The sequence below is a fragment of the Sus scrofa genome, chromosome 17, assembly GCF_054392235.1.
Source record: "Sus scrofa isolate SSC_HxYL_T2T_F1_AM1 chromosome 17, Sscrofa_HxYL_maternal_Yorkshire_Landrace_v2.0, whole genome shotgun sequence".
NCBI lineage: Eukaryota > Metazoa > Chordata > Mammalia > Artiodactyla > Suidae > Sus > Sus scrofa.
In genome coordinates, this window is record NC_139399.1 from 69,561,339 (window position 1) to 69,628,869 (window position 67,531).

The 67,531-nt window shown below is 63.8% G+C and overlaps 1 protein-coding gene and 1 long non-coding RNA gene across 11 annotated transcripts; both read right to left on the reverse strand.

Annotated features, from left to right (window-relative positions):
- Nucleotides 1-756: 756 nt before the first annotated feature.
- On the reverse strand, nt 757-10,482 carry GATA5 (GATA binding protein 5). 6 transcript variants are annotated; one of them, XM_085004259.1, is made up of 8 exons: nt 10,375-10,482; nt 10,204-10,252; nt 9,457-10,005; nt 8,234-8,523; nt 2,682-2,807; nt 2,193-2,280; nt 1,830-1,957; nt 757-1,480 (listed from the first exon to the last, which is right to left on the reverse strand). In XM_085004259.1, exons 3-8 carry the CDS (start codon nt 9,983-9,985, stop codon nt 1,307-1,309), a joined length of 1,335 nt encoding a protein of 444 aa, XP_084860385.1. In that variant the 5' UTR covers nt 9,986-10,005; nt 10,204-10,252; nt 10,375-10,482; the 3' UTR covers nt 757-1,306. The 6 variants fall into 6 exon arrangements, with proteins under 6 accessions (XP_084860385.1, XP_084860386.1, XP_084860384.1 ...); XM_085004260.1 differs by lacking the exon at nt 10,204-10,252 and having other exon boundaries at nt 757-1,565; nt 8,234-8,409; XM_085004258.1 differs by lacking the exon at nt 10,204-10,252.
- Nucleotides 10,483-61,456: 50,974 nt separating this feature from the next.
- Nucleotides 61,457-67,419, reverse strand: LOC110257484 (uncharacterized). 5 transcript variants are annotated; one of them, XR_002340120.2, is made up of 3 exons: nt 67,299-67,419; nt 64,593-64,648; nt 61,457-62,305 (listed from the first exon to the last, which is right to left on the reverse strand). It is a non-coding gene; the product is annotated as an uncharacterized LOC110257484 (long non-coding RNA). The 5 variants fall into 5 exon arrangements; XR_014832682.1 differs by having other exon boundaries at nt 61,457-62,674; XR_014832683.1 differs by lacking the exon at nt 67,299-67,419 and adding an exon at nt 66,409-66,592 and having other exon boundaries at nt 61,457-62,674.
- Nucleotides 67,420-67,531: the final 112 nt, after the last annotated feature.

Here is a 67,531-nt window from a genome sequence, read left to right on the forward strand (position 1 = left end):
CACACAGTGACGGCGGCCAGCTCACCATGCTGGAAAGGTTTTTGAATCCGTTTGGGAGTTGGGGGGAAACGCTTTCAAGCGGAAGACTTTACATTAAAAAAAAAAAAAAAAAAAAAAAAAATCCAGGCGTTCCCACTGTAGCTCAGCGGTAGCAAACCCAACGAGTATCCATGAAGCCGTGGGTTCGATCCCTGGCCTCGCTCAGTGGGTTAAGGATCTGGCATTGCTGTGAGCTTGGTGTAGGTCGCAGATGTGGGTCGGATCCTGCGTTGCTGTGGCTGTGGTGCAGGCCGGCAACTACAGCTCCAATTCGGTCCCTAGCCTGGGGGAGCTTCCATGTGCTGTGGATGCAGCCTAAAAAGGCCAAAAAAAAAAAAAGAGAGAGACTTCTGGCGTGTGTGGAAAGTTCAGAAAGTCTTATTGGTGGAGGGTGGCAGCAGGACAGAAGTGACGCTGTGGCCCTTCTGCAGGGCGTGCCCCACTCCTCCGTGCTCCCCAAGGCGGCTCTGCCCTCCGGCTCTTCGTAGCCATTTGTCGGCTCCCTGGGGCAGAGCTGCCTCCAGCCAGTGCGTTGGCTAATTCACGACCCAGCCCGGTGAGGGATCGGCTTTGTAAGCAGAGGGGTATTATTAAGATTCCACTGGGACAGTTCCAGACAGGCCAGGACATGTGGTCCCCCCCCGCCCCCCGGCCCCAAGAGCGTCTGTGTGGGTCAGAACGGGGCCCCGCCAGAAACGGTCACGGTACACAGCTTCGGTCAGGACAAGGCCCTTTACTGCCCCCCTGGGAAAACTGTCCGAATAAATACGAGTCCACGGTGACTACGCTGTGACAGCTTTCCCGCAGGGTGGCGGCCGGTACAGCGAGCGACCTGCACACCTGTTCCCGGCAGTCCTGTCTCTGTGCCGTGGCTCCAGCCGCCCAAGGCGGGAGGCGGACAGACCGGGGCCCGAGGGTCCCGCGCGTCTGGCTCTGCCCGCTCCCCCGCCGCCTGCCTGGCCTCAGGCATTTCACTTCTGATGCTGGATGTCGGTTTCAGCAGGATGTCGGTTTTTTCCCAGCTGCTGCGACCTGTAAACATGACGATGGCGAGTGCGGACAACAGAATTCAAGTGGGTGCTGGGTGCCCTGGGTCAGCTGCAGCTGGAGTGGCTGGTGCAGTTCAGAGCCTCGCACATTTGGGGGGTCCCTTGCTGTTTGGGGGTGGAGGGCTCGGCCATTCTCCCACCAGCCTTCCTCCTGTTTTGTGGCCCAACTGCCATCCGCACAGAAGGCCTCCAGCCGCTGTCGAGGACGCCCAGCGCCTTCAGGTCCGGCTGGCTCCAGCCTCTTCTGGGTGTGGGCCTGGCAGTTTTTCTGCTGTGCTGGAGTGAAGAGGCAGCGAGGTGGGTCCGGGGGTGTCCGGGGACCTAGGCCAAGGCCAGCGCACACCAGGCCTCCTGGCGCAGGGCCCCACCGAGGACAGCCTGGGGGCCCAGGGCTGCAGAAGGCAAGGCAAAGTCCTCAGGCTCGAATTTGAACTCCAAGTGGCTGGGGGCCAGGGGGTCGTCCACCTGCCCGGAGGCCTGCAGGGAGGACAGGGCGCTCATGAGAGTCGGAGCTGCCGACCTGCCCCACCCGAGGTCGGGAGCCCTAAGGGGCCCCCCCAGACCCTGGGGTGGGGTGGGGACCCCTCGTGAGGATCGTGGCAACAGGCTGGGCTCTCAGCCAGCGTCGGCCACGGGTCAGCTCTCGGTACCAGCGACCAGCCGTGTGCCCAGCCCTTGGCTTCTGGGAGGGGCTCTGACCTGGCTGGGGTGTCAGGGCTGCCCATCCCACATCCGCCTTACCTGGGGGGGGACGCGGGGTCCGCGGCATGAAGGGGATGCCAGGCTGGGCTCGGGTTTCAGAGTGGCCACTGAGATCTCCGGGTCAGGGACAGAGGCTGGCGGGGAGGTGGCAGTGTTTCCCGAGGACCCTGGGAGGGAAGGTGCAGCGTTTGCAGGAGCCGCCAGATCTGGCTACATTGGTCACGCAGAGAGGGAGGGGCTGGGGGGGTATCGTCTTTCAGGAGGACGATGTTGCACCAAAGATGTGAATCTCTAACGGTGGAACGTGTGACACAGGCAGTGATTCCCTAGGGAGAATGTGTGCCCCACAGGAGGGCCTGGGGGCCCGGGCCCCTTCCAGCCTCCCACGGCCCCACCCTGCACCTGAGGAGCCCTTGGTCTTGGCGACGCTCTTCGGCTTCCGTTTCCGAGTCTGGATGCTTTCTTTCTTCATCGCCAGGGGCCGCGGCACCTGGCAGGGCGGGCAGGGGCTGGGTGGCTGGTCCTCGTCCCTGCTCGCCCGTGGGGCCTCCTGCTGGGCCACCCGCCCTGATCTCAGCCCCGCAGAGCCATCAGTCCCGCAGCCCTGTTTGGGGAGCTGCTGCCCCAGGCCTGGCACTTCCTCCCAGGCCCATCCCAGCCTCCCCAGCTCCTGGCGTGACCAGCCCCTGCCCCAGGCTGAACGGCTGCGGGCGAGCCACGGCAGTGCTATGGCCTCCGTGAGCCCACCTGCGTGACAGGCCTCTCAGTGACACGTGGGCGTGATGCTGGCAGCGGAGCCACATGTGAACACGTGTGTACACACCCAGCCAGGCCAATGGGAGCGACGCCCTGCCTCATTCCCAGCCCCCGGCTCGGGTGGGCCCCGCTCACCCCGTGCAGCTTCATGTAGAGCCCGCAGGCGTTGCACACCGGCTCGCCGTCCGCGTTGCGCCGCCACAGCGTGGTGTTGGTGGTGCGGCAGTTGGTGCAGCAGAGGCCGGCCCGGCGGGACGAGGACTGTGGACCAGGGGCCTGGGTGAGCCGTGCTGGGCACGAGCACACACCTGCCGCTGGTTTTCTCTTGTGGCCTCTTTTTAGTGCCAACGCTGGGCCTAGCCCCGTGTTTCTGGGCAGCAACACCCCCACCCCACCCCAGGATGGACGCTCAGGGCGCCTGCTGGTCCCTCTGGGCACCTGCCCCCCCCAGAACCTGGGGCTGAGCATACACTCTGCACCAGACTCAGAGCTGAGGGTGCCCGTCCCCGACGCCCACACATGCCCCAGCTGCTACTGTGCCTTATGCGGAACCAAGATGGCCCATCTGGAAGCTTCCAGAGGCGTGCCTCCTCCCCAGCAGAGCTTACCCCAGTCCTGCAAATCTGGCCAGGGACCCCAAACCTCCCTGTATTTGGGGGCCTGGTGGCAGGAGTCTGGACCCAACAATCCTAGGGCCCCAGGGCCTTTGCTGAGCTGCCTGGCTGGATAGAAGCTGCTGGAGGACGACTCAGGCCTCCCTCCAGCTCGGGGTCCCCACAACCAGCCCCTCTCTCCCAGGCAAGGATTTGCCCCGCTCCCATTTCCGCAGTTTGTTTGTTTGTTTTGTTTTTGCTTTATAGGGCCACACCCGCAGCATGTGGAGTTTCCTGGGCTAGGGGTCTCAATTGGAGCTGCAGCTGCCGGCCTACACCACAGCCACAGCAACGCCAGACCCAAGCTGCGTCTGCAACCCACACCACAGCTCACGGCAATGTCGGATCCTTAACCCACTGAGCGAGGCCAGGGATCGAACCTGCCATCTCACAGTTCCTAGCTGGATTCATTTCTGCTGCACCACGATGGGAACTCCTACATTTCTGTGTTTGATGGGATCCTGTCACCTGCAGTCTGGGAGCTCCGGACGCTCTGTGCTGGGCCTTGGACCCAAAGCCTGCCCCTGCCTCCCCAAGCATGGCCAGCTGGTGGCACACCCCTCCCCAGTCCCTGCCCTCAGACTTGGTCCTTGGGGGTCAGCTCTCCCCTCCTCCCAGCCCCTGCCCTCAGAGGCCTTAACCTGTCTGACCCCCCCACCCCCCACCCCCACCGCTGCCCCATTTGCACACCCTGCCTGGTCTAGGGTCTCTTCCCCAACCTCCCCTCAGCCTCGGTCAGGCAAGTCCAGCCGGCTGCCGTGGTTCCGTGGCACCCTGGGGCACCAGGACGGAAGCCCTTGAGACCCCACACTCGAAGTCGCTGCAGGGACATGTGACCTCTCCCAGGTGCCCTCCAGCCAGGGCGGAGCCAGAGGGCGACCGAAAGCAAGATGGACAAACGGAGCCGCCAAGGGTTTGGTCTGGACGGGGGCTGAACGCCGGGGCTGCCTGGCGTCCCCGCTGGCGCCAGTTTCTAGGTCCTTCCTTCTGCACCAGCCGGGCATGCCAGCCTCGCCGACGGCCTCCTGCCCAGCCCCGTGCCCCCAGGCTGTGTCCAGGGCACAGGCTACCCCTGTGAAGGGCCGGGGAAGGAGAGTGGGGCCCGTCTGAAGCCCCCTGGACCAGCGTTCCCAAGAAAATGCAGACCTGGAAGTGTCTCTGGCCCTCCCCGCCCCCAGGCTGCTGGCGGCCAGAGGCCCCACAGAGTTCACCCTGTCTGATCCAAGGCCGGGTCTCCGGTCTCCAGGGAGCTCTGCCCCAGGATCCAGACAACAGGCCACAAGACGAGGCAGGGCTGAAGGGACGAGGCCTCTGAGGCTCCAGAGGAAACAGGGCAGGCGCTCCCGGCCTGGCTGGGGCCTGGCTGCTTGGGCCTAAGGAAGCCCCAGCCATTGCGGTTCATCAGGGGGTCTCCCTGGGCGCCTGGGGGTGGGGTGGGCCTTGCCCTCCGGCAGGCGTGGAGTGGGCTGACCTGACCCAGGTCCAGCAGAGGCAGAAGGGAAGTGGTGGCCGCAGCCCGGGGGCAGCCAGTGGGACACAGGCCGAGGCAGGACCACTGGCCCTGGAGGCGAGCAGAGCCCCAGCCAGGGAGCCTCCCAGGAGGCCTGGGGCCACAGCCTGGCCTTGTCCAGAGAGCAGCAGCTCCCACTGACACGACTGGAGCCCCCGCCCCCCCCGCCCCCCGCCATCTGCCCCTCCTTCCCTCCCCAGGGTCTGTGCCCAGGGAAGCCCCCGCCCCCTGCCGGGCCCTCAGGCCAGCGCGAGGCAGAGTCTCCTCAGCCTGGGGTCCCCGGAGCCCCTCCAACCCATTCACCGCCTCAGGTGGGAGGAGGCCCTGGGACACCCCCGCCCCCACCGGGGTCCCAGATTTAGCAAACACACAAACAGGATGCCCGGCTGGACGTGCATTCAGATGAGCAGTAAATACGCGGCATAAGTATGTCCCGTGTGATGTCTGGGACATACTTACACTAAAACGCGGGTCCTTGTGCACCTGGAATTGCATCTAACTGCATCCTTCACTTTATGTGGCGACCCCAACCCGCCCTCGTGGGCCAGCGTGGTCTCACCTGCTGTGCCTTCTGACCCGGGGGGACCATGGACTTGGGCGCTCCACGCCCCTCGCCCAGCTGGTACCTCAGGGAGTTTTACACCCTGCGCTTCCTCAAGGGCCCCCCTCCGCCCCGCGTTCCATGGGAAACGCGGGAGTCACCGCACAAGGACGCGTCTCCTCGTGGGCTGCTTCCTGCACCATCAGCCTGCCTGTGGACGCTCCCCCGCGAGGCACAGACTGACACGCCCCTGAGTGTCCCCCCGCCCCGTCACCCCAGCATCGCGGAAGCGGCAGAGGTCCGCGCACGGCCGCAGGTTGTGGGAGAAGCCACAGCGGGGGGAAGGGGCGGGGGACCTGTCACCTGGACACCGCGAGCCATGTGCGACCCTTTCTACAGCGAGCATGCACTAAAACCGAGATTAGACCCAAGAACGTGGGCAAAAAGAGTGACCCCGAACCCATTCTCCAAGGGCTCTGCTCACTCAGGCCTCCTCCTCCAGCCTCAGCAGCCTGCATTCACGGGGGAATGGCCCCGGAGGCCGAGGACCAGAGGCGCCGTGGTCTCGGGGGGACAGACCCTCCTCCCTCGGCCGAATGCACTTCGGGGACATGTCTGTTGGCACTTCGCGGCTGCCAGGGCTCCCTCTGTCCTTCCTCCCTGGAGGGTGGGACGAGCGGCCAGGCCTGGCCATGCTCAGCACCCCCGAGGCCGGGCCTCTCCGGGCTGCGTTTTGTTTTTCTTTCTTGTCTGTTCAAAAGAAGCTGAACTTCAAAGCCTGCAGCAGAGCCACTCTGAGCTCTGGCTCCCGCGGTATCAGCCTGGTGGGCAGCACGGAGCCCAGGGGGATGCTGGCAGAGAGGGAGGGGCCCGGGAGAGGGAGGCGCTGGGTGGTGGAGGGGCGGGCTCCACTCTGGGCTGCAGGAGCAGGCACCCAGGGGTCCGTGCAGCCACCGCCACCATCCCCTGCAGTCTACACGGACGGAAGCCTCGGTCCGAGGTGCAACCTCCCGGCCTGTGACTGAGGACGCACATGGGAGGCAAAGGGTTAAAAAGACGCAGGTTCCTGCCGGGAAGGGACACACAGAGGTTACTGTCACATCCCCGTGTTCTTGGTGACAAACTCTTAGGATGTCTATAATTACTTAAAAGAAGGTTAGAAGGGGTTCCTCCTGGAGCAGCCCCTCCCAGGCATCACTCCTGCCCTTGGGGTCCTGCTCGGGGGTGACAAGGACACCCGGGACCCCGCTGCCTGGTCGCGCTCTGCACTCAGATCTGTGCAGGCCTGGACACGGGCGACCAGCTGTCCACCTTCCAGGCCCCACGGCCCCAGGGAGATGAGCAGGGACGCTTACCGAAGGACTCCGTGTCCCCAGACTAGGAAACAGAGGCCTCACCGGGGCAAGTGCCCTGTAGGAGCTGCCTGGTCTGTCCTCCAGCAGGCAGGGGGCACTTCCTGACTTCATCTCGCAGGGGACTGGGTGAGAAGACGGAGGAGGGGGGCAGGGGGGCAGCGTGGGCAGGGGGCACGCGGGAGCCTGAGTCTGAACCCGGGTCTTCGGCTTGCAGGCTGTGAGCCCAGGGAGGTGGCCGGGTGTCTGGGAGCCGCGGTGCTCGCCCGGCTGACGTGAAGGCAAATGCCTCAACGTGCGGACGGTGGGCCCTGTCCCCCCCCCCACCATCGGGAACTTTCTGCTGGGAGGTGAGCCCTGCGGGGCGGGGTGGGGGGCAGAGGCAGGAGGACCCACGCCTCCTGTTTACCAGTGTGTCCTGGCGCCCAGGTCCGGGCTTGGCCGGGGACAGCGCGGGGGTCAGTGAAGGGGCCGGCCTGCGGCTGGGGGTCGGGTGGTCTGGACTGCAGCCCTGGGACCCTCTCCTGTTGGCCAGCTTCCCCTTCCCTGAGGCCACACCAGAGGCCAGGTGGACACACGTGGGGCTGTGGCGTGGTCACAGGGGCAGAGACCACACTGAGGGGGCATGTGGGCTCCGAGGGCACCCCCTTCCTCCGAGAGGCATGGGTGGAGGGAGGTGGGGGAGCTGCAGGGCCCAAACCCAGGCTGGATCAGAGGAGGAAGAGCAGCGGCCACTCTCAAGCTGCCCGACCAAGTCTGTCCAGCTTCCCACCCAGCCCATTTGGGGGCTTCGAGCTTCCAGCAAAGGCCTCGCCTGAACCCCCCCGGCTGCCCAGACCAGCCCCAGGCCACACCATCGGGCCCACAGAATGTCAGCCAGGGCAAGCCCTTCCACAGCCCAGGGCCTGACACACCAGAACCAGCGACCGGCCCCTCGGGGCTCCCACGGGCCCCCTGTCGCATCCCTGCCCAGACCCGCGGCTGGAGCTGCTGCGCCTCCCTGACCGGGGCCAAGCTCACAGCCCTGCCGCTTGTTCACAAAATTACCTGACCCTGCAACTGGCCTGCAGTTGGCCTGAGAAACAGCAGAGAACCGAATAACTTTAAACTCTGCTGCAGCTTCTGGGGCCTCTGCGCTGCTGGGGGCAAAAGTCGGCTCCCAGTCCCCGACTCCCGCCCCAGCCGCTCTCCAGAAGGAACCAAAAGTGAAAACAAGTTTCCCCAGCAAACAGCCACCGACCGGGTCGCGTCCCCTCACGGCCGGATCAGGAGAACACGCTTCCCAAAGGGGCCAGCGTCCCCTCCTGTGTAGGAGTCAACAGCCCCCACCCCCAATAGAGCAGCCCCCAGGGGCCTTGTTCTCCTGCAGCCTCACCCCTGGGGTCAGGGCACTGCCCCCCCCAACCTGAAGGCCCCCCGGAGCCACAGGGATGGGCTCCCAGGCCCCCGGCCTAGTAGGCGCAGCCGAGCTCAGGCACCAAGCCCTTCTGAGAGACACTGCGAGTGCCAGGCCCCAAGGGCGTGGGGGGTGGGGGGGTGGGCGCTTTCCTCCTCCTGCCGGCTCCCCCACCCCAACTCTATCAGGGGCGCAGAAGCACGGCTCCCTCCGGCTGGTGCAGCCCCCCACTCACCAGGCGCTTCTGGGGCCGCACGAGGGGCCGGTTGACGCCGTTCATCTTGTGGTAGAGGCCGCAGGCGTTGCACAGGTAGTGGCCCGTGCCGTCTCGGCGCCACAGCGGGGTGGACAGGGCCCCGCAGTTGACGCACTCGCGGCCCTCGCCGGGAAACTCCTCCAGGAAGTCGGACACTGCGGGCGGGCAGGCGGCAGGGCTGAGCCGGCTCCGTTCCGGGAGCTGCGGGGCCGAGGCCTGGCTCCTTTCCTTCCTTCTGTGCCTCGATTTTGTTTCACGACTCATGTCACCTGGTTTGATTTTTTACTCTGGACTTACGTACAGGGAGGCTTGTGCCCCGTGTAAACACCTCGTTAGGGCTGCTTCGTAAGGTGGGAAGAGGGTTAATAAACCCGACTTGGGGGCAGGCAACAGGGACCTGCCCCACTCGGAACGGGGTCCCCGAGAGGCAGGCGCGTCTGCACTGGCGGAGGACAAGGACTTTGTCCTCTGCAGAGAGGTTGGATCTGGAGGGGTGGTGGCAGGGAGGCCGAACGGGACTGAGCGTTCCTACCGTCGCCCTCTGTGGTCTCAGCACTGTCCTCCCACCTGAGGGCCCCCTCCAGGCACTGGCGACTCTCCCGGGTGGGGGTGGGCGCCGGGGCCGCGTGGATCCCGCTTCCTGCGCTGCGGAGCCGGGGGCGGGTGGGGGGTAGGCCAAGACGGGAGCAGCAAAAAAAAGTCACGGCCCTGGGTTTGGGGGGTTGGGGTGAGAAAGTGACACCCACTACTCAGAAGGGGGAATGGGGGCAATGCTCCACTTTACAGGCGTGGAATCCGATGGAAACGGGCCTTCCAAGGAGAATACACAAAGTTTCTAAAACAGATGAACGGGGTGGTTTACCTAAATAGGCTGGTGTTTTGAACTTGAACAAAATCATTTCCAAAAATTTTCACTAGGACGTTTATAAGACCTAAGGTCTGAATGGCATGATTCTAGAATCCTGGGTTCGGAAGAATGAAGGGCAGAAACACACAGGTGTAGGAGGGAATTCAGGACGGCGTTGTCACCTCGGGGCAGCCGCCGTGTTCCCCCCAGGGTACGTGTCCCCGGAGAGCTGAGCCAGCCCATGCTGGTGTCCCACCTGGCTGGGGAAGTCCTGCGTTGGGAGGGGGCATTTCGGAGGGTGCGGCCAGCACCCAGGACTCCAGTCAGCGGCCCCACCTCCGAGTCCCGCACTCACCGAATGTGGCTCTGCGGCCCGGGAGGCCAGCCGGCCGTCCCTGTAGGCTGTGCAGGACGCTGCTGTCCAAGGGTCCAGAGGTCCAAGATGGAGCCACCTCGGTGCCCACGTAGGCCGGGTACGCGGTGGGGTAGGCGGGGCCCACTGGCCGCCCTAGCGGGGCCGAGTACTGTTCTCGAGCCAGCATCGCGCCCTGGTAGGCGCCGCTGTCCCGGGCCCCTGGGCCGCCGCCGGGCCCCGGGGGGCTGTGCGCGAAGGGGAAGGCGGTGGCCCCGGGCGGCTGAACAGCGGGCGGGTGCGGGCTGGCCGAGCCGAAAGCCGACGAGTCCGCCGGCGCCCAGCCAGGGTGCGCCGCGAGCGCGGGGGCCTGCGGGCCCGGCTCGCACGCCGGCAGGTAGGGCAGCATGGAGGGGACGCGCGCCGGCGGCACGAACACCGGGGAGCCGGAGCCCGGCGTGTGCAGAAAGCTTCCCGAGTCCGCGTAGGCGGCCGGACCCGGGCTGGGGGCCAGCGCCAGGCTCTGGTACATCTTCCCCGCGCCGCCTTGACCTGCAGGGAAGACGGACGGGTATCGAGGTCGGGGCCCTTGGGCCCCGCAGGTGCTGTGCTCGGGCTGCGCGCCCCACGCCCCAGCCCAGCGGTTCTTGGGGCGCGACCCGGAACCCGCGCGACCGAACGGCCGGGAGCAGGGGCCGGCTCGGGGTGGCTCGTGGGGCAGCCCAGGCGCAGCCGGAACGCAGAGCTCACCTCCTCCGCAGCCCGGGCTTCGGAGGCTCCCGGGTGGACTCGGTGGGCGCTGAAGAGGAGAGGCCCGGCAGGTCCGCGGGGCGCAGGGTCCGGGCGCGGGGCCCCCGATGCGCAGGGAGGAGGCGCGGGCCGGGGAGGGGCGCGCGGCGCCAGCGGGGCCGGGGCACTCACCGGCTGGTCGCGAGGACCGGAGGGCGCTGCGGTCTCGGCGGGCGGCGACAGGCGGGCTGGAGACTGGGCGATGGGGTCCCGAGCCGTTCCGCAGGGAATCCCGGGGCTGCGGCCGCCCCTCCGCGCCGCCCCTTCCCTCCCGGCGCCCCCACCCCCGGGCGGGGTCAGCGCCGGGGCTGGGGCCGCGGTGCCACGTGACCCGGGCAGGCCCGGCGCGCGACGAGAGGCGACGGCACGCCCGGCGCGGGGCACCCAGCGCCCAGTCTCGGCCAAGGCAGGCGACGGGAACCGGCCCGGGGCTCGGTGGGGCCGCGGAGGAGTCCCGGCGCGGGGACTTGGCTAAATTTGTTCCGGGGGTTGGCAAATCTCCAGCCCTCGGTTCTCGACAGTGCCAGGCTCCCGCTCGGGCTGGCCTGTGTCCAGTGCCCCGTCTGTGGATGAGTCCCTGACCCTCGCCCCGCGCGATCACCGACGTGGTGGTGGGGACCCCTCCCTGCGCCCCGTGCCTGGGGCCCAGAGCAGGGATCTGGACTCCAAGCGCATGTACCTCCACCACCGCGAGCGCCAAGTCCAGCGGGAGTCCCACAGTCTTCCGCTTCTGACCGAGCAAGGCAGCTTCCCTCCTCCTTCCTGGCCGGGGGGCGCAGGACAGGCTGGCAGGCTCCACTTCCTTTAGGCCAGGTCCCTGCCCAGCTCCCTGCTTCCACCCTTAGGTGGGGCTTTTCCCTGGGTGGTGGTGGGGGTATTTCTAAAGAGTCTCCTCCATGCGCCAGAAATGCAGGGGTGGGAGGCCACTCTGGTCTGGAGGTGGCCCCTGGCACTCCCTGGGTGGCCCCAATGGTGCCAGCTCCTTGGTGAAATGGGGTGAGCCAAGCCTCCCCAGTGGACTCTCAGGTGCTGGGCCACACAGTGGGGTGGGCTCAGGACGCGAAGAATGTGTTTTGTTTGCAGAAACGTCATCAGCCCCTTCTCGCTCACCCAGGGTCAGAGGTTGCTGACTGTGGCCAGGGCCACCTCCAGGCCACCACGCTTCAGCCTGCGGACCGAAAGGGTGGTGAGGCCTGGCGCTCACTCCTGTCCACGTGCTCCAGCACCAGGAAGGAATTCGGGGCGCACATTGGACCCCTCAGGGTCCCCACTCTCACCCTGGGCAGGGCACCCCACAGGAATGTTCCAGGAGGGCTCGGACTTTTCACAAGCCTTGACACATGCCACTGGGAGGGGAAGAGGGGTCTTAAGTGTCCTCTTTACCCCCTGCTCCAAGCCCCGCCCCCCATAACCACGCACCGCGGGTCCCCTCTTCCTCTTCTGCTCTCTGGGCCCCGGTCCCAGCTGCTGCGACGGCCTCCCCTGGTACCCGCTCCCGCTCGCTGGCTCCGCTCCCCCTCAGGCCGCAGTCCAAACTGGTCCCTCCCTGCAGAATCTGGTAGATCTGTTTTCCTCTTTTTTTTGCAGTTGGCCCCGGGGGAGCAGAGAGAGGTCCCACTTTGCTCAGGCTCTGGAAACTCGCTGTGCCAGGGCCCCCACGAGGTCCGCCTGCAGAGCCGGCAGCGCCAAGCCCCCCGCAGCGTGAAGCTGGTGGGACCCTCGCTGTGTCTGCGGCTCCCAGAGCCCAGGGTACCGAGGTTTGAATGATGTGGGAAGATGCCCACCAGCACCCCACCAGTAAGGGCTTGGGGGGGAGCGGAGTCTCAACCTGCTGGGACCACCTTCATCCCCCAAAAAAGGTCCAGAGGAAAAGGAAAGATCCACAGCCAACCTGGGACCCTGCTGGAACCGAAGGGAAGGGAGAGGGCGGGTAGGACTTGTGTTTTTAACTTGGAATAAAATCATCAAATCGGTAAAGTCCTGAAGAGTGGATCCAAGGTCAGGCGGGTGCTGTGCTTTGCCTGCGATGTTTCCGTTTGGTTCTCACACCAATCTCATGGTATAGGATGTTACTACCATTCCCATTACAAACGGGGAAGACAAGGCACAGAGAGGTTCGTTAACCCGCCCAAGGTCACACAGCTAGTAAACAAAGTAATTAGAACAAGTTAAGAATGCAGAATGTACACGAGGAGGCTGTCTCCCGTCACTTTTCTTTTTGCTTTCTTTTTTTTTTTGTCTTTTTAGGGCCGCACCAGCAGCACATGGAGGTTCCCAGGCTAGGGGTCCGATCAGAGCTGTGGCCGGCGGCTAAACCACAGCCACAGCAACACCAGATCCGAGCTGCATCATGTGACTTACACCACAGCTCATGGCAACGCCGGATCCTTAACCCACTGAGCGAGGCCAGGGATCGAACCTGCATCCTCATGGATACTAGTCCTGTTCGTTAACTGCTGAGCCACGACAGGAACTCCTCCTGTGGCTTTTTCTGTATTAACAAATCGCTAAAATGGACATGTATTTTTTTTTTAATAATTGAAAGGCTGAAGCTATTTCCTGAGGTGGCGGTGGGGTGGCGCAGAAGCTCTGAAGACTTCCTCCCAGGCTGGACTGGCCAAAGGGCTGCCCGCTGGGTGCCCAGGGCTGTGCTGCCCCTCGGTGTGTCTCCATGTGCAGCTCTCGGCCCTGGAGCGGCGGAAGCAGTGGCTGCTGGAGGTCTTGCCCCAGCCCACCAGGTGGATACCCTGCTGCCGCCTGCCACCTTGGGCACAGTGACGGGGTGGGAGGGGCACTGGTTGTCTGCGACTGTGTCTGGACCCCTTTATCACCCCTCCTTGAACCGGAAGGAAAAGTATCTCAGCTGGAACTGCAACACAATTCCCTCCTCACCTCCCCACACCTTACCAGCCTCGCTTCTAATGCCAAAGGACTGTCTTCCTTTTGTGTAAGTGCCCCTGCCAGGCTGCCTAAGCGGGTGCCCCCGTCCACCAGGACCTCATGCTCCCTGCCAGCCCATCCAGCTGCAAGCCTGCCCCCCGCCCCCAGGCCTTGCCCATGCTGCTCTCCAGCTGGGAGGCCCCTTCCTTTGCCCTTGTCTCTACTTGCCAAACTCCTACACATCCCTCAATGCCCAGCTTGGAAGTCCCCTCCTCCCTGTGGCTTCTGAGAAGTTGCTCTCTCCCCTCCCTTCTGCTTCAACATGTTTTGTGGTCATGTGTTCCTGCCCTGCCTCCCATCTGACACTGAGCCTCACCGGGAAGCTTTGGGGAAGCAGCTTTGGAGCACTGACTCAAGAGACCCGACCTTCTTCTGGGCTCCCTTTGTCTTCTCAAGCTGTGTGAGCATGGGTGACTTGCTGTTCTCTCTGCATCTCCGTTCATCTGCAAAGCGGAGGTGACCACAGTGCCTGCCCCTCGCCCTGGCATTTGGGAGGAGCTGGGGGGACTAGGTGCGGAAGCCTCTCTCTGGGACAGGCACGGGGGCGCCCTTAACAAATGCGCAGGGAGGGAGCAGGAGGCTGGGCCCTGGGACCGCAGCTGGGCCAGGTGGAGGCCGCGGGGTTGTGTGCTGGGGCCCTGGTGCTACTGGGAAGGAATCTCTGCCCCCTGAGGTCAGATATGGGTGACCCCCTGCCCACCTCCCCCGTAGTCCTGCTCTCTGGGGCCCTGGCCAGGGGGATGCACCTCTGAGGTGGGGACCCAACTCCGGCCCTGCGGAGAGCACCTCAGATTGTTAACCCCCTAGTGGCCAGGCAGAGCTGAGTTCCCTGGTGCCAGGGCTGCATTTGGGGGCCTTGGGGAAAGTGACGGCCAGGGCCCCGAGAGGCTTTGGGGAGTCTGGGGGCAGGCAGGTCCGACAGACTCCTGGCTGCTGGCCACCTGCCCAGCAGCCGCCTCCTCTCAGCCCCAGAGCTCGGGAGCTGTTAACTCAGACACGTGTATGGGCAGAAAACAAAACAGACCCGGTGGCAGGGGACCCGGGGGGTCAGGGCCTCTGGATCTTCTCCCAACAGGGACCCGGGCTTCTCCTTGAATGACCGGGGCAGCCCAGGGACCTTGGTCCCCTTGCGGGCACGGCCCCAGGAAGGCCCCGCCAAATGCTCACACTGCCTTATGGCTGCGGGGGGCTGTGAGCTCTGGATTGGCAGTGCCCATCTGTCCAACCTTGGGGAGGGGTGCAGGGCCCAGGAACCCGCCCCTTAAGATGGCATGGTCTGATCACCAGCAGGAGTGGGGCTGAGCCTGGCCCTCCCCTTCCCCAACCCCCAGGGCTTATCCTTCCTGTAAGTGGGCGGCTCAGGGGGGGAGGCTGGGCTGTCTGTGTTGTGGGGCCTGGGGTGGGGATGGGGGCGCCCAGCGGGGGAGCCCACCCCCCCATGCTGCCTCCTTCCTCGCTATTCAGGTAAGCCTCATGCCTCCCCCCGCCCCCGCAGGTAAAGCCAGTTCAAACCCCCTGCCCTGTCCGCTGCACCTGGGGGGCCCTTGTCCCCCAGGCTCCACCTCCACAGGGCTGTGTGGCCCCTGAGCCTCTGGGGAAAAGGAGGAGGTATCCTGGTGGGGGGCCGGGGCCTCCCCAGCACCGACCAGAGCTGCAGAACCCAGCATGGGGGGGGGGGGATGCGGACCTGCCGGGGAGGGACAGAGGAGCCTGGGACGCCAGCAGACCTAGAAGTCGCTGTGGACACGTGGGTGTGCGCACTGTGTCCCTCCTGTGGGGAGGGTCCAGCTCGAGAGCCCAAGGCTGGCCCTGGATGCGCCTGCGCCTCCGGCTGGTGAGTCTCGCTGAGCCCAGAGCTGGAGCAAGAGGCAGCGCCTGCCTGGGGGCGGGACCCCGAGCGGCGGCACCATCATCGTCACCATCACCACCGTGGCCTGGCATTTCCCGAGTGTCCCCCACGTGCCTGGCTGGGCCGGGCGCTTCTGCGTTTTCTCCCCTTTAAAGCGCATGGCCGTCCGGGGAGCTGGGCGCGTCCTATGAGCCGTCACGCCCATTACACAGACGAGAGAACCAGGGCCTGCGCACAAGGGACTTGTCTGGGGGCCAGGGCCTGGCAGAGGCTGAAGATTTGAACCCAGCCCCCCTGGGCACTCTCGGGCCGTGCTGCTCTGCTCTGCTGCTTCTCACTGGCCCCCTCTCTCTGCCCTCCGCTGTCCCCAGTCCAGTCCAAGACTGGCCCTTCCTGTTCTAGGTCCTGCAGCCCTTAGCCAGTCTGTGTCGTTGGGAGGGGCCCTCGTCACCCAGCCTCCCCCGCTTCAGTGAATGGGAGGCACCGGGGCCGTCTAAACAGCCTGCACCGTGGCTGCCCCAGCGGGCCTCGAGTTGGCTGCCGAGAAAGGGGAGCAGGAAATGAAAACAGTCCATGGGCCGCCGTATCAGTTATGTAACCCGGTCTGGTTTCAAAGGCCCTTCCTGACGTCCCCCAGTGTTACACCCGCGGCCAGGTCCCCAGACGCGACCCTCGCGGAGAGGGTCCCCCGGGGAGGGACTCCGGCGACTTTGTTTTCAGGGAGACAAACTCACGCTCAAGCGGGGTGACTGCGGTGGCGGCAGACGTCCTGCCACATGGGGGGAGGGCCCGGAGGGACAGAGCAGGGGCAGGGAGCCCACCCGGGAGGGGGAGGGGGACGGGGGCAGGGGGCTCTGGGGGCTCTGGGCCCCACCCCGACCCCGAGGCCTGAGCTCCAGTGAGGACGGACAGATGGACGGATGGCCGGGTCGAGGCAGCCCCCTCGTGTTTATCAGCTGTTCACTGCTGCACCCCTTGTTCCCATGACGTCGTGACGTCACGCTGGATGCCTGGCAACCGGGCTGGGCCTGGGGTAATAAACCAGCCTGACACTAGTGATGGAAGGCCGCCCCGTCTGATCAGCCGCCCGCCCGACCTTGAACGAAGTCCTGGGTCCCTGACTTGGTCAGAGGAGATAAAAATGAGAACCGCGTGCTGCCCGCGGAATCGCAGCCCACTCTCAGGGGCGCCCCCGTGGCTCCCAGGCCGGTGACGCCCCACAAGCAGGAGGCTCCTCGCTCATCCTCCGGAATCTCGGGTTTGCCCCGCACGGCGGCTCAGGATCCAGGCTTGTTGTCTATTTCCTCCTCTCCCTGGTTTGTGCAGGAAGTCCCCTCTCCAAAGGGCTTATACCTTCTGCTGGGCGGGACGGCCACCCCTCACCCCTGTCCTGCGGGACAGCATCCCCTGCTGTCGGAAACGCATGTGGCTCTAAATCCATGAGAAGCAGCCCAGGGCTTGGGGTCTTGGGACGTGAGCTTCAGCGCTGCCTTGGGGCCCCGGGCAGACCTTCCTGGGTGAGGGGCAGGCACGACCCTGCCCCGCCCGCAGCTCACAGTGGATGGTCCTGGGCGGCCGGGATGGCCAGGGGGCCGCACGCGGAGCTTCTCAGTCAACCTCCCGCAGGCTCGGGGGGGCGGTTCCTGGGGACCAGGATACGGGCACCCCTCGTTCCTGTGTGTGTGCTGCAGGAGTGATCACGGCGCCGTTGCTGACGTGCTTAGCGGCCACCAGGAGCCCGGCTGCACCTCTTTTCGGGGAGGCAGCTCAAAACCCTTCTCTGGGCTCAGAGGTTCAGGGTGTGGGGCCGACTAGCCTCCCCAAGGCCATCCAGGTGGGAGGTGCTGAGGTCAGGGCCTCACGGTGTCCCTGGAAAGGACCCCTACCCTTCAGCTCCAGCCACGGCTGCTGAGGCCACTGCTGGGCTGTGCTCTGAGGGGGAGAGGCTGCTCCAGAGGCCTAGTGCGCGCGAGGGTGGTGTGGCCGCTGCCTGTGCTGGGTGGTGGTACCCTAGACATGGTGCCCAGTTCCCACCAGACACAGGCCCCTCCTCAGGTCAGTTCCTGAACCCGCACGGGGGCAGCCTATGGTGTCACCAGATGCAGCACTGAGATCCCAGAACAGGTGGGGACAGCGGGACAAAGGGGGCACCTCTTGGCATCACCGAGCACCTCAGAAGGCCCTGGGAGGTGTCCTCTGCGTCCTCCTGCTCACCCGCACGTCTGCCTGCCCACCTGGAAGCCCAGGCCCACCTGGCAGCCCAGGCCCGGTGCAGAGTCACACGGAGCCGCAAGCGCCCCGATGGACCACGGTGCTGTCTGTGGGGCTTTTCCTGTCCCTTCTACCTCATTGCACTTTTGTTTCCTGGGCTGGGGATTGAACCTGCACCACAGCAGAAACCGGAGGCACTGTGGTGACACGCCAGAGCCTTAACCCGCTGTGTCACCGGGGAGCTTCTCCTGGTTTCATTTTGATCAACACTTCTGCTGGCGGGGGGCCCACCGGTGGATGAGGGCTGCGTAACGGCTTCCCAGGCCAAGTGCAGGGTGGGCCCTCGACCCCCGGCCGCCCGGCCACCGCCTTCTCACTCCGTCGGGGAGGCTCTGCGTCTGCTCCCTCGGCAGCATCACGTCTGTGAGGTTGGTCCATGCTGCGCCTTCTGTCTGGTCCTCTGTCCCCAGAGACACCCACGTGGCCTGTCCTGTTCGGTCTTCCTGGAGCTACTCTGTACTCGTGCAAGAAAAAACGTGTGCAGCACCCACACACGCATGCACACAGGTGCACAGACACCCTGGCAGGCCCACCCCAATGCCACGCACACACCACTGCACACGAGAAACAGACATGTGCACATGCGCACACATATTTGTATGCATGCACACACACACTTGCTCACCCGGGCACACGCGTGGACCTGTACAAGCGCAACACGTGCCTGCGTAGTTCTATGTTCAGAGACGGAATGCCTTCTAGGGGAACCCCGGGCAGAGAACACCTGGCCTGTCCCCTGCCACTGTCCCGGTCCGCTTCTGAAGTGACGTCACGGGTGGCGGCGGGTGGGGGGGGAGAGGGCTGGAAAAATGCACACGTGGGACCCCACCTGTGGGCGAGAAAGCCGATTGCCCTCCTTTCCCACTGAGTTGTCGTCTGGATGGCCCGTGGGACACTGGCGGAGGTGGCCTTGGCCCTAAAGCTTGTGAATGACCCCTCTCCCTCCTGCTGCCTCGGGTGGAAGGCCCACTTGGGGGGGGCAGAGTGAGCCAGAACCCCCCCACCCGGGGAAGAGTTCAGGTTGAATGTCAGATAAACCACAGTCGCGTTTCATGTTTGGGTGTCACATGCAACAGCCAGGACGTGCATGTACTAGGGGGGTGTTCGCGGCTCCCCCGACGCTCCCCTTTAACTGGGTGGCCCCCGCACTGCCGGTCCTGGGAGTTCAGGGTCCGTGTCTCTGAGGCCAGGAGGCGTGGGCCCTTGCCTACAGGGTGGAGGCTACTGCCTTCCTCGCTGGCCGGGGGTCGAGAGGGCTGCGCAGTCCATCCGCCCCCCGCGGCTGGGAGGTGCATGGGGGGCGGCCAGGGTGGTGCCTGCGCCCCCGTAAGTTACCTCCTCTGGACAGGGATCAAAGCAGCTCGGGCTCCCGGGCAGGACCAGCACCGAGTGATTGCTCTGTGCCCCGTTAGGGGGGCTTCCAACCCCAGACACCCCTGGGAGGCCAGTCCCGGGCCTGCATTTGGAGCACGGGTGGATGGGTCAGTGAGAAGCCCACCTGCTCTATTTTGCTAGTTTGCTGTTTGCAACTGCCTCTCTGAACGCGGTGTCCGGAACACCCCTTCTCGGCAAATGGGAGTGGGTTCGGGGCCATGGGGGGGCCTCCATCGGGAGCTGCCTCAGCCCCACCCCCACTGTCAGCCTCCGCACCCACCCACCCACCAGTGTCCCAGGGCAGTGTCGCTGGGGACACAGAGTGGCTGCGGGATGACCTCGGCCCCCACCAGCAACCCGCTGCTGGGGGTTTATTGTGGGAGGAGGGCATTTTCTCGCTTTTGAGTCCAGCCGCCGGCCTCGTCGGATGTTGGGGTGGCGCTGACACCCCATTTCTCTCCGTTCGCTGTCATTCTCAAAACGCTTTCCCTGCTTTCCCCTCTTCCCTCTCGGTCCTGGATGCGCACCCCCCCAGCCCCCCGGTTTCTCTCTGCTTCTGCCCTGCCCTCGCCCCCGCCCTTTCTCCACCGTCTTTCTGAGGATGCTGTGAGCCAGGTGTCTGTCGGGGCTGGGCAGCTCCTGGGTCCTTGGAGGAGGAGCCGGAGCCCCAGCCCTGCCCCCGGGCTCTTCCCGCCAGGCCCCGCGGGGTAGGGGGCCCAGGAGCCACCTCCCGCCCGCCTCTGTTGGCAGGACGGTGGGGTCTCCCGGCCAAGAGCAGGCGTTTATGGCATCCCAACTGTCTCTGCTCAGTGTACAGCCTTCGGGGAGTGTCAGCGCCATCGGCCCCACTCCTGCTGGCGGGAGGGGACGGAGATGAGAAGCCAGGGACCTCAAAGGGCTTCGAACGCGTCCGAGAGTCTGGACAGCAGAGGGCGATTGCTGGCTGGAACCATGTGTGCCTAATCTGTTCCTTTTTTTTTTTTTTTTTTTTTTTTGCATTTCCCATATTTTCCACAGTGAACAGATAGATATAAATGCAACGGGAAATAAATAACATTTTATAGCGTTTGGCTAAAGCCACCCCAGTGGCGGCAGGAACACACATTTGGGGAGTGAGTGCGAGGGTGCCCTTGGGCCACGCGTGGGTCCAGCCTCTCTTTCTTGTTTTTGCAGAAAGACAGACCCGCTTTGCCTGCGCAGAGTGGGAGCTGTGGCAAGAAAAGAGTGCCAAGGTGCCCTGGGCCCTCACTCCAGCGCCCTTGCTTGGAGGCCGGCCCACGGGCTGCATTTCTGAGGGTCTGGGCTGTTCTCCCTGGGAGCAAGGGTGCAAAGGGCCGAGCTCATGTGTGCCCACCCATGGGCGCATGTGCCCACTTACCTGCACCTCGTGCAGTGCCCCCGGCCATGTCTGCAATCAGACAGATTCCCGGGTCCTTCACAGGCAGCGGGGAAGGCCCAGGTCCTGTGGGGAGGGCAGCGGGGCCCAGCCAGGAGCTGCTGCCCACAAGCACCCCAGGAACCTCGCCTGTGTGAGGCCGTGGTCGGGGCCCCTGCTGGGTGTCGCTTTGGAGGTGTCAGGCCCAAGCCCTGTCCCTTGTGCCCTTCACCTTGGGTCCTGCTCCTGGGAACGAGGGCGGTGGGGGGTGCGGGGCCCGGGCCCGCCTCCCCGCCAGCACTAGGCAGTGAGCAGCCGGGTCAGGGGTAGCGCTGGGTCCATCCTGGCTTATGGGGTCATGACCCCTTGTCAGGTCATGTCACTCCCCTGAGCTGTGCATGGGGGGAGGCGTTTGTGGGGAGGGTGGGATTGGAAGGGGGAGGTTTTCAGGGGAGGGAAAATACCCGCCAGGCACCCTGGCCGGCTCGAGGGAGCTGGGAAGTGACGCCACTGCTGGAAAAATCCCCAGGCTGGACGGCAAGGTGGGAGGGCCCCTCACTGCTATTTCTGTCCTGGCCACCAGCGCCCAGAGGGAGGCCTCGTGGTCAGGGGGTCCCCACAGCCCCTCAGGTGAGATGCTGTGCAGAGCTCACCTTGAGCTGCCTCAGTCGGGGGTGGGGGTGGTCAGCAGGTCAGCGGGCACCCCTCCAGGCAGACCCCAGGGCGGCTGCCTGGCTCCAGCCCGACTCTAACCGTCCCAGGCTGCGCCTGCCTCCGAGCCCCCGCCCAGAGCGGGCCAGCCCCATTCCTCATGTGCAAAGAATTTCCCGAGCAGCTGCCGCCGCCGCAGCTGGAACCTTTCTGCCGCTGGATCGTGCCAGGGGAGATGCGGACCTGGGCTGGTGTCCCGGGTCCCGGGTCCCAGGTCCCAGGTCCCCCTGCCCGGGCTGGGCTTCCTTTGCAGAGAAGATAAGGGGCTGCGGGCATCTCCTGGGCTGGAGACCCCACCCAGGGTGCTGATAGGCAGAACCAGGGGCACCAGGACAGGGGGCAGCTCCCTCCCCCCGCCCCCTGCTTCCTTTGGCGCTGCAGAAAGGGGCCCCCTGGGGCCCAAGGCCCGCCTCCTCCTGAGCCTGGGGGTGTCTGCCGGGTGGGCCACTCTGCCAGCCCGGGGGCTAAGGGCTGGAGGCCACCCTCTTCTGGGGCTGTGTCCTCCAGTCAGAGCCCCCTGGAGCCGGGCTTGGCCAAAGAGGGGCATGTGTTTCCTCGCCTGACGCTCCCGCCCGGTTTGCAACAGGCCAGGCTCGGGAACCCCAGGGTGAGCCTGGTAGCCAGGGGCAGGCGCAGGAGACCAGCATAGTGCAGGAGCTCACGCCAGGGGTGGGGTGTGCAGAGGGGTCCAGGGAATCGTGACGGGGGCTGAGGAGCAACCACCCTGCGTCCCTGGCACCTCCATCCGGTCTGAGAAACGTTGAGATCAGAGGCTGCAAACAGGCAGTTGCGCTCTCTTGCCCCATCATGCTTTGAAAATGGAAAAAGTTCTGGAAAGATCCTGCTGTGGCTTAGCGCGTTACAAACCCGACTGGTATCCACAGGGATGTGGGTTCAATCCCCGGCCTTGCTCAGTGAGTTAGGGATCTGGCCTTGCTGAGAGCTGTGGTGCAGGTCGCAGACACACCTTGGATCGGGCGTTGCTGTGGCTGTGGCGTAGGCCAGCAGCTGCAGCTCTGATTCGACCCCTAGCCTGGAAACTTCCATGTGACCCGGGTGCAGCCATAAACATAAATAAATAAATAAAAATGGGAAAAGTTTAAACAAAAATCCAGATATCTTTTCTCTTGAAAACAATGGTAGTTAGCTGTGGCACCACTGGGCACATATCCCCAGGTGAGAGTTCCACCTTCAGAAAAGGCGGGTGTGCTCAGCTGCCGCAGACCGCACCCCTCCCTCCTGTCTCACCCCTTCCCTGCACGGTCCCTTTGTGGCTGCCCCTGATGCAGACACTATTTCCTTGAAAGACCAGACCTTCCGCAGGGCTCGCAGGAAGGTCCCTTCATCTGGACTCTGGAGATCGATTTGAGCAGGACCCTCAGTGTCTTAACCCCTAGGAGGGGCTGGCCGGGGGGTGTTCGAAAGCTCTCAGAACACGGCAGGCTTGCCAGGGCGTAGTCACAGAGGCTCGCAGCCTGTCCCGGGCCCCACAGGTCCCTCTGTGCACACGGTCGGTGGGAGAGCACAAGCCCACGTGCCCCCTGTGTCTGTGCCACTGAAGCCACACATAAAGCCACACCCCATTGTAAGTGGCTCGATTAGCTGCAATTTTGGGTCTTTAAGTGTGTTCTCAACCAGCATATGCTAAAAGCATGGTCCCTCGCTTGGTGGGGAGGGGTCTCCATGGCTTTGCCCTCAAGAGGCGACCCTGAAGTTGGAAGGTTTCGGGGTGACCTGGAGGAACCCCAGGGCTAGCTGTGGCTCCTCTGTCCCGGGGACAGACCTCAGGGTCTCCCTGTCTGGGCCTTACACCGTTTGAATGAGGGAAAGACAAGGAGCAGACTTCCAAAGGCAAGACGATGGGGCTCCGTAGGCATTCCTTGTCTGGGTTAAGAGTGAGGATGGGGAGTTCCCGTCATGGCACAGCGGTTGACGAATCCGACCAGGAACTGTGAGGTTGTGGGTTCGACCCCTGGCCTTGCTCAGTGGGTGAAGGATCCGGTGTTGCCATGAGCTGTGGTGTAGGTCGCAGACGCGGCTCGGATCCCGCGTTGCTATGGCTGTGGTGTAGGCCAGTGGCTACAGCTCCGATTCGACCCCTAGCCTGGGAAACTCCATGTGTCGCAGGAGCGGCCCTAGAAAAGGCAAACAAACAAACAAACCCAAAAAATAAATAAATAAAAAAGAGTGAGGATGAAACAAAGTGAAATTGGCTTACAAAGACCATATTTGAGAGGACCTTTGAGCCTTTCCCACGCTGATGAGCACTGGGCTGGGGCTGGGAGAGGGGCATCCAGCCCTGTTCAAAGGCACTGGCCAGCAAGCCCTCTTTGGTGGTTCGTTTCACAGGACTGATAGTCCCCAAACACACATCAGCAATGCTGGACTAAGCAATATGACACGTACAACACGCCTGTTATGCATTTATCACGTGCATGTCTGTCACACCCTCGGGCTCTGCTCCCCCTGCAAGGAGGCACCATCACTTGTTTTTGACCCTTTTCTCTGTGGGTCTGCCAGGTAAAAAGGTGCTTGTTTACAGCTTATGGAGTAAGGAGCAGCCCCACAGAGGCCTTTCCTGGCCAAGGAGGTCAGGTCTCAGTGGGAGGGTGGAAGAAGGTGTCGGGGCATCCCTGCCGCTGGCATCTTTTCTGTGCACAGGCGGAAGGATGTACCCAGCCTGCCAAGTTTGTCCAGCGAGCAACCTCCTTTGAGCTCACAGTCTGTTCACACTTTCCTCACTTGTGGGGCTGATAAGGCACGTAGCCAACAGTGGGCAGCGTTTGCTCCATTGATTCAAGGAGGTGAATATTTTTTATGCAGATAAGCCTATGAAGTCAGGGCTGGTGCCCTTGTGAGGACGAGGCTTAGCAAAGGCACTGCAGAGGCCGCGGAGTGAGGGGTGGGGTGGGTGTTTGCCCAGCCCTGCCGTGGCATTTTCCTCTGTTGGTTTTGCTCAGGTCTGATAAACGTGCCTGCTTTGGCCAGAGCCTTCTCGGGACTTATCCGGCTGAGTAATCTGGCCTTGGATGGGGAACACCTCCCTCCCCGCCCCATCCTGGCCCCTGTGGGCAGTTGCAGATGGAACTGGACGAGATGCAGTGAAATAACTTCTCCCTCCCGTCATCTTTCTCAAATTGGGGCCACGTGGTGGTAAGGAGGCTCCTCTGGGGAGGGTCATCCCGCCTAGGGGCAAGAGTCCTATCCACGTGGGTCCCTCAGCTCCCGGATCCCCCCTCACTGCAACCTCATTGCTGAATACACCCCTCTGTGTATCCCATCATTTCCAGGGGTCCCCAAGATCCAGACCCAGACCTGGAGTGATTTTGCTTCAGGGAAGGATCTGCCCACCTGGATGCACAGAAAAACAAGCCGGAAGAGTTTGTGGTGTTACAGAGAGGGAAACTGAGTCCAGAGAAATGAACCGGCCCGAACTGGCTCAAGGCACAAGGAGACATGGCCCTCTCCAGCCTCCTGATCCCAGGGCACCCCAGGGTTGGCGCCGGCTTGGCCTCCCTCCTGAGGACGGACCACTGCAGGTTGAGGCGTCTGCCCTGGAAGAAAGTGAAGCTCGACCTTTGACCTTTGGCTGGCACAGCTCTGCTTGACCCTGTGGGGCACGGGAGACATCTTTCCACCGTCCCCTTCCTGACTGTGGCCCTGAGTGCCTGACCCTATGGCCACGGACCAGTTAACAGGAGAGCCTGGGGACCCCAACCCACCAGTTTTTGAACACGTGTGTTGTGTCCACCTGGAGCGAGTCCAGCACTTCCTTCTTTTTGTTTGTCAGGGCATCCGTGAGCCTTAATCTCCTAAACTAAGAAGTGGGGTGATGAGCCCAGCCTCCTAGGGAGTTCAACCTGGGCTGGCTCATGGTTCACACTCACCGTGATCATCATCCCATCAACATCATCAAACGCAGACGGCTCCCTCTGTCCATCCAGGAAACATCCCTGCCAAGAGGCCCTACTGACACATTTTTTCAGCTGGAGGCCAATGCAGGGCTCATCGAGGAAAGACCAAGAGGCCTCCAGGTCAGTCTGACCCCGAGCCAGGGGTTTTTTCATCATAGAAGTGTGCCTAATAGAAGAGAGGACATTTGGGCAGGGTTTTGAGGTATGAGTAGGAGTTCGCTGAGTGAAGTAAGCGGAAAGGGCTTTCAGTGCAGAGGGTTTTGAGGCACATGGAGAGTGAGTGTTATGAGCCAGTGGCTGGAATTGGAGTGGCTGATGATGGGAGGATGCCTGGGGATCACGTGTACCAGGTGGAAAGGAATCAGGGGTTTCTGTTTGTTTTTTGTTTTAGTTTTAAAAAAAGTTTTTTGGTCAAAACACAGCTCTCCATAGGATGTCCATTTGGCCTTTCTTAATGACAAAAGTAATTTATGTCCACAGTAACAGTTTCTGAAAGAAAACCAATGGTATTTCGCCGTCCCCCTCTGCACAGCCCTTCCTTCAAACCCCAGCATCTGCTCCCTGCCCCCACTGGCCCGCCCCTTTATGCAAACACATGCATCCCAGTCTGTGGAAAGGAGCTCATTTGATTTATTTTGGACAAATCTGTGTCTCCTGCCACTAGCTTAATTTTTTCCTGAACAATCCATGCGGCTCCCTCTACACAGCATGTATTTGTTTTTTTAATTTTCAAGTTATACACTTTATTTTTTTATTTTTTTCACGAATCGTTTATTTATTGATTTATTACTCAAATGAATTGATCACATCTGTAGTTGTATAATGATCATCGCAAGCTGATTTCACAGGATTTCCATCCCACAACCCAAGCACAACCCCCACGTCCCCAACTGTCTCCTCCGGAGACCATACGTTTTTCAGTGTCTGTGAGTCAGCATCTGTGCTGCAGAGAAGTTCAGTCCGTCCTATTTTCAGATTCCACATGTCAGGGGAAACATTTGATGTCGGTGTCTCATTGTACGGCTGACTTCACTTCACAGCACGGATTTCTGAGCCGCTATGCGGAGCTCTGCGGTGGGACAGGCGGTGGCGGGGCTGGGAGCTCCCACGCGTCCAGGTCGACGTCTCGGCCCACGCGGACTGTTGTGCGGGGTGCCTGCTGGCACGGCTGGGAAGCTTTATAAACCCCCAGAAGGGGGCTTGCTGGGGACAGTTCTGAGGACGTGTCCCTTCAGTCAGCGCTGCCAGGTCCCTTTGCAGAGGGGCCGAAGGACTTGGCGACCTTGCTCTTGAGGCCCGTGGCCTCCCGGCCCCAACCCAAGGTTTTCAGTGAACACTTAAGCCCCCCCTTACTCTCCCAGACGGGGAGGGAGCTGGACGCCCCCCTCCACTGCCCTGGAGCAGCCTGGCCACTTGGGGTTCACTTGGGCCTTTCTGGACCTCGAGCTCCGGGTCCCTCCCGCCCCGCTGAGCGCCCCTGGGTGGGAAGCCCTGGCCCAGCGGGCAGGCGGTTCTGGCCTCTGCTCCCGGGAGAGGGCGTCTCCCGGGCGCAGAGCGCCCTGACCTTTGGCAGCACCCCGACTGCCGCCTGGGGGGCAGAGGGCTGGCTGCAGCTGGGGTGCCCCAGCCAGGCAGGTGGCGCGTGGTATGGCCTGTAACCGGTGGTGACTCACGGCTCACCCAGCCATAAAGTCAGAGCCCTGGTCCTGATCTTATCCAACCCCCATCTCCCCGCCCCCCACCCCCTGCAGGGAGCGTGGAGAGCTGCCATAGTGGCAGGGCCCCTTGGGGACCATCCGTCCTGGGTTTACGGGTGGGGGGAGGGAGGGGGCGGGGCTGGAGCTTAGGGACAGACATCCAGCCCCTGGGCACCGCCCTGGAGGAAGCGGACTCCCTGCCCGGGCCCATCCCAGACCCCTCGTGCCTCATGGCGTGGACTCGCAGCCACAGTGACCCTCAAACCACACCCCCCCCCGTTTGCCTCGGCCCCCCACTGGCCCGCCCTGTGCCTCAGTTTCCCCATCTGCAAGGTGGGTTTGTGGGGGTCCCTTCCCCAGGCTGAAGGAGGCTGGGTGGTGGTGCGCTGTCATTGGATCACTATTTATGGGTTGCTTGTGTCTCCCCACAAGGACATGCCCTGGGAGACTCAGACCTAGGCTGGAGGGGGCTCTCCCAGACCAGGCAGGGGCCATGTGAGCCGCCCGTCCAGTGGAGCCCCCGCAGGACCCCTTCCCCTAGTGTGGCTGGGCCAGGTATGTGGTCTCTGGGTTCACAGAGTTGGCCTGGCCCCTGAGGGTGAGATGAGGGTACCAACCTGCCCATCTGCCTGCCCAGCCCACGGCCACCTGGGCAGGGGAGTCCCCTGCCAGCCACTCCAGCCTCCCAAGGGGCAGCTGCAGTGTGTCCCCCCTGCCCCCGCTCTGTTGCTCCCTCTCTCACTGCCTGTGTGTCACCCTAATCTCTGCCAGGCGTCTTCATGGCCCTGCCTCTGCCTTTTCTCTTCGCCCTTCTGGATGCACCCTCCTCCAGGAAGCCCCCCAGCAGAGTGCCTCTCCCTGCCCAGAACCCCATCCTGCTGGAGCTTGGTCCCCAGGGGCTGCCTCTGCTCTCACCCCTGCCAAGGGTACTGCTGAGGTTTGAGTGCAAATTCTCTCTCAGTGTGACCTTGACCTTGAGGCCAGGGCTCTGAGCCAGTTCCCTAACTTGGCCAATGTGAGTGTGGCAGCTAGAGGGCCTTACCAGAGCAGTGGGCTTCTGAGCTGGGATTCGAAGGCTGAATAGGAGTTTTCTGGAGAAAGCAGAACTACAGCGGGAGGCTGGAGCCTGGAGGTGGAAAGGCCACCAGCCATGAGGACTCGGGCCACCTCTACTGATGACCCCACACTTGACCCTGTCATCCTTCCCTAGGACAGAGGTTTCTGGAGCCACGGAATCTGTTATTCCTGAAGGTGGACGGGCCTCCTCCTGGTGCTGAGGGTGGGGGCCTGGGCGCTAGCCCTGCCCCTGCAAGGGGCCGTTCCTGAAGCTCCCCCAGGCCTGGGGGTTGAGGGCTGGGCCAGGAGGATGCACCTGCCCACTGGTGAACAAGAGACCCTTGCAGGCGTGGGCCTTGCTCTGTGCCAGGTGCGGAGGCAGAACAGAGAGAGGACGGCAGACCCTCTCCTGCCCTCGTGGGCTTGCAGGAGGGACCGTGACCAGGAAACAGACAGAACTTGATGGTGGCTGAGGGTGCGGAGGTCACGTAGGAAACGGAACAGAGGGCGGGGTTACGTGAGATGGGCTGTCAGGGAGCCTCTCAGAGGAGGGGACCTTGGTGCTGAGAACCAGGGCCGGGAGGGCTGCCATGGGCAGAGCACCTGCAGAGGCCCCGGGGAAGCCACTCGGCCCTGCAGACCCCAGGAGGGAGGTGGCACCCCTGTGCCTGCGGGGCCCGGGCTCAGCTGATTTACTGCAGGCGCTGGAGGCTGGGGGTCCCACAGCAGCCGCTGATTATGGCAGTGTGGGGGCGGGGGGACAGGCAAGCTGCCAGGGGTGGCTTCTCTCTCCCAGGTGGGCCCAGCCAGCCCCTGTCACATCTTCCTGAGGGGGTGTTGAGACCTAGAGGGCCCAGAGCAGAGAGGACTGTGAAGTAAGAGGGTTCGAGCAGCAGGGGTGGTACTGAGCCCCTGCCCTTTGGCAGGACAGTTGTGGGGTGCCTGGCCTGGGGCTGCGGGGCCCAGTGGAGGGTCTGACTCCTTAAGAGGAGAAGCCTGAAGCCCACAGCCCCCTGGGGGGCGGGTAGAAGGACCACCCCTCACCAGGCTCCGCAGCCCCCTTCCAGCACCTGCTTCCTGAAGCCACGCCTTCCCCGCTGGGTTCTGGGGTCGCTGTGCCTTCGCCCATGCCGACAGGGTGCTGCTCAGAAGGCGGGATTAGACGCTGTGGGGCCACCCCGGACACGTAGCGCCCCCAATGTGGGGCCCAGGTAGCTGCGGGTACCAGCTTCCCAGTGCAGACTCTTTGGGGGCAGGTGGGCTCCCGTTGGGATGGGCGTGTCAGTGTCCACTTTACAGACCAGGACACAGCAGGTCTCAGCGTGGAGGCCCTGGCCTTCGGGTGCGGACAAGGGGTCAGGGTGCGGCCTGGTTCTCCTCCTTCCAGCAGCCTTTGGCATAAAACCACCGGGCTAAATATAGCTGCGGAACTTCCCGGAACATATTATTCCAAGTGTCCAATAATTAATGCCCCACAGCGCACGGAGTCTGCCGAGAATGCCCAGCCCACCTGCCTGTCCCACCGGGGAGGGGCGGGAGGGTCACTGCCTGGCCAACAAGGGCTCAGGGGCAAGCCCCGCCCAGGAGCAGCCTGGGGGCATGTGGGGTGCCGATACCACCATCCTCAGCCCCCCGGGGTGGCCAGACCTTGGCCGAGGATGGCACCCTGTCCTCCAGAATCTTCGGTGACCCCTGCGGGGAGAGCAAGGAGACGAGTCAGGGTCCCAGGGAACCCTCTTGTGCTGCTGGGGAGACCTGCAGGTGCTGTTTCCTCCAGGAAGCCCTCCTTGCCTGCACTGGCCCCCGCAGACCCCTCCCCAGCCCTGGCCACTCTGGCAGAGGGCCGTTCCCATTTCTGAAGCAGAGCACGGACCACCAAATGCAGGCCCCACTCTGTGTCCCTTGCTGCCTGCCCTGGGAAGGCCCAGGTGGTGTGCCCATGACAGAAGTCATCCACGACAGAGGGACAGGAGCCTGGGAAGCGCCCAGGCAGCAGCCACCGGCAGCTTTCAGTGATGCTTCCTGTTCCAGGGGCCAGCCGGGCCCGGGAGTGTCCTCCAGGCCCCAGGATGGCCATTATGGCTCCCAGTGCTCTTCTCCCCCAGGCCACCCGAGGTCTGGGGAGCGGGTCCTGAGTCCTGGCCCGGCCCCTCTCTCCTGCAGGAGGGCTTGTCCCTGGGGGTGTGGGGGCGATGCGGGTCAGCTCAGGGACTTCTGTACCCAGAGGCTGCGTGCCAGGCGCACCTGAAGGGCGCTCCTTGCCGAGGTTGGCGCCCGCCTCGGGGCGGGTCTTCCTCTGAAGGGGGCGGCGCCCTTGTTACACCTGCGCGGTTGGCGGGGGCGGGGCCGGGGGGGTTCCCTGACGGCGCGTCCCGGAGAGGGCCTGGCGGAGCAGGCCGACTCTCAGGTCCACGGTCAAGGAGACCTCCCGCCCGGTTCCTGCCGACGCCACAGGGGACCCCGCCGGGTCTTGGGTGGGAGGCCCCTTCCCTCGGCCCGGCCCGGGTCTTTCCGGGCTGGGCGTCCGCCTGGAGCCAAGGGATTGGCAGGAGGGCGGACGTGGGCGCCCCCTCGCGGCCGCGCGGGGCAGCGAGGTTGCGAGGAGGCCGGTCCCGGGACGGAGGGCCGCCAGCCTCCGTGCAAAGAGGAGACAGAACCGCCTCCGTGGCACCTGAGCCGCAGAGATGCCGTTTCTTTTTGCCGTGTGTTCAGAAAATGAACAGGCCCCGTGATCCTCATTCCTTGATGACACATTCAATCCAGGCAAACTGCCGCATGCCTAGACGAAACGTGCATTTACTTCACGGGACGTTTCCATGGGGAGGAGCCGTTGTGGGTGCAGTCACCTCGGTGCAGGGGGTGGGAGTGGGGAGGCTTGGGGGAGGCCGTGAGCTGCCCCGCCTGGCTCGCTCCCCTTGGGTAAAGGCCCTGCCATCCTGCTGACATCTGCTGCCACGGGAGGTTCAGGTGGGACCCCGCCCTCGCCCCCCAGGAAGGAAGAGCACTTTGGGGTTCACTTTGAGGTCATAGCTCAGCATCTGCTCCCCCAAAGCAGCTCTGAATCCCTGCCACCGCTGAGGCAGCTGCAGGATGAGGCCCCTGGGACCAGTAGGGCAGCCACCCAGAGCCAGCTGCTGTTCCCGAGGTGGGTGTGGCCCAGGAAGGAAGGGCTCACAGGATTTAACCCTCAGGAGGGGGCCTGCCGAGAACGAAGACACCTAAAGTCACGTCACCAAAGCAGTTTGGTGTAAACTCAGGGGCTCGGAGTTCCCGCTGTGCTCCCCGGGCATCTGCGGTGTCTCTGGAGCGCTGGCACGCAAGTTACATCCCCGGCCTGGCACAGTGGGTTCGGCATGCCACGGCTGCAGCGTCGGTCACAACTGCGGCTGGGATCTGATTCCTGGCCCGGGAACTCCACGTGCTGTGGGGCAGACACAAAAGAAAAACATCAGCGTCTTAACAGAACAGGAGAAGAAGGCCCGGCTGCTCCCCACAACCCACGGGCTTGCATTTCCGGGGACAGTGGGATTCCAGGAACACGGAAAATGTGGACCAACGTGCGGGGAGCTCCTGCTGGGCGCATCGCCGTCACCTCCTCCGTGTCACTGTCCCGAAACACCAGTCCGGGGGTCCGTCTTGGGGTTCCCTGAGGTCACGCTCGGGCTCCCGCTGCTCCTGCATGGGCAGAGGGTGGAGGGGACCTTGGCCCCCTCCCTGGAGGCTGAGGTGGCCCCCCCACCCCTGCAGATGTGATGCTTAAAATACTATTATATAGTCATGTACATGAATAAGTGAGATATGTATATATATTCTTTTATTTGGAAATAACTGCAGACTCACAGGAAGATGCGAGGATAGGACATGGATAGGACAGACGTGCCCCTTGCCCAGCCTCCTCCAGCCGTCACTCCCTCCCAGGCTATGGAGCAGAATCACGACCAGGAGACCGGCCCGGCACGCGTGTGTGTCCACTTCACTGCCATTTATCACACGCAAGGCTTCGTGTCTCCACGCCCGGGATCCAGCTCTGTCCATGGCCACTGAGGACTCCTGGGTTCCATCCATTCATTCATTCATTCACTCCACAGCGTTTCCTGAGCTCCTGCAATGAGGAGTGCGAGGGGCAGATCTTGGGGACACCGTGATGGCCTGTTCAAGGGGCAGCCACAGCTCCGTGGGCAGGTGGACATTGGTGAGAGAATGACACACCGGGATGAGTCTCTGGGCTGGCAGAGGAGAGCTGAGCAGCAGTGAGCCGGGAGAGGGGGAACAGCATTGGGGTGGAGGGAACAGCGTATGAGGGGCTCAGAGTGGCCCCTATGAGGCTCTGCGGAGGATGGGGTCCAGCAGTGAGGGAAGCGACCCCAGAGGAAGGTCACACTATGAGGGTCCCCTCAGGGTCCTCTTTGCCCCTTCGCCTGCCTGGCCCGAGCCTTCCTTCCAAGACACACGCGGGGGCCACTGGAGCAGGAATCACTTCTTTCAGCAAAGCGTTTCTGTGGAGTAAGTCAGCTTATCTTACGGCGAGACTCAGGGCAGAAGACGGCCTGGGAGCGTGGGCGGGAGCCCGGCGTGGGCTCGGCTCATCCAGGTCTACTGAGGGCTCTAACGCAGTGGGTGGGCGGTGGGGGGCTTGTCCGGGCTTTGGGGGAGGGGGAAGTGACAGGGACACTTTGCAGGGAGCAGCCCGCCTTTCGCCCATTGGTCTGGAAGCCCAGAGTCTCTCTGAAATGCACTTTATCTTCGTTCACGGCAGGGGGATGGCAGTTGTCAATGACCAGTCCCCTGGGACCCATGCGCGGGAGGGGAGGGGCGTCTGAGGAGGCTGGGGGGTGACAACGGAGGGGTCCAGGTCATGGAGGTGGAGGCAGAAGTGGATGTGGGGACGCAGGCTGACTGTCAGCGGGGGCAGTCCTGCCATGCCCAGATTCCGCCCCCCCCCCCGTCAAGGCCAAGACACTGAGGGTGACCTCGTGGGCAGTGTCCCCACTTTACGAGGACATTCTTGAGAAAAATGAATTTAAGTATTTCCATTATTCTCATACTCAGGTGATTTAAGGGTGTTTTATGTGAGCAAACAACTTGTTTTATTCACGAAAATGTTGTCTGGGAGGCGGGGGCTCTGAGAGCAGGTCAGGTTCAGAGTTGGGTCCCAGCCGTGCCCCCCTGGATCCCAACCCAGGGCCACATCAGGGCTCTGGTCGGGGAGGCAGCCTGCGCCCCGGCGGCTGGTAAGATGCAGTTTCTCACGGGGACGTCACCACTAGGGGGCGCCCCGAGGCTGTGACTCCCGGGGGGTGTGAGGGGGTGCGAGCGTGAGTGTGCACACCTGTGTGTCCGTGTGCACCCGTGTGTTCACGCGTGTGCAGGAACATCTGTCCAAGTGTGCGAGTGTGAGTGATGTGTGTCTGTGAACCCGTGTGTCCCGTATGTGAGCGCAGGAGTGTCCTACAGCGTGTGCGAGTGGGGGTGCTTCTGAGCATGGAGAGGTGTCCCCCGAGTGAGTGTGTGTTTGAGCAGTGGTTTGTGCGCGTGCACCACAGACTGGGAGCCCTGGCTCTGTTGTCACGTGGCATCGCGGCTTCCTCCGCTGTAAATCGGGGACTGTCCCCCGTCTGGGTGGGAACCAGCCTTGGGCATGGACCCAGCTGCTCACCCACGGGCTGCGGGCCCCTGACCGGTATCTTCTCTGACTCTGTGACCCCGGCGCCCTCTGCACTCTTCCCAGGGCTTTGTGAGCAGCGACCTGGGCGGGCAGTGCGGCATCGGGGCCTTGGACCAGGCGCGGGCACCGGGCCTCAGAGGGCGCAGGCAGTGCCACCCCAGGCCCAGCCCTGCCGAGCCCCCTGAGGCGGAGCCTGGAGCTGGGTCTGGGGGCTGCGGGCTGCTCAGGGGTTGGGGCGAGTGTGGTTGGGGGGGCCACCTGCTGCCCGACCGTGCCCTGGCCTGGAGTGGGGGGGCCTGGGCGCAAGGGATGGATTGGGGGCTGCAAGGCACTGGGGCCGCCTGAGCAGGAGGAGCCCAGCAGGGTCAGCCCTTCCAGCTGGGGTGCCTGGCTCTCCGCCACCGGCTTGTTTTGCTCCAGGGGGAGAGCAGGATCTGCCGGGGTGGGAGCCCCGCTCTCCTGGGGCCAAGCCAGGCTGTGGCCGGAGCCGCACTGCCCCTCCCGGCCGGCAGGGCCCTCGGCCGCTGGGCTCAGCTGCCCGTCGGCCCTGCTGTTGGGAAGACACCCGTGGGCGGGAAGGATCGTAATTTCCCACGGGCTGGCCCCCCGCCGGCGATCGCTCCAACCCCTTCCACAGCCTCGCCCTGGCGTGCCCACCTGGCTGGTTGTCAGGACCCCGGGGGGGTCTGTCCACAACCCCTTGACCTCCCAGAATGTGCTCAGAGCCGCACACTGGGGGGCTGGGGACATGTGGGGGAGGGGAAGCTGCCAAGTGTGGCGCTGTTGGCAGAGAAGGGCCCAGCTGAGGGCACCTGGCCCTCGAGGGCACTGTCCCTGCTTTTCTGGACATGGCGCATGGGGTGACCCGGTGTGAGCCTTTGCCCTGTGCACAGGGAGGGTGGACCCTTGCCTCCTATGGTGGCCCTCATGGCACACAGTGGGTGCTCGATAAATGCTTCCTGTGTGGCTGTGTGACTGGGGTGGAGCTGGTCTGGGAGTGGGGGCTGTGGGGGTGGGGGCAGGTCCCTACAGGCATTGTGGCCATGTGGCCTCGTGTTAGGGGCCAGGGCACACGGCCAGGCTGCCGCTGCTGTGTGAAGTGGGGGGATCTCTGGGGTGGTGGCCTCAGGAGCCTCTGACCCCTCAGGGCCCGCCCCCAGCGTGCCAAACTTGAAGCCACCGGCAGATCCCAGGACAGACCCTGGGGTGGGGGGTGGGGGGCCCTGTCACTCTGTCTCAGAGAGTCTTCTTGGCCTTTCTTTTTTAGGGGCACACCCACGGCATATGAAGGTTCCCAGGCTAGGTGTCCGATTGGAGCTGCAGCTGCCGGCCTCCACCACAGCTCACAGCAACGCCAGATCCTTAACCCACTGATCAAGGCCAGGGATCGAACCTGCAACCTCGTGGTTTCTAGTTGGATTCGTTAACCACTGAGCCACAACAGGAATTCCGCGATGGGAATATTTTTCAGCTGAAAGTTTCACGCCCACCAGGCTCTCCAGGCTGTGCAGGGAGGTTTGCAGATACACCCCCGCCCTGTCCCCATCCAAATCCAGGATGCCGGCTGGGGTGGATGCCGAGCCCCAGCTGCCTCCCCCAGCTCCCGACACCCCAAGGGCCACCTGGCCTTGGTGGTGACCCCTCGCCAGACGTGGGAGAATCTCGACCTTGGCACCGGGGGCAGCTCCATGGGGCTCCACCAAGCTGGCTCCCACCCCAGGGCCCTGGCACCTGCTCTTCCCCCATCGGTCCTTCTTCCACCCACCCCAGGCGGCCGGGTGCTCCTCTAGCTGTCACCTCATCAGAGACCCCCGAGCTAGGGGCTGTGACCTCAGGGCGCCATGGGGGCAGCACGAGGGCTCAGCAGGCCCCTCTGTTGACCAGGGTGTCAGGCAGAGAACCAGATACAGGAGCCGCCAGGAGGGTTGACAGGCTGAGTGTCCTCTCCAGGGAGGGGACTCTGGGAAAGGGGCCTGAGGTCCCCTCTATCCTGGGGGGACTGGGCATGCACCCACTCCCAGGGGCCCAGAGCACATCCTGGATGCTGGGTGGGGGCTGAGTGTCCGGGAAAGAGGTCCCTGGCCTCCCTTTATGTCACAAAGGGGCCCTTCCCTGGCTGCTTTCGTCACGTGAAGGGGGAGGGGACACCTGCCCTTCTCTCTGCCGCCCCAGGCGCCCTCCTGACCCCTGACGTCTCACCTGGAACCCAGAGAGGGGGCTGAGAGGTGGGGACACGGCTGCCCCATCAGACAGGCCTCCCCACTGAGCCGAAGTGTGGTGACAACATCCCCCAAGCCCCATCTCCAGGGCTTACCCGGGGTGGCCCCAGGGCCAGTGCTGGGCTGCCCCGGGCGGGGCTGGCTCCGGGGAATCAGTGAAACTTGCTCTGGAGCCTCCAGGAGGCTGCTCACGGCACGGGTCCCGGAGTCTCTAAGGCGGGTCTTGGCCTGAGTCCCCCGAACGTCCCCACTGAGCCTGTGGGGCCCTGAGAGCCCCTCGAGGAGATGCCTGGCCACAGGGCATGCTGGTGGCAGCTCCAGACATGCTGTGCCAAGCTGGACAAGAAGTTCTTGGTGCAGCGATTCTGAGGCCAAGCCCGCGTCCACATCCCCGGCCCCACACAGCCCGGCCTCGACTCGTGTCATCAGCAGCCTCCTGGAGGTGCAGGCGCAGCAGGCTGAGGCTCACCTCTGTGCCGAGCTCTGCCCCGGCGGCCCTGGGATGCCTGCAGAAACGGGCTTACGTGGGCCTGCTGGTGACAGGGTCTCTGCCCCCACGCGCCCTGGCCAGGATTGGAGAGCAGACCTGGACTCACCCTGGGGCAGACGCAGGCCAAGGGGCCCGGATGCTGCCTGTCCTTCCACCTGGCCTGGCCTGGGGGCCACATGCAGGGTGGTCCCCACACCGGCTCGATTCTCTCTGGTTTGCCTGTGTCATGAGCCTTTGGCCTCAGGTGAGACATCCTGTTTGCAGAACACTGCCTGACAGTGGCTGATGCCAGGGTCTCCAAGCTCCCCGGAGAGCAGCCCTGGGCGATGGGGCCGCAGAGGGGCCTGGAAGTGACCACTACCCTCCCTGCCCCAGCGGGCTCCTGGCACCCACGGATGCGTGGTCTCAGTGTTGGGTGGTCCGGCCCGAATCCTCCACCTGCCCTCGTCCTCTGGCCTCCCGCCCAGGGACAGGTGAGCTGCCGCCTTTGTGATCAGAGCAGCGGCACTGGGTTTGAGCTCATGTCTGCGGCTGTGCTCTGTGGCCTGGCAGCCCACTGGCCTGTGCTCACTGCCCCAGCAGAGACCCTGGTGGCGGGGCAGCCAGCTTAGGGGGTGTCACCTGGGAGCCTCTGGTCCCAGAACGGCCAGGAGGGGCTGGGCTCGGCTTTGGACTCAGAGGTGAGATTGTACTGCAAGCAGGACAGGAAGGAACAAATCAGGGGAAATTACACAGCGTGTCTTTTTTTTTTTTTTTCTTCCATTAATACTATTTTTTTTAGAGGAAATGTGGTTTGCCTGGAAATTTATGAGTGGTGATTTTTAAAATTGTCCTAGGAGCTATCCTTGCTGCGGAATGGAGCTGGAAGAAGGGGCAGGGCCATGTATCTCCGTGGGCCCTGGGCAGCGTAGGGGGCATGGCCTTCCCCCCCTCCTGTCCCTGCCCCCATCCAGGCCTCAGTTTCCCCACCTGTTCAGTGGGAGCCGAGTAAGTGCAGAGGCCACTGACCCAGTGCCTGGAGGGGCCGGGCAAATCAGAGACAGGTGACCGACCCAGGGTGTGCGGGTGGCGGGGGGCTCCCCAGGAAACGCGGCCTCTCAGAGGTGACTGCCTCTCGTCGGGCCCGCTTCCAGAGGGGCCAGAAACCCAGGTCAACGGGCTAAATCTCTCGGATTGCTTAAATTGGCAACTAATTAAAATAACGTAGAATGGAGTTCCCGTTGTGGCGCAGTGGTTAACGAATCTGACTAGGAACCATGAGGTTGCGGGTTCGGTCCCTGCCCTTGCTCAGTGGGTTAATGGTCCGGCGTTGCCGTGAGCTGTGGTATAGGTTGCAGACACGGCTCGGATCCCGCGTTGCTCTGGCTCTGGCATAGGCCGGTGGCTACAGCTCCGATTCGACCCCTAGCCTGGGAACCTCCATATGCCACGGGAGCGGCCCAAGAAATAGCAAAAAGCCAAAAAAAAAAAGAAAAGAAAAAGTAGACTGCAGCTTTTCGGTGGCGTCCACGTCATGTGGCGTTCCTGGGCCAGAGGTCAAGCCTGCGCCTCAGCAGCGACAGCACCAGACCCTTAACCTGCTGAGCCACCAGGGAACTCTGCGGTTTTTACATTTTTAATTAATTAATTGTTTTTTGTCTTTTTGTCTTTCTAGGGCTGCTTCCACGGCATTTGGAGGTTCCCAGGCTCAGGGTCTAATCAGAGCTACAGCTGTTGGCCTACACCGCAGCCACAGCAATGCAGGATCCGAGCCGTGTCTGCGACCTACACCGCAGCTCATGGCAACGCCAGATCCTTAACCCACTGATCGAGGCCGTGGAGCAAACCCGCAACCTCATGGTTCCTAGTTGGATTCGTTAAGCTGCTGAGCCACCAGGGAACTCTGTGGTTTTTTAAATGAGCAGCGTCCACGGGCCCGGTGTGACTGTCTTTACGGCAATGACCCACTGTCAACGCACCCTCACTCGGAAGGGCCCCAGTTGCTGCAGGGTCGCTGTTGCCCATCCAGGACCCCAGGCGGCCTCACGCCTGCTCAGGCTGCTCCGGGTTGGGACGGGCTTGGGACGGGGTCTCGACTTTCTTGTCTCTGATGACCTTGACCAGCGCAGGGGACTGGCCAGGTGTTTGGGAAAAGGTCCCTCCACTTGGGCTGGTCTGTGATTTTCTCGCGGTGAGACCAAATGATGGGCCTGTGGGGGGCCACAGACGCGGCGTGAGCTTCTCAGCCCATCATGTCCCTGCTGTCGACCCAGCGTGTCACCGTGGATGCCGACCTTGACCGCCCGGCTGAGGTCCCTGCGGTCGGGCGTCTCCCTGACGACGTCCCCCCCACCCCGACGGGACGGAGGCCACTCCGCACACCGAATCTTGGGGAAGGAGGGGGTCCTGGCAACCCCCCCCACGCCAGCTTCAGGGGCCCCGGCTCAGTTTATTTGTATTTGTGTGTGTCATTTTCGTAAACTTGTCCAAAGAAGGCTCTGGAGCCGTGGAAGGTGGAGTCAGGGGTTGTTCCGGGCTGGGGTTCGATCCGCTTGCTGCGTGGGCCCAGCCCGTGTCTGACTGTCTGTTGGATGCGCTGAGATCCGCTGGGGGGCGCGGGGACACCTGTGTGAAGGCCTCACGCGGATGCCCTGGTTCACAGCCAGTCGACGGAGACGCCCGCGTCCACATGGCATGAGAAGAGCGGGAGCAGGGGCGTGTGTGGCCCCAGAGGGATACAGGCAGAGCACCGCAGGCCACGGGTGCCGCTTGTCCGAGGGAGAGGCCTTGTCTTCTGGGCTCTCAGCAGAGGTGGGGGGGAGGCCGCTGCTCCCTGCCCTCCTAACACTCGCTCCGCTGAAGCTCCCCTCAGAAACGGGGCACCCATAACGGGGAGAGGACGGATGCCGGCGCTCACGCCCCAGTGCCCTCCCTGTGTCCTCGTCAGCCATCATCAGTCAGTCACCAACCCGTCCCCACGCTCCACCGCTGAGCCCGCTCGCGGCCTCCGCGTCCTTCCCGACACAGCCGCCCAGCAAGCTGCTGGGGGAGGTGGGTGTGGGAGCGGCAGGTGAGCCCTTCCTGTGGGAGAGCACTGAGGGGTCCTAACCCACCAGGGAGGAGAGGCCCGCCCTGACTCCCTGTACCGGCCCCTCAGCTCTCTGTGTCCCCGAGGGAGGTCTGGGGACGCCAAGCTGTGTCCTGCTGGCCTCGTGGGAGGCCTTGTGCGGCCTGGTAAGATGACAGAGGGCAGAATGCGACCAGAGCTGGCCCCGCGGGCGCAGGCTGGGTGGGCCTGGGTGGCGGGGCTCGCCTGGCCAGGGGCAGATGCTGGACACACGTCTCCCAGAGGCGGGTGACCGGTGAGCTGGTGCTGCGTGGTGGCCTCCAGGACCTGAGGCCCATAAAGCGGCACCAGCCCTCCCCGGGCCTCAAGTCCCAGCTGGCCGGGATCTGTGCCGCCGGCTCCCTCACCTTCTCTCCTAACTTCCAGCCTCGACTTTCCTTTCTCCTTTCGGGAGATGCCTCTCCCACATCCCGATGTGTCCAGTGGGAATTCCATTCTGCCTGGCATTCTTGCTGCTCTTTCTGGAAGGGCCCCGGCTTGTCTCTGATTTGCTCCGGCAGGGGGTGGGGGCTGGGGGCAGCGCAGGTGTTCTGGGGGTCGTACCAGCCCTGTGTTTCTCTGCTGCCCGCTCAGCAGACTTCCCGCCTTCACTCCGAGCCCGGGGCCCCTCCTTCCCCTGAGCCCCCCTTTCCTCTGCTTCCCAGGACACCTGTGGGGGGCAGCCCATTCCTACCAGGGTTTGGGGTATAGGCAGGGGACAGCCCCTCAGGCCGGCCAAGTGGCAACAGGTGACAGGGAAATGTCTGCTCTCTCTGCACCGTGGCCACACTGGCTGTCCCCAGGTCCACCCCAGCCCAGATGCTCCGCATGTCCCCCTGGTCCCCCCACGCTGCTCGGGGCTGCCCCACCTCCTGGCTCGAACCCCAATGTCTTCTACCACAAGCCTCCTTAGGCTGCTCCTTTAGAAAGCGATGCTCTTGGTGGCCTGTCCCTTACGTAAGAGCCTGCAGTTGGCACCCCAGTCCCCTGTGTGCACATGTGCTGCGACTTTAAGGAGAAGCTGCGGGACAGGCGTGCACGGGTGTAGGCTGGCTGGCTCTCCCAGAGGGAGCGACCATGAGCACTGCCCCAGGGGGCGAAGAGCCAGCTGGCCCTGTGCCCTCCCCCGTGTGGTACCTGCTGCTGGCTCTGCCGTGGTGCCGGCGAAGGGCTCTGTGTCATGAGGCAGATCTGGTTTAAGGTCCGGTCAGCCCGCCTCTGTCCCCGCCACTGGCCAGCAGTGAGGCTAGTGGCCTCCCAGGATCTGGGCCTCGTCCGTCGGGTGACCTGGGCACATTTTCCCCGACAGGGCTGTGCCTCTTGTGAAATGAGGGGCTCCCCCACCCACCCCAGCGGCTCTGGGCTCTGTTCTTGGGTCTGCAGGTGGGCACAGGGCCATGAGGCCTGGTGATGCTGACCCAGCCGTCTGCCTGGCACGGGAGCCTGGCACTTTAATTATACTGCAGAGGGGCAGGCTGGCCCCCACACATGCCTGCCACCGGGGTGCTCGCCCTCTATCGTCCCCTCCCACGTCCCCTCTCCTTTCTCCCCTTTTCACCTGGTCCCGTGTTCCTCCCTCCAAACACAGCTCCCCGGCCCCCTCCACAGAAAATCCCAAGCCCTCGCCTCTCTCAGGGCTCTGCTCCCGGGTGAATGAGCCACCTCCTTTGGGGGGTGGCTGGCTGTGCCCCTCAGAGCCCAGAGGGTATGGGGGTGGCTTCCGGGTGCTCACAGGGGTCAGGGGCCCTCCCCTCCCCACGGCCCGCCGCCTTGGCTGTGAGCGCAGCCCAGCACGTCCCTTCCCCAGTGGCTTTAGACTTGGGACAGCCGAACGGGCACAGGTGCAGCCGGAGCTGCCGTACAGGGGCTGTGGCCGCCCTAGGGCTCCCGGAGGGCACCTGGAGGCGGCTGCAGCCATTCCTCGGGACAAGGGCACCAGCCACCTCAGGTCCCCAGGGCTCTGCAGTCTATCCCACAAGCAGCAGGGACAGGGCATTGGGGAGGGGGTGGGCGCTGCAGGAGCCTCTTGGCGGCTCCCAGGGTGGCCCTGCCCGGTGAGGTGTGTGGATATGACTTTATGGTCATGATTTCTGGGGACAGGAGGGGGAGGCGGGGCCATATCTGGGTAGGGCCAGGATTTGGGAGGTGCGAAGGGTGTGGAAGCCAAGCCCCACCCCTGGGGAAGCCTGATGGCTCCCAGATGTGCCAGCCTCGGATCTGTATTCAATCAGCTTAGAGTGGAGCCAGTGGGGTGAGAGGTACAAGGCCATTGCTCTTTGCAGAAGGAGCCGACTGCAAACACAGTCAGGCCCCCGCCTGTCCAGCAAGGAGCCGGCAGAGACGCTGCCCCGCCCCCTGCAGGAGCCCCGCCCCCAGCTGCAGGCCGAAACCCTCATTGGCCCACCCCCAGCTGCCCTCAGTCCCCACCACGGAGCCCAGGCTCCCAGCACCCAGGGTGTGTGTGTGTGTGTGTGTGTGTGTGTGTCCCGGGCTGGGGCCCTCCGTCTCTTCTGCTGCCTCAGCCCAACCAGGCCTGAGTCAGGCTCCAGCGGGTCTGGGGAGCCTGATGGAGTTAGGGTGGGGGCAGGGGTGAGACCCGCAGAGCCAGAGCCCCTGCCTTTTGCCCCTCTGTTCTCCCTACCTCGCCTGCCTCCCGGGAGCCCCTTCTGGAGGGTGGGGGATTGTAGCAGTCATTTACACTTTAGTGAGACTTAGGTCAGCCTGCTCTGTCTTTCTGGAGCTTTGCAGCGGCCACTGTTTGTGGTGTGCCCGTTGGGTTCAGGTGCTGGGCCGCCTGCTGGCCGTGCCGTGCCTCCCCAAGGCGGGCACCAGGCTCCCATCGTAAAGATGAGGCAACTGAGTACTCAGACGGAGAACTTGTCCACTTCCTGCCAGTGTGGTGGAAACACGGCTTGACCTGGGAGGGTCTGAGTCCACCTCTGAGGATGAATGACACAGGGGGAAGGCTAAACCCACTCCGCAGTTCCATAAAGCATCCCACGTCCCCCACAACGGGAGCAAATGTTTCCAGATTTTGGGGGGCCTATAAACTGCCTCTGGGCCTCCAGGCCGGCCTGGGTGAGCTAGGGCTGCCAGCCTGACTCAGCTTCCTTGCAGTGCTGACCCAGGAAGGGACAGGCTGTCCCGGCTGCTGCCCCCCCAGCTCCGTCCCGACCCACCCGGGACCATCATCGCGGGTGGGCACTGGCGTTTCTTCCTTCCCATCACAGCATGTGTGTGGGGGGGCCATGTAGGCCCAGAGGACGTGTGCAGGGGGTGCCCAGGAGCCTCCAGGGTGCGTCCTGTCCCATGGGGGGGGGCCCTCGCATGCCAGCCCCTCCCCCGCATCCGGCTACTCCCCCCACCCCCTGCACCTGTCCATTCCTGGCCTTTAAATAGCGGTGACTAGGCGCTCTGCTCTCCCGCCTCGGCCGGCCGGGGCCAGCACACACCACACAGACTTCCCAAAAAAGCTGCTCCTTCCCACTGCCCGCGGGCAGCCTGGCCGGCCCTGGGGCACGACAGGAAAGCAGCCAGAGGACACGCTGGGCTGGCCAGCTGAGAGCCAGGACGCCCGGGTTCCTGCCTGCTGTGATCTTGACAGCTGAGAGGCCGGCTGCGGGTGGTGGCTCCTGCAGCCGTGGGGTGGCCTGTCCGCCACGCCTGGGAAGGTGCCCTGGGCGGCCACCCCACACTTCCTGGGCCGGTGTGGCCTTCTCCCAGAGGCTCTGGCCATTTAAGCCCCTCCCAAAGGTTCTGGCTGGCGGTGTGGCCACTGAGCCCTGGCGGGCAGGTGTGCGGGGATCCCTCCCGCCCCAGGTGGGCTTGGCCCGGCCTGTCCGGTGGGACCGCTCTCCCTGCGGCTCCCTGCTTCTGCCTGAGCTGGAGCAGGCACTCACTCTCCGGCCAGGCACCTCCACGCTCTGGCCTGTGGTTATTTTTAACCTGCGTGTGTTTAAGTGCATTTCTTCAGGAAAACCATGCTCCCGATCAAGCCCTGCAGCCGCCGGCGTGGATGGCAACTCACGCACCAGCCGGGCCGCCGAGGTTGTAACTGGAACCCATCAGCTGACCGGGGCAGCACAAATCCGGCTGCTCTGACAGCTGTGTCCTGCTGGACTTATCTGGTTACGGACACCCGTTCCCACCCCGCTGTTGCTCCTTAATATAACTCTGAAATCATGCCTGGGGCCGCGGCCACGCCTGGGGCCGAGGGCCTGGCGCGGTGAGGGTGGCCCCAGAGGACCTGCCTCCTGGAGGGCGGAACCCGGGACTGGGTCTCAGCGGCCAGGGGCCGCCCTTGTTACCGCCCCGGGAGGCTGTGGGAGGGGTGCCGGCTGGAGCTGGGCCTGCTGGGGGCAGCGGTCCCCCTCCAGCCTTCTGAGCCCGTGGGTGACTCTGGAGCTTTCATCAGAACCTCTGAGGGTCTCACGTAACTGGCTCTGCGGGCAAGGCAGACAGTTCCCTCTGGTTCCGGAGAGGCCGGTCCCCTGGCTGACATTGCTCTTTCTCACAGGCCCGGAGCCGCCCCACAAAGTGCAGAGGAAGGGACCCGGCCGTCGTGGGTGCTTCGGGTGTGGGGGCAACACGCCCACAGGCTCTGAGGGAGGCTGGTTCTGGGGACGGGGCGCGGGGGCCTCCGAGGGGTGAAAGGGAGCCTCCCTTGGCCTGCTAGATTTAAAGCAAAACAAAATATGCATATATATTGTCTTTGAAAGAGTGGAAATAAAACCTTCTAAGAGCAGCAGTGGCCTCTGATAACAGCAGCCCAGCTCCGGCCCCCATCCCCGCCAGCCCCGCCCCAGGCCTCTCCTGGCGCCCCCCCCCCCCCCCCCCCGCTGCTGCCAGGCTCCTCCCATCCAGACCCGCCCTGCAGACGGCGCTTCCACTGCCCCCACCCAGGGTCCCTGGCGCTGCCCCCTCTCCCGAGCCCAGCTGCCTGGTCTGAAACTGGGGGCTGCAGACGGGCCCTCGCAGGTGGTGCGCCTCCGAGGCAGGGACACCTGCAGGGTGGGCATGAAGTGCTTCAGGTGTGACCTGCCTTACCCCCGGCGGGCCACCTCGCGGCAGCTGTGGCCCAGGGTCACCGTCCCTGCTGTCTCCTCAGGGGCTCCGAGAGGTTCAGCCGCGCCCCCTGGAGGTGGCAAAGCTGGGACTCCACCGGCCTGCTGGCTCTCAGACTGCTGTTAGCTGCTGCCCTGGCCTTTGTTCAGGGGGCTGCCCTCCTCCAGGTGGCCCCACGGCCACAGGGTCCAGGTGCGCAGCTGAGGTGGGCCAGTGGCACCTGGCCGCCAGAAGCATCCTTTCCCCGAGGCCACCTCTCCTCCCAGTCAGGCCCGTGGTGTCAGCTCCGTTCAGAAGGGAGAGAAGTGGGACGAAATAAACCAGGGGGAATCCCGGGGGCGGGGGTGGTGAGCGGGGATCTTTGGCGGCCTCAGAAACACCCCCTCTGCGGAGGCCTGAAGGGCAGCGTGGAGGGGCCTGGGGCAGTGCAGCGTCAGGTCGGGCTGGGGGACTGAGCTGGTGGCTGAGCTGGTGGCTGAGCCGGGGGCTGAGCTGGGCTGAGCTGGGGACTGAGCTGGGGGCTGAGCTGGGCTGAGCTGGGGACTGAGCTGGAGGCTGAGCTGGAGGCTGAGCTGGGCTGAGCTGGGGACTGAGCTGGAGGCTGAGCTGGAGGCTGAGCTGGGGGCTGAGCTGGGGGCTGGGCTGGGCTGGGCTGGGGGCTGCCGGGTGAGCGCACAGGAGTGGGCAATGGCCCAGCCGTCCTGAGGGCCCCTTCTTGGATCCCAGGGCTGGGGGTCTTGGAACCTGCGTGTTTTGTTTGTTTGTTTGTTTTTAAAGCATACTTTATATATCCTCTTGTATTATCTAAATATCAGTTTGACCCTTATTGTAAGAGTATAAATGTTTTAAGAGGATCTTTGTTGTTATTTATACAAAGTCGTGAACAGTACACTTAATTGATGAAGGCCTCTGGTTTAACTCCATGGTCTTACATGCTGTGTGGAAGATCCTAAACAAAACAAAACAAACAAAAATGGAGTTCCCAGCGCAGCACTGCAGGCTGAGCATCTGTGTCGTCTCTGCAGGAGCTCGGGTTTGATCCAGGCCCGGCTCACTGGGTTAAGGATCTGGCATGGCTGCAGCTGCAGCTCAGACTTGATCCCTGGCCCGGGAACTTCCACATGCTGAGGGTGCAGCCAAAACAAAAAATCCAACAGAAGTACACAGCCTATTCCAAAGTGATTCTTTTTTTGCTCGTTAGGGCTGCACCCCATTATGGAGGTTCCCAGGCTAGGGGTCGAATCGGAGCTGCAGCGGCCTGCCTACACCACAGCCACAGCCACAGCCACAACCGCACAGGGTCTGAGCTGCATCTTCAACCTTCATCACAGCTCATGGCAACGCCAGATCCTTAACCCACTGGGGGAGGCCAAGGATCGAACCCGTAACCTCACGGTTCCTAGTCGGATCCGTTTCCGCAGGGCCACGATGGGAACTCCAAAAGCGATTCTTTTTTAAAGCCATGAGTTCCACCCAACAGCAAAATGAAGACAGCCTCCGCAGGCAGAGGCAGATGGGAGCAGAAGGCGGGGTTCAGGACGATCTATGAGACAGTAAACCCCGCAGATGCAGGGCTGCTTATGCTGCGGGCCCAGCCATTTACTTCAGAGGCGCTGTGTACATGTCACATGTGGCATAAAAATTTTAGTGGGCATTAATTGAGCCAATGATACCATTACAGCCATAAACTGGGAGCTCCTCTCATCCCTGAGTTAGGTGTAAATCTGTAAATATTTATCTTATTGCTGCAAAGGGAAAAAATGCTCCAAACTAGTTCACTGATCCTAAATTTGCCCCGTCCTGAGCCAGGTCCCTCTGCTGACTCAGGCAGGGCCCTGGTGCCTTTGCCACGTGGGTCTGTGAGCCCCTGTGTGAAGCTCCCGGCAGGGAGCTGGTGTCCTGGATGACCTCGTCCCTCACAGGCCTTGTCCCCCACCCCGATGGCCAGACCATGGGGCCTGTCACGCCCCAGCCAGGCCCCCCTGACCACCTCCCAGGCCCTGGGCTGGGCCCGCAGCAGATGCCAAAGTCTGCAGAGGCTGGCGGGGCGTGAACAAGCGAGCCGGCTGGTGTGAGGCATCAGGGAGCAGTGGGGCTTGTGGAGAAATGGGAGTGTCTGCCCACCTGGGGGGCCACGGTCCCTCGGTTCCTGCACAACAGTGCCCAGGTGTGTGTGGGGGGGTCCTGGGTGTGCAGGGCTGCCGACCCGGGCAGGCCAGAGCCGGTGCCTCCACAGACTAGCTTTGGTCGCGGGCTCCTGGGGTGGGAGCCCATCAGACGGAACTTGCTTGCTGATGGGAGCATCCCACCCTGCGCAGGGCTGGGCACGGAGCAGGTGCAGAAGCGTGTTATTGACTGACGGAGCCCATCACAAATGAAGTGGGGAGGGGGTGCCAAGGCCCCTGCCGGCATCAAGTTCCAGGATGTTCCTGCCCTGGGGTGTAATTGTCTGGGGCACAGACGGGGCAGGGGCGGGCTGCCGTGTCCCTCTGTGTGCCCAGCCTGGCCTTGTGAGCATTCATCACGGGAGCCCATCCCCAGTGTGCGGGGCGCCTGGTGGTCCCGGCAAAGACCACGTGTCCCCCAAATATTTGTAGAGCAAATGAAAGCAGGCATCGCCCGTCAGACGGGGAGCGGGCACGGCCAGAGAACCCGGGGAGACTGGCTGGGCCTTGCGCTGCTTGCCAGGTCCTTCCAGGGACAGGTGGTTCTGCAGAAGAGTCTGAGGCCCTCAGTGGATCCCACGACTCTAGCTGGGGTTGGGGTTTTGCCCAGGGGTTCTCTAGTCCACCTCCGGGATGCAGGGCAAGACCGGCCCTGGGCCCCCCCGGGACTGGACGGCACCCCCACTTGAGGCCACTGGTCCATTTGCCGAGCCTCCCAGGCGTGTCAACCCCCACTGCAGGACAGGCCACCCTGTGGGACGAGGGTGCAGCCTGCCCCGTGCTGAGGCGGAGCAGGAGGCGGGGGTGTTTGTGGGGCCCCCTGGTAGCTCAGATGCTTTGGGGATCAAGGGTCCTAAGGCAGCTGTGCTGGCTGATCCTGGCGGGAGGGACTGGCCGGCGCTGGGAGGCTCCCTAATCTTCCTGGGGTGTGGCCACTCTGCGCCTGCAAGTCCCGAGAATCACTCCGGAGGGTGCGGCACCCCCCTGCCCCCGCAGCCAGTGTCCCTGAGGGCCCAGCATATCGGGCCACCTCTGGCCTAGAGCGGCCAGTGGAGCGCAGGCCTGGCTGGCCTGCATGCCTTTGTCTCCTGGGCACATTTTTAGTGGGCACCTTCCACTGGGGAGACAGTGGGGAATGCTGACCCTGGCTGGCCTCTGGGGCACGGTACAGGGAAGGAGGCCGCACAGGAGATGCGTGAGCAACGTTGCATGATAAGGCCCCAAGACACACCGGAGCAGGACTAGGTACTGATGGCTGCAGAGGGAGGAGGCAGCCTGGCTGGGGGAGCTCACAGAGTCTTCCTTGGGGGGCCACTTAACCCGGGGCCTGGGGGGCTCCCGAGGAGCGGGAGGGCCGCATTTAGCCCAGGCCTGGCGTCTCCCAAGCTGCTGCCCCCACTCTGGGTAGCATCTCTTCGGAGCCCCCCCGGAATGACCCTGGCTCTCCAGTCCTGCTGCCATCCTGGGCTCCCCTCCTCCACAGGCACCAGGCCCAGTGAAGTGGCTGTGACCCCAATTTCAGGGCAGTCTGCAGAAGAGCACACAGAGCCCAGACCCCGAAGCAGCCCTGTTGGTAGACAGATGTGTGTTTTGAAACTATTTTCTCCTGACTGTGGCTTGTCTTCTTTTGTTTTTCTCTCGCTCTCCCTCCTTTTTTATTTTTTTGCTTTTTAGGGCCACACCTGTGGCATCTGGAGGTTCCCAGGCTAGGGGTCCAATTAGAGCTACAGCTGCCGGCCTGCACCACAGCCACAGCCACGCCAGATCTGAGCCGCATCTACAAACTACACCGTAGTTCACGGCAATGCTGGATCCTTAACCCCCTAAGCAAGGCCAGGGATCGAACCCGCATCCTCATGGAGACGGGTCGGGTTCGTTACCGCTGAGCCACGACGGGAGCTGCCTCGTCTTTTCCTTCTCTTGGGCATCTTTGGCGGAGCAGAGCTGAAAGTTTCAACGAGGCTCAAGTCACCCTTCTGTTCTGTCATGGGCCGTGTTTTGGTTGGCGTCACATCTGAGCCACCATGACAACCAGTTCCCTTACTTGGAGACGGTTTTCCTTTAAGAGGCAGAAGGGTGAATGGTTTGCCGTCTTTCTGCTCCTGCTCTCTCCGTCAGATTTATTTTTTGGATGGGCTGCAGCGCTCTCTGCTAAATCACCAAGGGAAGCCAGTTACACAGCAAACTGGGCAGGAAATGCTGAGTAAAAATGACGTTTGCGTTTGGCAACTTCCAGCTAAAATTGTGGTGGGACGCGAGAAGCAATCTTCCTTGGGCAAGAGCGTGCCCTTTGCCCGATGTCACGGTGGTGGGCCCCCCCGGGTGCCCCGTGAGATCATGAAGTGGGAAGGGGTGCGTCAGCCTTTGCTGGGGTTGGGGCTGGGTCCCCTCATCTCTGGCGGGCACATCTATAAAGAAGGGGCCTCGGAGACGGGGGCTTCTTAAGACACAATCCGATGCTAGCAGGGAGCGTGCAGGCCAGGCCGGCTGGGGATGGGGCTGGGGACGGGGCTGAGGAAGGGGCCCGGGCTTGCCTCGGGCAGCCTGGGGGCTGCTGACCATGGGCAGGTCGGCCTCTGTGCATGTGAGAGGGGCCTCCTGCTCTACTTCCTGCCTGTCCTGTCCCCCGGTTTAGGGAACTGATCGGGCCAAACGTGAGTGGGCCGGGTGGGCAGGCGGGTGGCTGGAGTGTGGTTGTGCCCCGCTGGACGCTGCCCTAACCACGCCTCGCTGTGGTTGCTGAGCCTCCACCTGGTTTTCGTCTGCGACCAGCCTCCCAGAGGACAGTGTGACAGCTGTGTCCCTGCTGAATGTCTGCCAACCAGGTCACTTTGCCTGGGCCAAAGGTCACCGCTGGGCTGGATTAGGAAACACTGCCCCTGAGAACCGGCCAGCAAGGGACCTGCCCAGCGCTGGGGATGGGGTGGGAGTGGGCTGTCCCGGGACGGGGGTGGTCTGCGGGCTCGGCCTCCTTGCCCGGTAGGCTGGTGAGAGGGTCAGGCAAGGGGGCCTGATTGCCACCATTGTCCAGCTTCAGCTGCCCTCACCACCTCTCTGCCCCCTCCCAGAGCCACGCAGTGGTGGCATTGGCCTGAGACCCTCTCCTTGGGGCCACCGACCGCTGGCCATGCCTGTGCCCACGCCCACCCTTGCCTCTCGGTGGCTCAGCTCACTGCCCACCAGCTCCCACCAGGCCAGCTGAACACAGCCCCCAGGTGGGGACAGGGACAGTCACCCAGGTCACAGGTTCGGTTTTATTTCTACAGAAGAATTGTGCCCAAAGTACGGAGAATGCCTGTGTGGCCCCCGTCCCCCCACCTGCCCGGGACCCCCACCATCCCGGCCCCCGGGGACACTTGTTATAACTGACGAGCCTGCGCTGGCACGCAGCCATCCTCCCTCGGAGTCGGGGTGAACCTCAAGGTTCCCTCATTTTTGGAGCGGGCATTGGGGTGGGGGCGCACCTGCGGCCTTTGGAAGTTTCCAGGCTAGGGGTGGAATCAGAGCTGCCGCTGCCGGCCTGCACCACAGCCACAGCCACGGCCGTGAGTGCTCTGAGCCACATCTGCCACCTACACCAAAGCCTGTGGCAGCACCGGTTCTTCAACCTACCGAGCGAGGCCAGGGATCAAACCCACATCCTCATGGATACTAGCCCAGTTCTTAACCCACGGAGCCACGATGGGAACTCCAGGGCTCGCTCTTGTGCTGTGCATTCCATGGGCTTGGACAAGTGGCTGATGCCACGTAGCCACTGTCATAACCGCCCGCAGCGTGTTCTCGCTGCTCTAATGTCCCTGCGCTCTGCCGGCTCAGCTCCCCAGCCCCTCATCCCTTTCGTGTCTCCACGGTTCTGCCTTCTCCAGAACGTCGTAGAGCTGGAAGCGCCCCGTCTGTAGCCTCCTCTGATTGGCCTCTTTCACTTAGGTAAATGCATCTAAGTGTCCTCTGCGCCTTTCACGACTTGATCGCTCGTTTCAATTAGTGCTGAGAACAAGCCACTCTCTGGAGGGACCACCGTCCGTCTCTTCTGGAGGGCGTCCTGCTTGCGTCTGAGTTTTGGCCACTACGAGCATCGCCCTCGACTCGTCCTGTGCAGGCTTCTGTGTGCCAGGGGACTGTCTGTCACCGCAGCCCTCCCGGTCCTCGTGCTGTGGCGTGAATCGTGGCTCCTGAAAACCGTGCGCTGAATGCCTCCCCCCCCAGGACCTCGGAACACAACTGCACTTGGAAACAGCGTTCTCGCGGGTGCAATTAGCTAAGGTGAGGCCACGGCCGAGAAGCGCGGCGCCGAATCCAACTCCATCGGTGTCCTTACGCAAAGGGGACCCTGGGACAGGGAGAACACGAAGATGAAGGCAGTGATCAGGGGGCGGCTTCTGCAAGCCAGGAGCCAAAGACGCCAGCACCTGGCAGAAGCCGGAGGCAGGCCTTGGACGAGGGCCCCCCGCACAAGGAACCAGCTCCTTCTGCCGTCGCCTCCGACTCCCGGCCTCGGGGACTGAGCTGGCCTTGGGGGGCTTTGCGGCAGTGGCCCCAGGACAGTCACACGCCCCGTGAGCACACGCATGTCCCAGGCTACGGGTCCCTGACCTCTGACGCCTGCGAGGTGGCACACGCCATCACTGTTCTGCAGCCGGGGGTCGGGGGACAGGTGGCCCGCTCACCCCACTCCCCCAGGCTCCCCGCGGCCTGGCTCTGGTTGGGGTGGGACAGAGGAGTTTGTGCCCAGAGGCTGACACGAGTCCTTGCCAGTGGGTGAGGGCCGCAGGCAGCCCCCAAGGCCTGCAGCCCCAGGTCCCTGCGGAATCTGGCATCTGAGGCGGCTTTGCCAACCTCCTCCCACCGGCTGGTTTGCAGCTGACAAGGCAGCAGCAGTTTTTTCTGCCAGAAAAGCCGTGTTAGCTTCTCTTTCCTCCTTCGATTCTGCAGCCAGGTCTCTGAAACCCCGTTCGTCAAAGCAGCCGGCTGAGGCGGCATCACACGCGCCAGCAGAGAGGCCGCGGCCGGCCCTGGGATGACCTTGGCCGCAGGAAATGCCCTTTGGGTTGTCAAAGTTAGTTGTATCTGGGAGAAACGTCAGCCAGGCCTGATGTGTGTGAGACGTGCAGGCGGAGCTGCCCCTGCCAAGCTCGGTGCCAGGTCCGGGGGTGCTGGGCCCAGGATGGGTGTGGGGGTGCCCCCGCGTTCAGACCTGGCACCTCTGTGGGTCTCCGGCTCCAGGCCCTGGTTGGCTTGGGGAGTAGGGGGCGGGTGGGGAGAGGAAGGAGCTTCTGGGTCACAGTGTCAAGGCCACAGGCCCAGAGGCGAGGGGCTGGGGCGGTGCTGGGAAGGCTTCACTCGGGGTCCCCCTGCCCCGCCCACCTCCCCTCCAGCTCCAGCTCCCCCCCCATGCTCTCCCCTCTTGAACCCCCGGGGGTCCCGCGCCCTTAGCATAAGGGTTAAAGCTCCCATCCAGGCCATGACCCCGTGACCTCTCCCCCCTCCTTTGCTCTCAGCCTCTGGGGGGCTCCAAATTGTTGTGCTCTTTGTACTTCGCAGACCCCGGACCGGACCCTGGGGTGGGCTCTGCCCAAGCCGGCCCTCAGCGCACTCGGAATCCCGTCGAATTTCCCAAGATTCTCGCCCTGATCTGTTAGGAGCGGCCGGTGTGTGGGGGCGGGGGCTGCCGTGCGCGTGTTTCTGCGCCGGAACCGCCCAGGCAGCCTGGTGTCCGCCTCCCCACACGTCCAGCCAGACATTCAGAACATGCGAGAATTTTGTTAGAGGTTTGCGTTCAAAGTAACGGCTGCGCTTAACCATGGCCCCCGGCCAGAGGCATCTCGGGCTCTGGCTCCCCCACCCCGCCGAGTCCTCCGTGGTCAGTATGTCATGTCACAGACTAGGAAGCAGACGTGCAGGCCGGACTTGCCCAGAACTGAGTCAGAACTTGGCTGCGCCAGGAGCACACGCTGGGCCTCAGAGCCGCTGCCCCTTCCTCCCACTGCCCCTTCCTCCCGCTGCCTCGGGATGTACCCAGGGGCACGAGGGGCCTGGGCTCCCGGGAGGCGAGACCTCACTCTGGGCTCTACACCGAGGGGGGCCCCCGCCAGGCCTGCCCCGCGTTGTGGACGGATCCAAGCCCCCGTGCCCTCTCCCCCCGGCCCCCAGCTTCCTGGAGGCGACCAGAGACGAGCTGCCTAAACAGTCAAGGATCCTGCTTACTGGCATCTGGGGCTATTTTCGGTTTCATCTTTCAGCCAGTCAATGTCCTATCTGCCTCGGGTCAATAGAGCTCAGGAAGCTGCTGGAGAGCCCACGTGGGGGCTCCGAGTGTGGGTGGTGGGGTACCTGGGGGTGAGCTGGGGGGACCTGGTGGGAGCCCCTCCGACCTTGTCGGGAACAAGCATGTGGCCCCCATGGCGCCCTCTGGACCTAAGACCGGAACCCCTCACGGGCTTGCCATGAAGATGCTGTGTGGTGGGTGCAAAGGGCACGTATACAACAGGCGCTCAGTGGGTGCCGAGCCTCCGCCTTCCGTCGCATCCGCCTTCGCCCACATCTGCCGGCCTCCCCCGCATTTGCCGGCCTCCCCCGGGGCTCAGAGGGGAGCGTGGTCTGGGTGCCCTGGTGGCTCCGGGGCGGGGCCCCTGCCCCCCGCCGGGTCCCCCCGCTCTGCTGGGGGCACTTGGGCTTTTCCGAATCTTCCCCTTCCTGGTCTGGGAGACGCTCAGGGAGCAGAGGTGGGTGGAGAAGGCCCTCACCCCAAACTGGGACCTGCCCCAGGACAAGTCACGACACCCACACTCGCCCTACACTTGCGGGGGCCTGGGCTGCGAGCAGCCCCCTCTTGGGGACAGTGCCACTGTGGACCCTGGGGAGGGTGGGGGGCCACCCGCTGGCTGGGGCTCGGCCGCAGGCGAGGGGGTGGGAAGAACAGGGAAGGTTCTGGACCCTCCTAGGAGATGGAGAGGGTTCTGGAAATGAGGCCTCCACACCCCCCAGAGTCGGGTGGCCCAAGTTAAACAGCCTCTCTGCCAATCCCACCTCCAGCCCCCCAGGCGGCAGGGGCTGGAAAACCAGGATGAACACGGCCGCCTTCTGAGTGTGAATTCTGCATCTTGTCTTTGGCCCCAAGACGCCCTGTGGCTGGTGCCCACCTACCGCGGGGCTGGAGAGACAGGTGCAAGGCCACCTATAAGCCTTGAGAGAGTGGCACCCTCCCGACAGCCCAGTGGCCACTCTCTTTGGAGAGGAAGCCCCCCCCACCACCAGGACACCAGGAGGCGCCCGAAGACATGGGTGGAGGCTGAGGGGCCTAAAAGATGCAAATGCCAGCTGGCGGAGCAGAGTGGAGGTGAGCCCACCAGCCGCTGGGCCTGGAGAGGGGCTCGGCCTGAGCTGCTACGGAAACAGGCTTTGCAGCCTGCGGACCACAGCTCTGTCCTTCTGTCCCGGGGGGAACCTGGGGGCCCAGCCGGCCGTGGCCTCCTCCGTTCCTGGGCAGTGCTGTTGGCGTAAGGAGCTTCAGGCAATGAGGCCTGGCCTCTAAGCCGCTGCTTACATGGTCACTCGGATCGGCCTTGGGAGGCAGATATATTTTTAAGGGGATTTCTGACATGTTTATTGGAGGGGCTAATTAAAAAGCCTGACCCGATCTCGGGGGAGGGCGGGGGCAGGGCGGCAGCGGGGGTGCCACACGCAATCACTGCTCTGGGAAGCACGAGCTGCGAATGGGAGTCACCAGAGAGGGGCCACTGCCTGGGGAAGTGGGTCTCTGGGGGTGGTGTGTGAATCCCGGGCTCCCATGGCAGCCCGGCAGCCCCTCAGTCCCGGCCAGACTGTCACTGCAGGAAGGACCCACCTCCTCAGCCGGCCTCCAGCAGGCTCCTCATCTTTGTCTCCCACCCAGAGAGGGGTCCTGCAGGGGCTGGTGGGGCCAGGACGGGCAGGGGTCTGGGGATGACTCTGCAGGGGAGCCGGGCTGGTGTTCCACCATTGACCGTGCCCCACCAGCCCTGCTGTGGGCCCGCGAAGGTTTACGGAGCACCTGCTATGTGCCACCCTGGATGGCCGGGGTCAGAGGCACAGCCTGCAGGCGGCTTCCCATCGCCGCAGAGCCAGGACCACCCGCGCGTCTCCCAGCCCCCACCCCACCCCCGCCCCTGCGCCAGAAAGGGGCCCTTGGGGCTGGAGGCAGCCTGGCACAGCCACCGGGTCTTACTAATTAATGAAAACACAGGGAAGGGACCAGAACAGAGGCCGGCGTGGAGGTGGAGGGGTCAGTGGTGGACGGAAGGAAATTTATATTTTTTGGCAACCGCCTGCCTCTGCAATGACACAATCAGAAGGTTTTTACTGACTGGGCAATAAAATAGCTCATAACCGTGAACGCAGGGTGCTTCAGCAGAGCCGGCTGCGGGCTTCGCAGCCTTGGCGAAGGTCACTCCTGGGGCTGGGAGAGGCTGCCTCGGGGGTGGGGGCCCCTGGGGGCGGAGCCCCCCACAGGCGGACCCGGGGTGGGGGGCTGTTGGTCCCGGGCCGAGTGCTCTGCAGAGACCCCCGACCCCCCGCCTTGCTGCATAAGAGCCCGAGCCGCCCCCGCCCCCCCAGACTGCAGGGCCCCCTCCGTGCTGCCCTCACCTCACCCCAGGGCTGTGGGGATGCTGCCCATCAGGCAATGACCCCAGCACAGCGCTGGCTAGTTAGTCGACCGTCTTGGAAACGCAGGTGAGGTTAGCTCAGCGCAGGGGACGGGGTGTCGTGCGGGAAGGTGATGGGGTGATGAAAGATCTGGGGGAGGAGGGGCCGTGGGCCGGGAGACCTGAGGGCAGCAGGTCGGAGGAAGGGAGGGTGTAAGGGCACCCCACGCCACCCCGACTGGGACCACCCGCAGCTGCGATCCCCAGCTTTGCTGCCCGGGCAGGACCCTCGCTGCCGCCTGGGGCAGGAGGCAGGAGGTTTCAACTCTTGCACAACCACTGCAACCGTGAGCCTTCAGTTTAGCCAAGCCTGGACATATGGCCCATGCGCTGCCACCCTGGGGTGTCACCACCCCCTTGGCACTCTCGGCATCCTTCTCAACACAGCCCAGCCGCCACACAGAGAGGAGGGGCCAAGGACGGACGCCAGCTGCCCCGATAGGGTTGAGATGCCAGAGACGTGACCTGAGGTTTTATAGTTCGAGATTCAGTTTTGTGTTAGTTTTTGTGCTGCGGGCCACATGCCCACCAGTTACTCCCTCACAGGTCCCATGGCTCCGAAGAGCCGCGCGGCGGGGCTGGCTCCTTGGCTCAGGGCCTCCGGGGGTGGAATCAGCGCACCTGGGGCTGAGGGCTCTTCCAGGCTCGTCGGGCTTGTGGGCAGAATCCATGCCTGCGTCCCGTGTGGTGTGTGGCTGGGGCTGGTGGCTGCCTGCAGATCCTCGCCCCGTGGCCCCCATGGACAGGTCACAGCCTGGCTGTTGGTTCCGTCTCTGAGGCCAGCAGGACAGTGTCCGATGCTTTTCCTTTTCGAGGTCTCATGTGGAGCTCCTTTGCGGGTCAGCAGGTTAAGGATCTGGCCTTGTCACTGAAGTGGCCTGGGTGGTTGTGTGGCACAAGTTCGATCCTTGGCCTGGGAACTTCCACATGCTGTGGGTGCCCCCCCCAAATTAAAATAAAAACGAAGCCCTCACCTGATTAGGCCTGGCCCACCCAGTAAAATATTCTTTTTGGTTAATTTGCAGTCGATGGATGAAGACCCTGGTCCTGGGAGGGATTCCCCGTCACATTCACTGGTCCTGCCCATGTGAGGGGCGGGGATGGTGGGGCAGGAGGTCTGCTTCCCACAGGTTTGTTTTTCCAAGGAAGTTGGGGATCCTGAGCCCTTGTTTCCCGGGGAGGGCTGGCCAGTGAAATCTGAGACCCTGGGCCGAGGGGACCCTGGGGACCTCTCGGGCTCTGCTTCCCCGAGACTCCGGATTTCCTGCCCAAGTTCTTGGAAGTGTTTCTAGGGGAAGCTTAACCTGCAGCCGACAAGGCCTCGGGACTCGCCGTCACAGCGCTGACTCTTAGAGCTACGTGAGGACTCGGGTTCAAGAACTGATCAGGTCACATAATAAATTCAAGGAGTCTCTCCAAGGTTTCGGGAACCTGAATCTGACTTCCTCCAGCGTCTCCCCACGTGGCAAAGCCCTTCGTCAGGACAGGACGGAGCGGGGTCCCCTTTGTTAAGCAGGACGGCTCCCTTCAGGGCCCACAGGTCTTGGCATCCACAGACACCCGTCAGAGGGTCCTTGTCAAGAAAGCAAGACTCCTACAGGGACCTGAGTGCGGCCGCCTGCCCACCCGGCCTGGGAGCTCCTGCTGCTGCAGACGCTTAGAAACTGTGCCAGGACAGAGGCCAGCGGGGTGCTCCCGGTGAGGGGGGCAGCCACGGCCAGATGTGGGGGCGGGGGCTTGGGCCCGACACGCGGGAGCAGAGAGGGAGCCGGGCCTGGGGGGGATCCACACGGAGCGTCCTCTGGTGGGGGGTCTCGTCCAGCCGGAGCCCAAGCACTGTCTCTAGGCTGCACCCCCGAGGACCACCAAGATGAGGTCGTCAAGCAAGAGCTGGGGAGCCCTGCCGCTGGGGTGCGGGCTCTGAGGGGCAGGAGGGAGCTGGGTCTGGGGGGGGGGCGGGGACTGCCTCAGGGCAGGCAAGGAAGGCCTGTCACTGTCAGCATAGAGCCGCCAGCCAGGCTCAGAGACACACTGGTTATTGGGGTGCTGGGTTAGACTAGATCTGAGTATCTGGGGGTCCTGGGGGGCTTGGCTGGACCCCTTTTCCCATGAGGCCATGGGTGAGTGGGACAGACCACTCCAGCCCCATGAGAAAGTCACTGAAACAAACACGGGGTGGGGGGGTCCATGTTTGCTCATGAAAAGGGGAATCACTGAGGGAACGGTCCCCCTGGGATGGGGGTGCTCCACCAGAGAAGGGGCAGAGGCACACCAGTGGGCGCCCCTGGGCGTCTCCCCCTGGAGGGCTTTGGGGGGAGCCTGGCTGCCCAGCCCTGTGATGGTACCCACGACCCCCCCCGCCCCGTGGCTCCCCCGGACCCCTGGTGGGGTGGGGGAGGCTGCCCCAGCGCCCCCTGGGATGGGAGGACAGTGGGGGGCTCGGCTCTTCCAGAGCTGGTGCTCTGTGTCCTGGTCTGCGACTTCAAGCTGTCCCTCCAGAAGCCGTCCTGAAGTGACAGCGAGGGGACCCCGGAGAAGCTTGTGGAAACGAAGATTCCTGGTGGCACCCCCGGCCCCTGCTCTGGAGTGGGGGCGGGAACCTGCGTAGAGACGCCCTCGCCCGTGTCTCCGGGGCCGCTGCCGGGAACCCTGTTCTGAACCCAGCTGGACCCACACCAGCCAGTTGCCTCCACCAGCGTCCCTTGACTGTCACTAGTGGCCGAGCTGGAGCTGGGGGCGGCCTTGGTCCACCGGGCCCCGGACTTCTCACTGGGGCAGAGCCAGATGTGGGGCGTGTCGTCTGTGATCAGCCCCCGTGGACGTGTCTGATGTGGCCCCTGAGGGGGCAGGACGGCCAAGCCGCCGCCGTGCTAGGACGGGCCAGTGGAGAGGGAGGGACAGTCCTGGGCGGGGCCTGCAGCCCCTCGGTGTCTGCGGTGTCAAGAGTGGCCGTTCCCTCCGCTGACGCTCTGCTGGGGGCCGGCTGTCGGGGACGGTGGCAGTCACGTGGGTGCTGGCTCATCCTGGGCCTGGCACCTGCTGGGCTTCAACACCCTGACAGTGGGGTCAGCATCGCGGCTGTGTCACCTCCACCATCACCTCCAGGCGTCCCTGAGGTGGAGCGCCGCCTTTGAGAAGGGCCGGCAGCTCTGGAGTAGGGACCCCCCCGCCCCGCCGTCACTGGAAGAATTGAAGCAAAGCACCCAGTTCCTGGGGGCAGGACAGCCACGTGGGTGGCATCCGGGTCAGTCCCAGAGCCATCCGCACACTCATATGGCAGGTCAGCCCCGGGCAAGACGGGCTGTAACAGCCTGGCAGAGCAGGCGGGCCTCGGCCTCAGTGGCGGGGCGGCGGGGGGTGCAGGGAGGCTGGGCCGCAGGGCCAGCTCCCCGCGGAGGCATGAGCGTCCCCCGCAGGCGCGGCGGGGCCACCTGCCCTGCCGCCCTCATGGAGGACACGCCCTGGCACGGTGCATCCTGGGTATGCCGTGACATTTATAAACGTTACATGTGGGAAATGAAAAAAAAAACCTGTCCCAAAGTAAGCAGGACCCCAGAGAGCACCTGCACAGGCCTTGAGAAGCGGCCGGTGGGTGTCTGTGTCACCCCGTCGACCATAGGCTTCGGCGAGGCGGCTGCATGTGGGCAGCTGTTGGGTCCCTGAGGGCACAGGCATTGCTGTGCCCTGCTTTTTGTTAAAGAGCTTTATAACAATCCCAAGAGTTACAGGGTAGCGGGGAGGGAACTGGCTAATTGTGGCTGAGGTCCGGGCTGGGCCCTGGGGGCAGGAGGAGAGGTGGGCCCCCCGTGGAGGGCCTTAGCCGAGGTCATACGACCTTGTGGGATGAACAAGGGGCATCAGGGAGGTTCTCAGAAATCGGGCCTTTGGGGAGGTCGTGGGAGGTCTGCGCGCCTGCGCTGGACGATGGCCCGGGCCCCAGGCGTCCACAGGGCCACTTGAGCTGGGCGGCCCCAGACCCCTACGGTCCAGCTCAAAGACCGGAAGTTCTCTGAGCCGCAGGGGGCGCAGGGCTGAGAGCAGGTGCCCCACAGCCATCACCCCTGCCTTTGCCAGAGTGGGTGGGAAGGGGGGTGCCAGGGGGTATCCAGGCTTCGGAACAAGGGGTTCGCTTTGCCAAGTGTGCTCTGCACAAGCTCTCTGGAGCCCTCGCGCAGGTAAAGGGACGCCCACCCACCTGGGGACATTCTGGCCCCACTTCTAACGACATCAAGGGGACGTGTTTGGGGACTGGGTGGGTTTGTAGGTCAACGGCCTAAAGTTCCCGCACCCCGTAAGTCCAAGGCTGGTCTCCTGTCACACGGAGGCGGAGGACGGGGGGTATGCAGGGGAGTGTGAACTTCAGTAAGAAGGGGCTCCCCTAAGAGCCAGGCCAAGGGACCTGTTGGCTCCGCTCTGTGTCTGCACCTGCTGAAGTGCCGGCAGAGCTGGGCGCTGGCTGGAAACCAGCACGCTGCCCCCCTCCCGGGGTCCCCCCCCAACCAAGGCCATGTTCCCACTCAGCAGATCAGGCCCCTGCCAGGCCTCCCTCTGCCCCCAGATGTGACTGGGACACCCCAAGGTGACCATGGCAGGACGGGGAGCCTCCAGGAAGGGCAGGCGGCCCATGGGAGGCAGGGCCACCGCTGCCCAGGGGCCCCGCTCTGCTGAGTGCCAGGGCCTGCCGCGGGGCTGTGATCCCCACGGTTGCACAGCTGGTTCTGAGGGCTGGTCTCTGGAGGAGCCAGGGAAACTTGCTGCTGTGATGAGCTGTGACATTTAAGGCAGGATTTCTTAAAATGCAGCCAGAAATGGCCCCAGAACCCCCATCCCACACCCCCCCCCACTTCCCCCTCCTCAGCCCCTCCCGCCCCATCTCCAGCTTCCTGTGCTCAGGGCCTCGCTTCTCCCTGGAGATAGGAATCTGCCTCTCGACCCGGAAAAGGGCGATTGGACTCCGGAGGGGAGAGGGGACACGGCCAGCCCCTCCCTCGCCTCCCGGCCCCTCACTCCTGCAGGAATCTGGAGCCAGCCTTGTCCTCAGGGCTAAGGAGGGGGCAGCACGGAGGAGGGGGCGGGGCATGGGGCGGGGCTCAGAGCAACCCAGCCCAGGGGGTCTGTCCTGGGTGGGGGAAGGGGAGGGGATTCTGCAGGTGGAGAAGCCCCCTGTTGCCCCACCACACACATTAGGTGCAGGGACAAGAGAGGGAGGTGGAGGAAGAGGGAGGGGGTGACCTCTGGGCTCGGAGCTCAGCCCCGACCCCAGCACCCCTCTCAGCAGTGCCCCTAGCCCTGGGGGCTCCTTTCCCCCCTTGGAGCTCTGGGCAGGTCCAAGGCTACCCAGCTGACCCAAAGCTTGCATTCACCCTCTCGGGGCTCCAGGTGGTACCATGGGGCCAGGTCCCCGAAGCATCCCATCTCTGTGTCGGTAAAGCTGTCACCCTCGGGATGGGATGGCTCTGGAAACAAATTGCTCTCTGCTGACATCATGGCAGTGAAATATAACTTTCTTTACGAGCTGTCAGGGAGGTTTCCCCACTGCCATTACGGTAATGTGTGCACATTTGTTTTGCTGCGTGTGTGTGTGTGTGTGTGAGCCTGGGTGCTCAGGTGCACCTGAGGGTTTTGGGCACAGAGGCCTGGCAGCAGGTGACCTCCCGGGCACAGTACCAGGGCTGGGGGGGGGGGTCCCAGTCCTCCTGCCTCGTCCCAGGGGCATTTCACACCAGGCTCTGCTCCGTGGGCCTGCCCGCCACGGACAGCCTCTTCCGTGCCACCCCCACCATACCATGTGCCTGTGCGCTGGGGTAGGGCAGTGGGGGTTCGGGCTGAGCAAAGCCGGGGTGGGGGGGCGTCAGCTGAGGCTGGGCTGCTGGGGCTCCAAGTGCACACAGGAGCCACACTGTCGTGCGCGGGTTCAGTACCCGACTAGTAGCCATGAGGATGTGGGTGCGATCCCTGGCCTCACTCAGTGGGTTAAGGATCCAGCGTTGCTGTGAGCTGTGGTGTAGGTTGCAGACGCGGCTCGGATCCTGAGTTGCTGTGGCTGTGGTGCAGGCCGGTGGCTCCAGCTCTGATTAGACCTCTAGCCTGGGAACCTCCATATGCCGTGGGTGTGGCCCTAAAAAGACCAAAAAGAAAGAAAGACAGAAAGACTCTGAGAAGTCCGCAGATATGGACTCCACCAGCTGAGTGCTGAGCCCCCAGGGGTGTTGCTTTAGGGGTTCCTCTGCGCCTCCAGCTTTGTGGTCCCCCATCCGGATGGGAGAGACGCTGCATTCACAGGTTCTAGGGATCAGGATGAGGCCCCCTTGGCAGCAAGGTTCTGTCCACCCCGCAGGGAATATTCCAGCAGCAGTGGAATGTTCTTTACAGACCCCCAAAATCTGGGACTCTGGTTCTCGAATGGCCATCCTTAGCCAAGAGCCTCAGCAGCCGTCTCCACCCCCCCCACCCCCGGCCCCAGTGGAGCTGGAAGTCAGGGTGCTGGGCGAGGTGAAATTGGGGTCCCCTCTCCACCACTCAGGTCCCCAAGAGAGTGGGAGCTCACAGCCTGGGGACCTGTGCCTGGGTCTGGGTGGCCCTGTGTCTGGGCGGTGGGGGTCGGTGGGGAGAAGCCGTAGTTTTCGTCTTTTCTGGTTGTTTTTTACTTGAGGTGAAATTCACCTAACATAAAGTTAGCTGTTTTATTTTATTTTTTGGCTGGACACACAGCATGCGGAAGTTGCCAGGTCTGGCATCAAACCGGGGCCACAGCAGCGACCTGAGCCACGGCAGAGACAATGCCAGATCCTTAACCTGCCGAGCCAACGGGATCTCCAAAATCAACTGTTTTCACGTGAATGCTTCCGCAGCATTTAGCAAGCCCCCTTCTGGTTCCAGAAGGTTTTCCTTCCCCGAAAGGGTTCCCATCCAGTGGTCAGCCCCCGACCCCACCCCACCCCCGGCAACCGCTGCTCCATCTGTGTGGCCCCGCCTGCCTCGGGAGCAGGTGGCATGGGACACACAGCACGCGGCCTTCCACGTCCGTGTCATCACTCAGCACCAGGCCTCCTAGGTTCGCCCCTGGTGTGGCAGGTGTGGACGAAGCCCTTCGGGACGAGTCTGTCCCCATCGGCAGCCGGCTCGCCCTTTCCCCCTCTGGCTGGCTCGGGTCCTTGTCTGAGCTGCGGCCCGAGCGAGGAGTGACTTGCCGGGTGTGACGGCTGAACGTTCCCAGGAGCTGCCAGGGCACCTTCCACCGTGGCTGCGCCCCCTGATGTGCCCTTACCAGCAGCACCTGAGCTTCCGGTTTCACCTCCTCCTCACCAACACTGTTCTCCCCCTGGGGCTCTTGTTTGTACAGCCGTCCCGGGGGTGCGAGGAAGCGTCCCGCCGCGGTCACCTCCCTGGGGACCAGGACGGGGAGCCTCTTCCGTGGACTCCGGACACACTGGATGCAGACTCTGTTCGGGTGTTCCGCGCCCATTTCGAGGGTCCGCTGGGCTCATCTTAGCAGAGAGGGTGCTGGCTGTGGTCGGAAAGCACAAGTGAAACCTCGAAAGAAAACGTATGGCGTTCTCGCCGTGGAGCAGCGGAAACAACCCGACTCGTGGCCACGGGGACGAGGGTTCAATCCCTGGCCTCGTTCAGTGGGTTAAGGATCTGGCGTTGCCGTGAGCCGTGGTGTAGGCCGGTGGCCACAGTTCCGATTGGACCCCTAGCCTGGGAACCTCCATATGACACGGGTGTGACCCTAAAAAGATAAAAAATAAAATTTAAAAATAAATAAAATGTCAGAGCTCCCACTGTGGTGCAGTGGGTTAAGGATCCAGCATTGTCTCGGTTGAGATGTGGGTTCAGTCCCCGGCCTGGGAATGTCCGTGTGCCTCGGGTGTGGCTGAAAAAGGGAAAAAAAAAAAAACAAATAAAATGTAAGGTTTATTTTGTTTTGCTTAAAGAGCAAAGTAAGCGGCAGCAGGGCCTCATCAGAGGGGACAGGGCTGACCAGGGATGGATGCTCCCGTGGCTCTGGACGCCTCCTGCGGAGCAGGTGCCCAGGCAGGGCAAGGGGCCTCCCCTCTGACTGTGCGCCCCCCCCCCCAGGGCACCGTCCCCGCCTTGCCTTCCAGCCTCTCCCCACCCCTGTGCTGAACACACACTCCCCCCGCCCCAACACGTGCTGCCCAGGGGTTGAGGGTGCCATCAGCCCCTCCACTGAGTCATCCATCCACCCCTCCATTCAGGAGCTTCTCTGGTGAGTGGCACCCAGGCTGAGGCTGTGGGCACACTCGGCCTCCTCACCACCCAGGACCACCTGCCTCAGATGAGGAAGCAGAGGCTCAGAGGTTAGGGGGGGTCTCCCCCCTGGGCACCCCCCCAGGGTCCCAGTGGGGCCCGGGGGCTCTGCATCCCCCCTTCGCAGGCTGGCAGAGGGGGTGGGAGGTGTGAGGGCTGCCTGCCCCGCCCCCGCCCCCGCCCCCAGGGACAGAGCTTCAGGAAATGCTCTCAGGCAGAAGCCACTGCTCCCGGGGGCGCTCAGGCCCCATTACTGTCCTCGAGCTTCCAGGAAATCACTGCTCTCCAGCGCAGCCGCTCCGCCGCCCCCCCTCGGCTCAGGGGTGAGGGGCAGAGGTCCTGCGGCCCAGAAACTGCCCTGCCTCCAGCTACCCGATTCCGGGGGCTCATTTCTGGGAACTGCTCCCCCAGGCCAATCTGGGGACCCCCATGGGCTTTGCAGCAGGCTCTGAGCAGGGACCCCACCCCCACCCCCAAGGCCACTCAGGCTCCTCCTGCTGAGGAGGGTGGGGCGTTTTCCAAGCCCTGGGGGCAGAGGCCCCTCCCACCAGGTGAAGGCCCCGCCCACCCTCTCCTCCCCGCCTCCTCCCCCTCTGCCGGAAAAGCACCCTGAGGGCGGCTCACCAGGAGCCCCCTCTTTCTCTGGAACCACCTCAGCAGATCTGGTGACCAAACTCTCGTGGACCAGCTGGCTGGAGCCTGTGGGCCTGTCCCCGCTGGACCCGCCTCACGGGGGCTCCTGGTGGAGCCCCCAGCTCCCTGCCCCCTGCAGCGTTCCCACACCTCTGCCTGGTAGGCCATGCTCTGGCCACCCTCCGGCCACCCTCCCTGAAGCCCTCTGCCCTCCTGGTGCCCTCTGCCCACGTGCTCTCCCGAGGCAGCGCCTCTGCTCCCTGACCTCAGACCTACAAGGGCCTCCGTCCCCCAAGCTGCTCCCACTCTGTGCCCCACTGGGAGCCCCACATCCTGCTCCCTTCCCCAGCCGCTCTCCCACTGCCCTACACAGTAGCCACCGCTCACACGGGGTCCCTGCCCCTAAAATTAATTAAATTACAGCAAATGGAAGATGCACATCTGCAGCCACACCAGCCCCCCTCTGGGGTCTCAGCAGCCACAGGCAGAGCTGAGTGGCCCCGGGGGTGAGCACCGGCCTTGGGGGAATGTTCCACGGAAACGCCCCTGCTGGTGAATGAGGGAGGGAGGCAGGCAGGCCTTCGGGCTCTCTGGCCGCTGCTTTATCCATCCTTGCATGGGACACGCCACCGTGTCACCTGCCACCTTCCTGAGGACACTGAGGAGGAGGGCCTGAGGAGGGCCGTGGCCGCCTTCCACGCCTCCCAGTGAGGCGGTCACGGCAGGTGACCCTGGGTCTGTCTCCCCCGCCCCAGGGAGAGGGCTCTGGAGGGCAGCAGGGCCCAGGCAGCCGTCCAGCTCTCCCCAGGCTGTGTGACCTTGGGCAAGTCAGCTCCCTGTCTGAGCCCCGCTCCTCCCCGGTAAGGAGGGGATTAGAGGCTACCTACCTCTTAGGGCTGCTTTGAAGACCAAGAGCCAATCCACAGAGAAGCTTCTAGAACACCTGCAGGTGGTGCGGGTAAATGAACAGAGTGCTCTGTCCTCTGGCTTTGTCCTCAGGGCCTTGGGGACCTGGGGACCGGCCGCCACAGCAGCCCTTGCCCAGGGAGGAGAGTTCTGTGCCCACCTGGTCTGTGAGCCCGGCTGCTCCTCACCCCTCCCCCACCACCTGGAGCATCACCACAGGGCAGCCTCAGGGACAGGCAGTCCCACCTGGGTCCCTGCTGCCCTGGGAGGAGGTGGGCGGGCTGGGGGAGCAGGGATTGGGAGGCGTGTGCAGGGCCTCTCCCACTGTGGGCTGCAGGGCGGCTGGCATGCACCTGCAGCTTGAAATCTCCCTGGGCTCCCACCTCCCTCAGCTGGGCCTGTGGGCCTGGGAGCAGGGCCTGCCCGTAGGGCCTCCCCTGGCCCCCCACTCCTCTCCTGGCACTGTGCTTGTCCCACAGCACCCTCCCCTCACGGTGCCCCCCACTCCCACCCCAGGCCATCCCTGACCTGCTCTGGGCTACCCTGCAGGGGCGTGGCTGGACCCCAGGGTCATCCACAAAGAATGTCCCCACCACACCCGGGTCCCAAGGCCAGGCCCCTGGGCCCTGGGGCCTGGCCTGGCTCTTTTGGGGTGATGGCAGAGGGGAGCCTGCTCTGAGTGTCCCTGGAGGGGCCGGGCCTGCTGGGGGCAGGAAGAAGGAGGCTGTGAGGTGGCTTTGCGGGGCAGCAGGGCCTGCGGGCTGGTTGGGAGCAGGGCTGCTGACTGTCCCTCCCCGCCCCGCATGAACCCTGCACCTGGCCTTTGGGAAAGCAGTCGCCCCAGGTTGCTGCAGTCCCTTGTCCTGGTCCCGGGGGACCCCAGAGAGGCCAGGAGACCTGCCCAGCTTGCATGTGGTGGGGGACAGTCCCCTCTGTGTCCCAGCCCTGCAAGGTTGGTCTCGCAGGCTGCGCCTGGCACACGCAGCTACGTCTCGCAGGTAGGAGCCCAGGACAGGGCGCCCCTCTCAGGCTCGCCCTGGCGCAGGACTGGCTGGAGTGTGGCAAGCACACCGCGGGGCCCGCTGTCCAAGGTGACCTGTCGTCATTTCGGGGCTGGCTTGGGAGCTTCTGGAAGCGCGGTGGCTCCCTCACCACCCGATTGGGGCCCTGATTCTGGGAAAAGGGGCAAGGCTGAGCCCGCTGGAGGCTGAGGATGGGGAGGAGGCGGCAGGCCTGCTTCCTGCCTGTGTTCTGGGAGCCACCCGGGTCTCCCCGGGGCACCCCCGCCAGCGGGCTGTGTGGCCCAAGAGGTTGTTGCCCGCTGCCGCCAGGCGCCTCTGTACTGGGCTGGGCTAAAAATAGCCGGGGGCCGGCGGGGCAGGAACAGCCGGTGGGAGGCCCGTGGGGAGGGGCTGGGAGGGGCAGCGGCCAGGGACAGCCGCCCGGGCCCAGGACCGGCCGTCAATGGCGCTGGCGCTCCCACCCTGTTCCCGGTGGCCGGCCAGCCGCGGCCCAGCTGACAGGCTATTTTTTCCCCTGCTTGACTAAATATGGTCAAGGAGCACAGCCCGAGGGGGCCACTTGGCCGGGCGCGTGTTTGGGATGCTTGGCCGCGTATATAAGGACAGCAAAGGTGAGGCTCCCGATCCGAGGGGCCGCGCCCGCTCCGGCCCCTCGGGTCGGCCCTCCCCTCCCCCTCCCCTCCCCCTCCCCCCGCCGGTGCGGGGCTCGCGGGCGGCCGGCCGGTGGCCTGTGTGAGCCTGCACCCGGCGGGAGCGTCCCTTTTGTTCACCTGACCTCCGCCTTGGGCGACCCCGGCCGGGGCGCAGGAGCGACCTGCAGACACAGCCCGGCAGGCCGGGCTCAAGGTGTGCGGGCTGAAAGGTCGCTCTTCTGAACTCTGTAGAGCCTGCCACCCGGGCCTCCCTCTCCCTCCCTCTCCCTCTCTCTCTCCCTCTCTCTCTCTCTCTCCCTCTCTCTCTCTCTCTCCTCCTCTCTCCCTCCTCTCCAAGATCCCCTCCCTGCTAAGTCTTTGCTGCTGCAGGAGGGCTGGGGGAAGGGCAAGGGTGCGGAGCGGGGGTGCCTGGTGTCTCCTTTCTTCCTGCTTCCCCTCCCCCCCGCCCCCCAAGTGCGGACGCATCGGGAGCTCCGGCCTCCCCCACCCCTGCATTCGCGATTGGCTCGGGGAGAAGGTGGATCGCGCTGCCGCGGCTGCAGCATCTCCCTGGGAGCCGCACGGGGCGCATCGTATCCGGGAGCCGCGACCCTGCGCCCGCGGCCGCTGTCACCAGCTCGGCTGGAGGGGCTCCGCGGTGAGTCCCGCTCAGCCCGCCCGGGCAACCCCCGCAAACTTGCTGGCTGTCGCGGTGGGGGTGTGCCCGCGGCGCGGTGGGAGCCGTGGTGCCGGCGCCGCGTGGCTCCAGCCGGGGGTGCTTTGGAGTTTTCTCTTGGCTCGTGGCATCGTCCGCATTTGGAAAACTGCAGAGCCAGCAGCCAGCAGGGCCGGGAGGGCGCGTCCAACTGGGATGCGCGAACTTTGACATGCGGGCATTTTGCAGAGAAGCGGCGCCTCCAGACGCCCCGGTGCACAGGGGTCCAGGGGCGGGGGTGGGGCCGCGAGGGCTGGGGAGAGGGCGTGCTTAAGCTGCAACAAAGCGCAGCGCCGATGGGAATGTGGTGAAACTTACCTTGGAACTTGCGGCATTAACCGTGGAGGCGCTGGGGACAGGGTCCCGGAGCAGGGGCCGCGGCGAGGCTGCCCAGGTGGGGACTCTGGACTTTTGCTGCTCTCACAGCCCAGGTCAGGGTAGGGAGGGTCCTGGTGCTGGGCGTGCACAGCAGGGGCGCAAGTGGGCGGAGACTGGGGGCTCCTGGGGGAGCAGCTGGGTGGTCTCTGAGCGCCACCACCACAGGCAAAGAG

Bases quoted from the DNA above. Each gene is read 5' to 3' on its own strand.
- GATA5 (XM_085004258.1), bottom strand. From the start codon at position 9,985: ATGTACCAGAGCCTGGCGCTGGCCCCCAGCCCGGGTCCGGCCGCCTAC. The intron at 8,524-9,456 runs GTGAGTGCGGGA...AAATCAAACCAG, and splicing joins GGGCCGCAGAGCCACATTCG to GTGACATGAGTCGTGAAACA. The intron at 2,281-2,681 runs GTGAGCGGGGCC...CCGCCCTGCCAG, and splicing joins TCTACATGAAGCTGCACGGG to GTGCCGCGGCCCCTGGCGAT.